At 39.1% G+C, this 72,089-nt stretch overlaps 4 protein-coding genes across 8 annotated transcripts; 1 reads left to right on the forward strand and 3 right to left on the reverse strand.

Annotated features, from left to right (window-relative positions):
* Positions 1 to 19,824: 19,824 nt before the first annotated feature.
* On the reverse strand, positions 19,825 to 22,284 carry LOC121754466 (stemmadenine O-acetyltransferase-like). The gene is made up of 3 exons (XM_042149820.1): positions 21,898 to 22,284; positions 21,741 to 21,811; positions 19,825 to 20,479 (listed from the first exon to the last, which is right to left on the reverse strand). Exons 1-3 carry the CDS (start codon positions 22,282 to 22,284, stop codon positions 19,825 to 19,827), a joined length of 1,113 nt encoding a protein of 370 aa, XP_042005754.1.
* Positions 22,285 to 25,063: 2,779 nt separating this feature from the next.
* Positions 25,064 to 28,224, reverse strand: LOC121753534 (translocase of chloroplast 34-like). Of its 4 annotated transcripts, none has more exons than XM_042148735.1 (8): positions 28,171 to 28,224; positions 27,646 to 27,750; positions 27,397 to 27,504; positions 27,177 to 27,301; positions 26,786 to 27,062; positions 25,812 to 25,880; positions 25,576 to 25,737; positions 25,064 to 25,471 (listed from the first exon to the last, which is right to left on the reverse strand). In XM_042148735.1, exons 1-8 carry the CDS (start codon positions 28,195 to 28,197, stop codon positions 25,394 to 25,396), a joined length of 951 nt encoding a protein of 316 aa, XP_042004669.1. In that variant the 5' UTR covers positions 28,198 to 28,224; the 3' UTR covers positions 25,064 to 25,393. The 4 variants fall into 4 exon arrangements, with proteins under 4 accessions (XP_042004669.1, XP_042004670.1, XP_042004671.1 ...); XM_042148736.1 differs by lacking the exon at positions 28,171 to 28,224 and adding an exon at positions 27,943 to 28,149; XM_042148737.1 differs by lacking the exon at positions 28,171 to 28,224 and adding an exon at positions 27,904 to 28,149.
* A 19,335-nt stretch (positions 28,225 to 47,559) lies between these two features.
* Positions 47,560 to 50,975, forward strand: LOC121755728 (transcription factor EGL1-like). 2 transcript variants are annotated; one of them, XM_042151086.1, is made up of 8 exons: positions 47,560 to 47,894; positions 48,092 to 48,346; positions 48,841 to 48,937; positions 49,095 to 49,109; positions 49,193 to 49,249; positions 49,346 to 50,149; positions 50,245 to 50,685; positions 50,763 to 50,975. In XM_042151086.1, the coding sequence occupies exons 1-8, from the start codon at positions 47,776 to 47,778 to the stop codon at positions 50,832 to 50,834; spliced, it is 1,860 nt and encodes a 619-aa protein (XP_042007020.1). In that variant the 5' UTR covers positions 47,560 to 47,775; the 3' UTR covers positions 50,835 to 50,975. The 2 variants fall into 2 exon arrangements, with proteins under 2 accessions (XP_042007020.1, XP_042007021.1); XM_042151087.1 differs by having other exon boundaries at positions 49,095 to 49,100; positions 49,184 to 49,249.
* LOC121755727 lies at positions 50,949 to 53,914 on the reverse strand. Its single transcript, XM_042151085.1, has 6 exons — positions 53,516 to 53,914; positions 53,400 to 53,440; positions 52,280 to 53,255; positions 52,097 to 52,200; positions 51,837 to 52,014; positions 50,949 to 51,651 (listed from the first exon to the last, which is right to left on the reverse strand). Exons 1-6 carry the CDS (start codon positions 53,628 to 53,630, stop codon positions 51,044 to 51,046), a joined length of 2,022 nt encoding a protein of 673 aa, XP_042007019.1. The 5' UTR covers positions 53,631 to 53,914; the 3' UTR covers positions 50,949 to 51,043.
* Positions 53,915 to 72,089: the final 18,175 nt, after the last annotated feature.

Below are 72,089 nucleotides of genomic sequence, written 5' to 3' on the forward strand. Positions count from 1 at the left end.
GCCACATAAGGTGCCTTCCTTGACCTAGCTATCTCTGGGTTTGCACAGAATTCCAAAATTGCTTCAGCTAACTCTTCATATGATAACTCACTTGTGTTCATTGCTTGACACCAACTGGCCACTTCTCTATCAATGGCATGACTCATCTCGGAATTCTCAATCTGTTCCTGCATTAATTCGGTCTCAAGATATTCCTGGACCAAGGGGTTAATAACATCCATAGCATGCAGATTTTCAACGTCAAGAGGTTTCTTCATTGTCTCATCTACACTGAATGTATATTTCTCCCCATTATAGTCAAGGCAAATTGTTCCATCAAAAACATCAATGATAGTCTTAGCGGTACGTAGGAAAGGTCTCCCTAAAAGTACTCCGCCAGACTCTGCGGACTCATTAACACTCATCTTAATCACATGGAAATCAGCCGGATACAAGAAGTTATGTACCTTGACTATCACATTCTCAAGTACCCCTTCAGGACAGATGCATGACCTGTCCGCCAATTGGATCACAACCTTCGTGTCTACCATGCTTACCCCCACTAATTTCTTGTATATGGAAAGTGGTAACACATTTATGGATGCACATAAATCGCACATAGCATGCTCGATTTTTACATCACCAATAGAGATGGGTAAGGTAAACATACCTGGATCATTGCATTTCGAAGGCATCCTCCGCTTTTGAATCACTGCAGAGACGTTCTCGCCTATCAAAATTTTTCCACTGGGTCTAGCCTTCCCAGCTATAAATTCCTTGATGAACTTGCTAAACACCGGCAATTTCAAGGCCTGTATAAATTGTAGATTAATCTCCAATTTCCCGAAAATATCCATGAAGTCCACCGGTTCTTCCTTCTTCTTCTTTGCTTCCTCCCGGCTTGGGAAAGGCTTCAGTCGCTTCCCTGCTCCTGTAGAGCTTTCAGCTAAGAATTCTCCAGTTTCCTCCCTTACTGCCTCATTCTCCAACTCCGGCTCTGGGTCGAGGAAAAAAGGCTCAGCTGACCTTGGCAAGGGTTTCTCCAAATCCCCTGTCTTAAGATCATCCTTCACCCAGGAAGTTCCTCCCTCCAAGTTCCTAGGCCTAGGAATTGTATCCTCGTCCTTGCCTTCCTTGGGGCTTGTCGCTTCTTTCGTTCTTACCACTGGCCCATCATATCCTTTCCCGGATCTCAAGGTAATCTGACTTATATTCGCTCTATCCGGTGTATTGATTTGTATTCTCAAGGAGTTGTATTGATTTCCTTGACCTTGGTAATTGTTATGAAAATTCCTTTGGTGCGGTGGTACATAAGAGTTCCCTTGACTGTTCTGATTTCTGTTTCCCCAGCTCGAGTGGTCTCCTTGGTTCCGATTGATCCAGCTGCCCTGCCCCTCTTGATTCCATCCTGACCAGTTACATTGTCTTTCGGGCTGAGGTACAAATTGCTGACTTTGTTGTGGTGCCGGCTGATTTTGCTCATTGTCAGTCCATCTGAAATTTGGATGGTTTCTCCAGGGCGATCTCTCTGTCTCCCTGGATTCCAGCTCCCATCGGGATTCCAACTTCCCATTGAATTGACCTGGGCCAGATAATCTCCTTCCTGGGTCCCGTAATATTGCTGAATTTGATTATCTCCTGGACCAGGAGATTTTTCCTTCCCTTGTGAAGCCAGTGGAATCGTCTTTTCAATCGCGTTCAAAAGAGCTTTCTCGAGCCTATCAATTCTTGCTTCTACTTGTCATCTTCTTGCTCTCTTACAGCATGCACCGATCCTCTCCTCACTGCATTCCTAGGGTTATCGTATGCTTTTTTAGCTTCGATCAACTTCCCCAGGATTTCTCTTGCCTCACTTCCTCTTTTTCTTGTGAAATTCCCTCCACTCGAGGAATTCATTAGGTCCTTTGACTCAGGAGTTGCCCCTTCGTAAAACAGAGAATAGGTCTCTGCCTCTATCATTCGGTGGTTCGGGCATGCATCCAACAACTCCTTGAATCTCGACCAATACTGACTCAGCGATTCATCGTATTCCTGCTTACACTCTAGTATTTCTATTTTCAGTGCATTCGTCTTGTTGGATGGAAAGAAATAATCTAAGAATTCCAACTTGAAGTCCCTCCATGTGCGTATAGAATCTGGGGGCAACCTCAATAACCACGTATTAGCTTCCCCCTTCAAGGTAAATGGAATTGCACGTAGGCGATAATCCTCCTCTGTTGCATCATTCGGCCTCTTCTCTATACCACACAACTTACTGAATTCATTTAGGAACTCATACGGACACTCATTCCTACGCCCAGAGAACATTGGCAAGATGCCAAGTACGTTTGTCTTGATCTCAATAGTCCTCTGGCGTGGATTCATCACTATTGCTTGAGCTGGTTCTCCATCTAAATGGGCAGTGAGCGAACCGATCTCTGGATCTGGATCTACTACTTGCGCCATGACTACTTCCTCTGCTTCCCCTGTTTCTGACTATGTTTCTGATTCGGGTGGTGACTCTGGATCTTCGCGTCCTGACGACGTCCAAGATTCGTCGCTAGTAAATTCACTCGGAAACGGATCTCCCGTAGTCAACCCTGATCTGGTGGTCACAGTAGAGACTGTATCCTTTACCCGCCAGTTAAACTGGCCGTGCTTCCACCCAGATGAGTAGGTAGATATTGAGCCTCTGCTCATAAACTACAAATAAAAGAGAGACAAAATAAATCAAAACTATTTACACCACAGGCTCTGAACACTAACACAAAGCACGCCATCCATCCCCGGCAACAGCGCCATTTAAAGTGCGTGCTCGCTAAGATATGACTCAGGAGCGGAGTGAGCAAGTGTGCACAGAGAAAGTTAATGCAGATGCTCGGTCAAGACACCGCGCTTTTTAAATCCACTGGATCACTAGGTCCAGTAACTCAAGGAACACAGAGTGTTTCTGTCGTTGGACACACTCGACTCCCCTTCAACAATTAAATCCCTCAACCCCAAATCCTATGGATTAGTATAGGGAAGCGGGGTCGATCCCATGAAGATGGATTCGTAAAGTAGTGCTTAGAGACTCTGGAAACAAGCGGCTGCTGCCACGCAAAGGGTTGAGAATTTTACCAAACTCTAGTCCTTGGCACGAAATGTAAATGCTAGACCTAGGAAACTGTAAACACACTGACAGCAAACATCGTCATGACCGCGAGGTATTAAAATCACTTCCTAGACCGTGTAAACAATTCACTAATTAAGACTAGACAGAGAGAATAAAAGCAGTGGGGACCATGACTCCAAATATAGCAAGTACGGTAAAAGCTGCAAACAACCAACTCATGCCCTGACTAACAACGACATGCATTTTCCTAACCGACTCAAATACGTAAATGGAGAAAACAGAGCACATACCTAGATTCAAACAGAATATAGAAATCAGGACGCCGGAAACTTGCTACGAATCGGAAATACATCAGATCGACATAAACTAGGCGAAGCAAAATGAAAACACGTAAACTAGGTATGAAATTAAATCAACACTGCTCAGATTCACGTCGAGTGCTTAATCTACTCCGGATCCAAGCCATCCGAACTCAACAACCATCAAAATCAACTCCATAACTCCGATTCTTACAGATCTGCTTTGATCAACTCCGAATTCCAACAATCACAGACAATCCTACAATATCAGCAAGACAAAACCCCGATTCATCCACAAACAAACTCCATTCTCCCAGATCCAACCACGAACCTGCAATAATCCACGAAAACAACCAACTCCAACAATTCCAACTCCAGAATTCAAGTAAACACAATCAACAAATAGAAATCAACACAATCAACATAAGCGAAAACGAAACTTGCATTAAGATAAGAGAAATATTCAGCAAAGAAACAGAGGACCGAGCTTCGAACAGCGGAGCTTGGCGAAACTAGCAAAGTACAAAAACGGAAATTAAATTGTTTCTTCGCCCCATAGAAAGACGGTGTTACAACCCAATCGAATACGTGAGAAAGCTAGATGTGAACCCAAGGTACGTCACCCTGAATCTCCCCACGAAAAGAACCCAAGTGTGCGAAAAGTGAACTAAGCTACAGGTTGTTAGCGAGGCCTCCAACCGAGAGAATCCCTCCAGCTTGCATGATTCTTCCTTTTATAGATGCGGACATAGCCTTCTAGAGTCTTCGTAGAAATCCCTATTCTACCCTTCAACTCCGAGGCTTCCTCCGTCAAGCAATATTCTTCATAATGTCCACTCTTTCGCCAGTTTCCTAGGACCATGCAAACGTCCTCTTCCTTTTCTAGATCTAGCGAAAACCTTCACACACCTGGCTTTATACATGCGTTAGACCCAGCGTTTTCACGAAATAAAATCCCTAGACCGATGCATGAAATTAGCCTTATCAACCGTGCACGGGAATTCTTTTGACTCCTGTTTAGCAAGTTTGGATATAGTGTTGAGAAGATGTCGGGAGAAAAATTTAGTCCTCGATTTTGAAAATATGTCACTTCATGGTCCCCGAAGGAATTGTCCTAAGGCATGTAGTTTCAGAAAGAGGTATACAGGTAGACCAAGCAAAGGTGGATGTGATGTCAAAATTGCCTTACCCAACGAATTAGAAGGAAGTGAGAAGATTCCTCGGGCATGCGGGTTTCTATAGAAGATTCATTTAGGATTTCGCAAAGATTGCTCAGCCGCTTACACATTTGTTGCATAACGATTTGGATTTCGTCTTCGATGAAAAATGCAAGGAGGCTTTCCAGCTGTTGAAGGATAAACTAGTCTTTGCACCTATTATCAGAGCGCCTGACTGGAGTCTACCGTTTGAAATAATGTGTGACGCAAGTGACTATGCAGTGGGAGCAGTACTAGGTCAAAGAGTTGATGGGAAAAGCTATGTGATCTTTTATGCATCGAAAACACTCAATCATGCCCAGAAAAACTATGACACCACGGAAAAGGAAATACTGTCAGTCGTATACTCATTTGAGAAATTTCGCACATATTTGCTGGGGTCGAGAGTGATAGTCTTCACCGATCACACAACCATTAAATACTTGCTGGCGAAGAAAGAATCCAAGCCAAGGTTAATCCGTTGGGTGCTACTCTTGCAGGAATTTGATTGGGAAGTTAGAGACAAAAAGGGAACAGAGAATAAGGTAGCTGACCACCTGAGTCGTATTTTCCAGGGAGAGACTGAGGAAGCAATACCCGATGCATTGCCCGAGGAACATTTATACTACATGGGGGAATTTCCTAGACCTATCAGTTGGGAAGAGATAATGGCGATAACGGGTCCAGGAGATTCTGAAAAAGGGGAGTGTCAACTGAATGCCGAACATTGGTTCGCAGACCTAGCAAACTACTTGGTCACTGGAGAAGTACCCAGTTCTCAAGAAATCACCCGGGCCCAGAAGATGAAACTGAAAAGCGAAGCCAAGTACTATTTTTGGGACGACCCGTATCTATGGAAAATGGGAGCTGACCAGGTGATTAGGAGGTGTATTCCAGAATGGGAACAGAGGGATGTGCTGAATCATTTCCATGCCTTAGCTTGTGGAGGTCACTTTGGACCTAGGAAGACTGCAAGGAAGGCGTTAGACATCGGTTTTTACTAGCCTACGTTGCATAATGATGCTTTTGAGTTTTGTCAGAACTGTGAGAGATGCCAGCAGACAGGGGGAATTTCTAAGAGGGATGAAATGCCGCAGGTCCCAGTGATCGTATGTGAGATTTTCGACGTTTGGGGTATGGACTTTATGGGTCCATTTCCGTCTTCGTATGGGAACACGTATATCCTTGTGGCGGTAGATTATGTGTCGAAATGGATAGAGGCCAAGGCTACCACCTCTTGTGAAGCCGGTGAGGTGGCAAAATTTCTTAGAGCTAACATTTTTAACAGGTACGGTGTTCCTAGGGCTATTATTTCGGATCAAGGAACGCACTTCCGAAACCGAACAATTGAAGCTCTGATGAAAAAATATGGAGTCCACCATAGACTGTCTACACCTTATCACCCTCAGTCTAATGGGCAGGCCGAAATATCAAATAGGGAGATCAAAACAATACTGGAAAAGTCTGTTAATCCGTCAAGGAAGGACTGGAGTAAGAGGCTTGATGATGCATTATGGGCATACAGAACAACATACAAAACGCCCATTGGGATGTCACCCTATAGGCTGGTGTTCGGCAAGATGTGCCATCTACCTGTGGGTGTGGAGCATAAAGCATATTGGGCGGTCAAGGAAATTAACTTGAACCCTCAGGCTTGTGAGGAAGAGAGGAAACTGCAGCTTCAGGAACTGGAAGAATTAAGGCTCGAGTCTTATGAGTCCGCAATGTGGTATAAGGAAAAGACTAAGCTTTGGCATGACAAGAATCTCTGGGTCAAGGAACTGCAAGTGGGTCAGAAAGTGCTCCTTTTCCAATCCAGGCTCAAGCTGATGCCCGGGAAACTGAAGTCCAAATGGGTTGGGCCTTACACTATCATGAGTCTTCGAGCAAACGAAGCTGTGGAGATCCAGGGAAGTGCCTTAAACTCTACTCCTTTTCTTGTTAATGGTCATCGGGTGAAGATTTTTAGGGATAATTCTAAGTTGTGTGTAGTGGAGGAAGTGCCACTACGCGCACTCCCTATTATCGCTTAATTGGTCTGGCGGGAATACTCTCGATGAATTCCTGGGTCAGGTAAATTGGAATGTTTTTTTTCTTATCTATTCACTGAACCAAGGAATCTAGAGACTGTTTAATTGAGAGTGTAAATATTAAGCTGTTTTTATAAAAGAAAAAAATACCAAACAAAGAAAAAAAATAATCTGCCAAAAATATTTTTGAATCACCAGATTCCTTAGGGAAATTGTTTTGTCGCCTTTTGAATCCTTGACCTGGGAGTCTGGCGTTTCATTTTCGTTTGTTTTTGCCTAAGTGTGGTATCGCGGAGAGTAGCATTTACATGGGGCAGAGAAACTTAGTTGGGAGGGAAGTGGTACAGTTTTGAAATTCAAATGTTACTTTATGGGAAGGTGAACAGTTGCTTACATCACGCCTGCAACCGCCTGCACAACCGTACGCGCCCTTACCCATTCTTACTTCTTTCGTCCCTTACTCTTTATTTTCTCAAAAACACTTTCTCTCTCACAAAAATCCCCAAATCTCCTCTCTCGCGATACCCAGCTTCACTAACCCTAACCCGTAATTTCTTTCAAAGTTTTGAGTAATTTTCAGATTCAAGCCATTAAGAAAACATCAACTGCAGGAAGTACCGCCGGATTTGCCGATTCCAACACGGCGAGTTTCATTGCAGAATTGATGCAGAAATTTGGAGGACCGGAAGAGGCGATGAAAGCTTTTGCCTTACTCACAACAATGATGGGGAAGTCCACGCCTGCCGCGTCGACAACCACCGCACCACCTCCGCCACAAGTTCCAGAGGGTACGTTTTCCCGACCATCTACCGTACATGCAGAAGTCGAACCGGAAAAAGAAGTCGCGGTGGGCGAAGACAGGAACAAGGGACAGATCTGGTTGCGGAGATGGAGCAGATGACGTTTGTTGAGGGGGGAAACCCCGTTTATCCCTGATGTTGATGTTGTCGAGGGGGAAGCCCCTGTGGTGTTTGAAGAAGTCGGAAAGGGGGAAACCCCAGTTGTTGGTGAGTTGGAGGGGGCAACCTCTGGTATTTCTGACGAATGTGTTGGGGAAGAGACCCAGAGAGGATGGCGGGCGGAGATGCCCTAATTTCTGAGAAAATGGTTGCTGAGGGGGAAACCCCTGTTTACATTGAGGGGGCAACCCCTATTTTGTCTGAGGTGGGAGAGGCCTTGATTACTGACGACGGGTCAGAGCCCAAGGAGAGCGGGCTGGAATTGGTAATAGAACTGGACGACCAGCCGGTGGGTACAGAAGTACCGATAACTGACCGAGAAGCTAGAAGACGGGCCAGACGGAATTTGAGAGAGGAGATCGAGGATCTCACTTTGCCCGCAGAAGAAGTAGTCCACGTCTTGGGAACGGAGGGTGAGCTAGAGAAAGAAACCCCTAGATTTGACAGGGAAGCGGACGAAGAGGAGGAGCGCCGCCTGGCGGCCTAACGAAGAAGGAAGGGAAAGCAAGCTGTTGCTTCCCGGGTCAAGAAGGCTAAGACGACCGCAGGAAGCAAATCTGAGGAAGCTTTGCTCCCGACCCCAACTAAGGTTCCTTTCGCCAAGGAACCTGCCGACCCTCCTTCGTCTAGCGAGTCTGATGAGGACGAAGTGCCCGAGGAGATATTGAACTTTGAGCCAGAAAAGGTCTGGCTAACCAAACAGCTACTGGAAGCAATGAAGAAGTTTGAGGACCCCAAAAGAACTGCTACGTACATAGAGAGATGTAGTTCTGGTAAGTTGGCAAAATCGGGAAAGATGTATGTGCGGGAGGAGTTGAAAGAAATAGCCTCTGACGACGAGTTCCGGCAGTATATAGATGCGATCGGGTTCGATTGGCTCCTGTAACACAGTGAAGCAGAGGTGCCGACAGCTTTGGCACGTGAATTCTTTTCTACTTTCCGGTTGAAACCAACCACTGACTTGGATGCCGATTCCATCACTTTCCACCTATTCATCGTGGAGTATGAAATGAGTATACGAGAATGGTCCCTCCGAATGGGACTGTTCACGCGTACGGAAGATGATGAGGGGCTATGGAATGATCAGGTTTGGAGCGCCGAAGTTTACACCCGGTTTCAAACCACAAACAGCTTGGGAGTTCATTACCCACCCGAAGGTGGGACAGTTTAAGACAAGTGTTTCAAAGGGGTTTCATATAGAGAATCGCATACTTCGATTTGCTCAGACCTTCATCAGTTACAATCTCATGGGGACTGCGAATTCGGCTTTGACAACAATGGATTTATACTTTACTTGGTGCATGGCCACGGGAGTAAGAGTGCATTTAGGCTACTAGTTAGCCCAGGCATGCCACTAAATGACTGCCAACCCTTCCCGACACAGAAGTTGTCGAATCTACAGTTAAGATTGAAGTTGAGGAGATGAGAAAGGAGGTAGGATGGATGAGATCAGAAATTAGGATGGTCAGAGAGGAGATGGTGGCCCTACGGGGTAGTATGAAGGAGTTGGTGGGGATGTCGTCGACCAACAGTGGTCAAATGAAGGAGTCTGTCCAATTGATGATGATGATGACCAAATGGTTGAAGGAGAATTGCTCCGCGCCCCAGGCGATATCGACTACTGGACCCAGCACGGTGTCCACCCACCCTGGGCCAGGAAGTTCATCTCTACAGCGTCCTCCACCCGCGTCTAAACCCTTGCTAGCCCCGTCGGCATCAAAGTCCCTGACTGTGAAGAAGACTTGACCAGGCAACCGAGTGAGACAGAGCATGAGAAGCCAGATTCGCCGGCAAGAAAGAAAGCAAAAGTGACCCGACCTTACGTACCGCCCCAGTCTGGCTCCCGCAGAGGCCAGTCCCAGAATTAAATCCCCCATGAACAAGTAACTTTTACTTTTCTGTTTTTCTTTTCTTTCTTTTCGTTTTATCTATGTTCCTTGCCCAACATGCTTTATTCTGCATATATGTGTTGTGCCTTCCCACGCTTAGCCCAATGTTTGCTCTAAGTGTGCGAAGCTGTTGTTTTTGTTCGCATGTTTTGGCTTTTGTTTGTTACCCTTCTCCCACTTAGCCCGATGTTCGGTCTAAGTGTCAGAAGTTTTTATTAATGTAGCATGTGTTTGTTATTTGTGTTTTCTATGTATATCTTCTCCCACTTAGCCCATTGCTTGGCCTAAGTGTGAGAAGATTGTTGTGTATATACGTTCTGTTAGTTGATGTTTGTGTCTTCTCCCACTTAGCCCAATTCTTGGTCTAAGTGTGCGAAGTTTGTGTTTTATTTATGTCAGAGACCTCTGTTTTGTTGTCGCCACTACATGCCCTGTTTTTCCACCTCATTGGGATTGCTTGGGGACAAGCATGAATGAAGTGGGAGGGGGAGAGCAGTTAGTGCAGTTAGTGTCAAGCATGTAAATATTTTGTTCTAAGAGTCTGTAGTTTTTTTAGGTTCTGTGTTTGTGTTCGCATGAGCTGGTGAATATAATAAGGCAAGATTCCCTTAGTGAGAGCAATTGAAGATAGGATGCATGTCAACTTTGAGGCTTTTTTCCTTAATAAGCTGAATTCAGTTTGAATGAAGTAAGGACGCTAGAGGATGCCTTAGATGACCTAGTTGTGAAGCCCCACCATAAATGTGAGTTATAAGCCTATACATTGTGAGCTAACTTGTATAAAAGGGGCCGCCACTGAATGCTTAGGGAAAAGAGTCGTAAGGAGAGAAATAAAAATTGGGTTATGGAGGTATAAGCTGGACGAAGTCCAGGAAAAGGAGGTATAAGCTGGACGAAGTCCAGGGGAAAAATAAAATAAAATTCGGAGGTATAAGCTGGACAAAGTCCAGGGGATATGAAAAAAATATATAAAAAAAAGGAAGGGAATAGAAGGAAAAGAAATCCAAGGGCAGGAAACAATAGTAACTTGACCCAGGAAGCAAAAAGGAGGACTGTAGGATAGCGAAACTCTCATAACCCGATGCATCAGTGGTATAACATTAACTTAAGAGTGATTCGATCTTAATATCCCTAGTGAGTGATCGAGTTAATCCAACAATTGGGAAGTCCATAGGCTATCTTGACGAACTGACAGACCGTTTAAGTGAAAGAAGGGAGGAGGAGGATTTGAAGACTGTAGACAATCAGATAGAACTTAAGCTTGTGGGGACGATCGCCTAAAAATTTAAACTAGTTCATGCTTATGTGTTTTTCTTTAAGTGTTTCAAGTCTGTAGTATGTCTAGGTCTAGTAGTTGGAGTAGTGTTCGTGTCTTGTTTGTAGAGTCGTTCATGGGAACTGTGCACTGAAATTCGCCTTATATCTTTTTCTTGTCTTTCATGCTTGAGGACAAGCAAGGTTTAAGTGTGTGCAGTTTGATAAGGCTAATTTCATGCATAGGTCTGGGGGGTAAATTCATACAATTATAAGGTCTAACACATGTTTTAAGCCAGGTGTGTAGAAGAATTCACCAGGTCGAGGAACAGAGAAGGTGGATTCCAAGGACCTTGCAATTACGGTGAATAAGTGAGCAAATACGGAGGAAAACAACTAGACGGAGGGATCGTGAAGCTGAAGGGCAGAATGCAGATTTCTGCGAAGGTTTCTAGAAGATCCTACCGCGCCTATATAAGGAAGGAAACATGCAATCTGGAGGGATCCTCTCGGTGGGGACCTCAGTAACAGATTTAGCTTGCAGCTCACTTCACTTCTACACACTTTTGGGTTTTCATGGGGAAATTGTTGGGTAGTTCTAGGTTACTGTTTACTAGTTAGTTGTTGGAGTAACACAGTCCTCGTGAAGGGCGAAAATACACTTTAATCGCTTTCATTTTAGTTTTCTGACGTGAATTTCACCGAGCTTCGTCGTTCGAAGCTCGGCCCTGTTTTCTGTCGAATTTGCTTTAGTTTATGAAATTTCTGTTTTCCGCCATTAACGAGTTTTTGTTGATTTCGATTATGGATGTCGTTTACTTTGAGTTTGTTGATTGCTGAATTTTGTGAAATCGTGGAATTGGGTGTTGATCGGAGTAGATCTGGTTGAATCGGGAAAAATTGAGTCGATTTTGGTTGTTGTTGAGTTCGGGTTGCTTGGATCCGGAGTGGATTTAGCATCCGACATTGTACCTGAAGCAGAGTGATTGAGATTTATTCCTAGCTTTCGTGTTTTCATTTCATTTCGTCTAGTATATTTAGATCTGTTTTATTTCTTGTTGTTTGCGACTTTCCGACGTCCGCATTTCTATATTCTGTTTGAATCTCGGTATGTGCTATGTTTTCTTCATCTGCGGTTTTGATTCAGTTGATGTGATGCTTGTTAGTGTTAGTTAAATGCTTTGTTAGTTAGTTGCAGCTTTTCTTCCGTACTTGATATTTCCGGAAGTTGGTCCCACTTTTATTTGCGTTTGTTTAGCTATAGTTGGTAATCGTGTTCTCAGTCTAGGAAGTAAGTTTAAAATTCCGTAGTTCTAAGGATGTTAAAGCACTGCATGTTGTTTACAGTTTACTAGGTCTAAGCGTCTAATTTTGTGCCTAGGTCTAGAAGTAGAATACCTCAACCAAAGTTTGCGTGGCAGCAGCCGTTTTCTAACCAAAAATTCTCTAGATGCCTTCTTGCGCGTCCATCTTCGTGGGATCGACCCATTGCTTCTCTATACTAGTCTATAGTATAACGGGTTGAGGGATTTTTGAAACACGAGAGTTTGTGTGTCCAACGACTGAGTCTTATATATTCCCTTGAGTTCCTAGACCTAGTGATCTAGTGGATTCAGTGGTCTTAGTGGCTCGACCTAGAACAGTAGAACACACCATGCACACTCAGCACACTCTGGCTCTTCACAGGGCGTTGGTCCGGCCATCAGTTTTGTCGCCAACGGGAACCAGCATGATAAGGGCTACTACTTGGCGGATGAGATATACCCTAGGTGGCCTGTCTTTGTGAAGACGATCAGATGCGCATCGGATGAGAGGAAGGCCTACTTTGCGGAACGCCATGAGTCGGCGCGCAAGGACGTGGAGCGCGCATTTGGTGTGCTCCAAGCTCGATGGGCTGCAATTAGGGGTTCAACGCGTTTGTGGCATATCGACTGCATTGCTGATATAATGTACGCATGTATTATCATGCACAATATGATTGTCGAAGATGAAGGTGTACAACTGACTAGTTGGGCCAACGACGATAACGAAGCCGGTCCAAGCCACAGCGTGGCCACCCTGGGTCCGGCAGAATATTCACGCACATGGACTTATAATTACACGTTAGCACCATGGAAAACACAGAATTTAGACCCAAAATAGATGCATAAAACGAGCCTTATCACCTATATGATACAAAGTTGCACATATTTATTGATTTGTAATGTATGCTTAGTTGAGTGCAACTTTGGGGGAACCCTTGTTTGCTTGTCTATTATTTGGTATTCTTTTAGAGTTTGAACTTTCTTTTGTAGGACAATAACAATAAGAGGTGATGTGGAAGAGAGTCTCGGCAAGAGACACGGTGCCCTCACGGTACCCCCATGAGCTTCCCCTCGGTACTTTGGGGATTTTGGAGGACTTTTGGGCGTTATGCAACGTCGGGGAGGGTAACGGCATTATTCACATGTTCCAAGGGAGATGGCACTCTTATAGGAGACTCACTCTTTAGTTCCTAAGCACACTTAAGGTGCACAAGAACCGTCGTTCCTGCAGCTCTGAAAGGATGGACTTTCGCTTCGGCAACTGCAACCACACTTTCTCCATGGAGGATCTTTGCGAGGTGTTCCATTGCTATGACCTCAACCCCGATGAAGAAGTGGAGTATGAATATTCTGATGTTTGGGGTGCGATGATGACCGAAGGTGACGATCATGAGCTGGGCTACGCCAAATCCTCATCCATCCGCAACCCCGTCTTGAGGTACCTCCACCGAGCCATGATGCAATTGATGTTCGCTAGAGTCGATGGTGGAAGTGTCTCCCAAACAGAGCTCCATGTTATGTGGTGCATTCTCACCAAGGGATCCTCTTCACTCTCTATGTTGATCAGATTTCCAAGAAGGACGGGAGTGATATTTGTTACGGGAGATTGATCACGACACTTGCCGAACACATTGGCATCTCGACCGCGGGGTTCGCGGAGGATATGGGGAGCGTTTTATCACTTATGAGGTGCTCTTTTCGGCTGGGCTATTGAAGACCGATTTGTTGGGACTACCGCACCGGAAGACATGGAAAACAAACAGGTCCTTATGGATCTATTTAGGTGATTATGCATTCAATTCCAATTTCATGTAATTATTCTAGATCTATAGATGAACACATCAAATAAACACGTTGACATGCAATTTGATGTAGATTCGATTGTTACCTCTTGATCCATCATAGGATTGACGTTGCTAGCTGCACCACCCGGAGATCCTTGATTTATCGACCACGAATCTTCCACTCTATTCCCATGTCCTCGATTATTCATCCGTGTGGGCGGATCTCGAAGAATCAATAATAGTTTGATGAGATCAAGGAAGAACACTACATAAAATAATCTACCTCAGTTCAATTCTATGGATTAGAATGAACAAGATAAGACAAGAATCAAAACCCTAGCTCTCCCTTTGGTAAGGCTCGAAAATCGAGGTGATGGAGAGAGAGAAGCCACGTGAGTGGTGGCTAGGGTTTAGTATAGGAGAATTGTGTTATATGTCTTGTGTGCTAGGGTTTCCACATCTCATCACTACTTATAAGCTTGGACTAGGTTTGGGCTAGAGTGAGGATCCATTGAGCAATTTAGATGTTGGGCTCACCCATTAGATAAATATATAATTAAATCAATTGATTCATGATTTAATATATTATCAATGGAATATTATTTTGTTCCACTAAAGAATAATATTGCACTCCCATCTAAATTACCAAATTACAAATAACTTGGGTCCATTTTATTTTGTAATATTTCCCGTGTTTAAGATTATCTTAATCCATCAATTTAATTCTTTTGTCTGCTACGTGACTTGAATTAAATTAATTCTCCAAAGAGTTTTCTAGTTTGAAACTTTATTTATTATTCGTGGAATAAAATTCCAACTGCGCAGATTTCTGAATAATAAATTTCTTTTTCAAACACCTCTTGGGGATTTAATCATACCACACTGGGCACGCGAATTCTATGAAATAATATTCCAATACCTTCATGTTATTCAATTATTACCACCCAAGATATCATGTTTGAGTTACGTACAAACTCTCTCATATTGATAAGTCAAAGTTGCGTCTGATTAAATAAACAATATTGATATTAATTTCATAGACTAGAAAATACTAAAATTTCTTAAATATATTCTTTCAGTTGATAGAAATAAAGAATACATTTCGCATTAGATCCTTTCAATGCTTTACAACACCGGCGTTACTAATCTCTTCTTATGTAAGAGAGAATTATCACAAACACCGCAACCATACCAATAGGTGGCCAAGCCTATCCAGGTTGTGAATACGTTTTTCTTCTTACTAGATCTGGCCAAGTCCCCTACTGGATAACTCATGAGGATTCATCAAATTTCCCTACTTTGACCTTCTTAGTAAGAAGCCTTAGACTTGTTTATTATATTTCAATAAGTAAACCATTATATTATATTATTTATTCTTATAATTAGGTAAACAAGTGGACGTGACATTTCTCGTATACATGCACAAGCTGACTGTACAAAGGCATGTACGCTCGAAGCATCTTTTAGTATACAAATCCCAACACGATTCTAGCGGTCAAGCGTTTTTCATGCAAGTGGCTCGAGATCACTCTCCCGTTCTCATTTCTCACTTGACCAAGGTCGACATGTGGGACAACCGAGCCACGTGGAAGCTCGACACCGCCGCTCACCGACGAGCCATCGAAACCAACCCCATCAATGGGGAATTTAGGAGGAGGAACATTTCTTCTCGCATCCCCGCTTTCGACCCCGAAGATGACTCTGCCTTCGACACCATCGAAAACTATCAAGGGAGTAGGGCGCCGCCGCCGCACTAGAGCCAACCGCCGTCGCGGAAGGCCTAATGTCTATGAGGAGTTTCAAGCCAACACCTCCGCCCAATTAGGAGATATGTTCTCCTATATGCAAAACATGTCCAACACTTGGGACAATAGATGGGCGGAGCAACAACAAGAAAACGCCTTCAACCGCCAAGGATGGACGACATAAGGTGATTGGCGAACGACAGAACAAGACTTTTGGGAGCAATAAAGGCTAGAGGATGTTCATCAACGTCAACAAATCGCCGAGCTCCAAAGGATGACCGCCGAGGCTCGCGACGAGCCCCAAACCATGAGTAGCGACATCACCTATCTCATTGGCGCCTTCGACGACCTCAATGCTCGCTTCCCTCCTCCTCAAGAATGAAGAAGTCAAGCTCATGACTTAAAATGAGCACTTGTATCATTATTTGTTTTGTTTTGGATTGAGACAATTTTTATTTATGCTTTTGAACATCTTTTTGAAGAAGTTTTTAGTTTAGTTTTAGTATTGAATTTTTTTCGCTGGTACTGGACTCTTCCCAGCGAACGCTGGCGCTTGCGCAGCGGCCCGCTGGCTGCTCACTAGAATGGTTCTGACTCTAACACAGTGACCGCTGAAGACGTCCAGTGACCCGCTGGCCATTCACCTCCCTCCAACCTCTACGCGAAAAAATTTCAAGGTATCTTTTATTGCTTTCATTAGTTTACTCATGTCCCTACCGACTCTATAAACTTATTTTACACTTTGTTGTAAATAAGTTTGGGGGGATGAAGTGGTGGACCGTGAGCTTAGATTTTTGTTTTTGTTTTTGAAAATTCCCGAAGTTGCATCCTTGTCATGAACTTAACATGAAGAACTTAGAGACATGCATGCTTAGGGACACATTAGACCGAGTTACCTATGATATAAAGTTTTTTCATCTTTGATTAAGCATGGCTTGACGTTTTGATTTGATGGTTTGGTAAAAAGGTGCATAGTTAGTGAATTGCTTGTTCACCTTGAATCATGCTTATACCCTGTGAGATTTGAGCCTTAATTTCTTTCATGTGTGATTTATCTGCATTCATGTATATGTTTCTAGAACTTGCTCATAGTCTGCCTAAGTTTACATAGTGTTTAAGTTGATTTAGGAGGATGTTAGGCCATCTTTTCATACCTATTTTTATATCCATTTTTTTTTTACCTTTTTCAAAAAAAAAATTTCTTTATCCCTTTGGAGCCAATTTAGAGCCTTCAAGCCTTTTCTTTGGAAGCCAAATCAATGGGGACAATTCCTTGGATTAGTATAGTTTTTACTTTATCTTGTGTAAAGGAATTGGAGAGATAAGGGGAAATTGTAAAAAGTGAAAAATAGTGTGCTTAATGTTATAAAAGTGCATGTTGTGAAATAGAAAAAAATTCAAAAGTGTGCTTAATGTAGAAAGGATGCCTATGTAAGAAAAGAAAAGAAAAAGAAAGAAATGTTGTAAAAGAAAAGGAAAGAATATCGGAGGATTGGAAAGTGAGTTGAAGGAAGAATAAATGTTAAAAGTGTCTTGGGTTTATAAGAAAAGTGGAGTTTATTTTACTCTACTTGCGATTTTTATTTTAGCCACTCTCTAGCCAAATATTCCTCACCTACCAAAGAGCCTACATTACAACAAAAAATAAAGACCTTTCGGGCTTTTGATGCTTAATCACATCTAGTAGAGGAGTGATTAGACTTTGAGCTAGCCTATGGTAAATATTGCATGATGCATGATTTGAGTGCTTATACACATTACCTTATACACTTTGAGAGTGAGAGAACACTTCCCATCTTTGGAAATTTGCCACATGTGAGTGCATGAATTCAAGGTGTTCCACGAGTTAGTAATGAAAGTGCACTAATAAGTCCTACTTGATTTGATTGCGTTAATACATGCTTGATCTATCTTTTCCAAACTTTGAGGAAATTATGACGTCTAGTCCTTGTGCATTCCGTGCGTCTATTCTTGTGTCTTCTATGTTTTGTTCGAGGACAAACAAAAATGTAAGTTTGGGGAGTTGATACGCTCGGATTTTGCATGGTTTTAAGGCCTTCTTTTTGTCCGTTTTTAATGTCAAAGTTGCATTACATGTCCATTATTTACATATTTTATCTATTTTGGTTTTTTTGACATGTTTCGTGAGAAATGTGCATATTTGAGCCTAAAAAGGGAGTCAAAATGCAAAGTTGGAAATTTGGAGCTGTTTTGTATGTCCAGCGGTCCGCTGCAACATTGCCGGCGACCGCTGGCGCCCAACGACCGCTAGCCAGTAGTGGCCCGCTCTGGGAAAGTTGTGCATGAAGTCAAGACACGCCCAGCGACCGCTGGGGAATGCATGGCGACCGCTACTGAGAGTCCAGAGAGTTACGGGATGATGGATGGCGACCGTTGAAACAAGTGCAGCGACCGCCAGCCAAAGGTTAGAAGCCTCGGACCAACTCATGGCGACCGCTGGCCAAGGTGCAGCGGCCCACCAGGAAAAAGCGGCGAGCAGAATTTGCCCTACTTTCTCTCCAAGATTTACCATATTTTGCAACCCTTTTTCTTATATGAGAAGGAGAGATTTCTCCCCTATAAATAGCCTCCAAAGTTTCATCAAAAATAGATATTCTCTTTGCCAAATATTTCCTGAGTTCAAAAGTTAGAGTGCTTCATTGTGGAAGGATTTGAAGAAGGATTCAAGATCATCAAGGCTACAAGGATTCAATCTTTGGGTTTTATTGCTTTCATTGTCTTCCCTTCAATCTATGTTTTTAGCTTATTCTATCATGTGTAACTAAATTCATAGGATTCTAGGGATGTGTTAGTAACTTTTATTGGTTTATACAATTCTTATTTGTATTTAACATCCGTTTGTTCTTACTTTGTTTTTCCTTAAGTTGTTCCATAATACTTCACGTTTGAGTGACACATTCGGTGATGATTTAATATAACTTGCTAAATAATCGTGAGAGGAGGTTGGCGAGTTAGATCACTTAATAGACACTACAATTAGCTTCCTTTAAAACAGCACTGTTAATTGAGAGTGATGACTTTATAAGGGTCTTAGGAGCTTCTAGGAGTTACGTATTTAGGATTGACAAGCCTAATGTTTGTAATCAACGTTTGCATCGCATGAGCATAAACTAGGTGACTCGTTCTATCAAAGTAAGAACTGTGCTAGGGTTGTATAGTTGGAATTTGTATAATCATAATTGTGAAAGCACATCCCTGGAATTCCTTTATCTCTGTTCTTTTATCTCCTTTATTTATTTGCAATTAGTTGTTTCTTTGCTTTCTAAAGTTCTTTGTTTTCAAAAATCTCCAAATCTTTCGGTTTTCTAAATAGTAATTGAGTTTTAGTAGAGGATAGACAATTTGTATTTGCTTTCCCCGTGATCGATATCCGGTACTAACCTTTAGTATACTATTCCTACTCTGTATACTTGCAGGTATTTATAGTGCTAATAAAAAGTGCATCATAAAGTAAGAGAGATGAGGAAAATGATAGTTAAAATAGTGTTTGTGAAGAGTGAGACCTACATTATTAATACTAGTATTTAATGGTGGCATATTGATATAAGTCGTAAATAAATTTATGAATATGGAAAATGAGTTTGGAAGAACTTTTCATAAATTGAAATGAGATATTTTTATATGATGGATGATAAAAAGAAAAATATCCTTATTTTTGTGGCTCCATATTTCTAGCTCAAATGCAAGTCATATATGTGGAAATTTGTGAGTGTGGCGTTCGTGGTATTTGGGAGCACACATTGTTGACTTTCTCTTAACCATTTTGTCTATAAAAGGGTCATGAGAGAAATATTTATTGGTACACCGCTACTACATCAGAATAAAGCTTTTGAAAGCTTGCATCTTCTTCTCTCTTTTGTAGCTTAGGCTTTCTAATCCCAATATCTCAAAATATTGGTGTTGGCCTTTTTTAATAATCTCCACATTATTAGTGAAATTTTCTCCCTTGACCATGGACGTAGATCACATAGATCGAACCACGTAAATTTTTGTGTCTATTATCCAATTTTTTTTTTCATTCTCTTAACTTTGTTATTACTATACTACTTTTGGACTATTAGATTGAATTGGATCTCTAGTTCCTAATAAAAGAGATAGATTGCAGCAGAATTGATTCCATAATATTGTTATTTAGATTGTTCTTATTGCTGAGTTTGCTAGCTTATTCATTTAGATCTTAAATCCTATGCATACAACTATTTCATATTATACAAACATTACACACTTCATCTTTCAGTTGAGTTGAAACAAATACAAGAATAAAATATCCTTAAAATCGTGATCTTAGAAGTGAAGTGGGAGTAGGATTAATAGAAGCAAGAGTTGTCAACTCCTTGACTTGATTGAAGATTGACATATATTTATGGTGAAGAATCACCCATGCTTCAATTCCTTCACCATTTCTAGTCTCTACCAACCAAATCATATTCCAAACCAATCCTTCCATGGATTCATTGATGGTGTCGCATCTACTGAACCATATTGGCTTTCCCCATCCGAAATCAACACCGTAAAAATTATGACCACATAGGCTGGAGATGGGCAAAATATCAAATTCTGGAGAATATTCAGTCCACGTATTTTGAAGATTCTGGTAATAGCCCAACAACCCTAGGTCACCGCGCATTCGGTTGATGTAGTCGTCGTCGATCTTGACTATAGAGTCCCTCATTTTCCAGTGTAACGTTGTCGTCGTTGGTGCTAGACCCAGGAAATTGCCAAAGCACTCTGGAGGAAACGGAGGTTGGGCTCGGCGGCGGAGGTCCACGGTTTGTGTGAGCAATGACGTGGATTTCCCATTTGCAAGAGATGCATACATTAAACATTTCCAAAGTAAGGCTGACACAACTTCTACTGCCGAGGGGCGTTCCACATCGGATAATTTTGATTTTAGTAATGATACTGTCGATCTCTCAAACACGTATCTGTTGCAGATGTTAGTTAACTAAAGTTTACATATCTTATCTCTTTATCAAACTCAATTATATGTGGAGTATTATAATTCATACTTAGATCCGTCTCATTTAAAGTACTTGTCCGCTGTTAAATGTCTCTTTTTTTTCATTAGTCCACCAATTAATCTCATTTCACTGTGATACTTTTTTTTCATTAGTCCGCCAATTAATCTCATTTCACTTTTATCACATTTGGCAAATGATATTCATTCTACTCAGATTTTATTATGAAATCAATATAAAAAAGTAGGACCATCTTTCACTAACTTTTTCTACCATTTTTTATATAGTCAAACAGTTTCTTAAAACCCGAGCCCGTCAGAAATGGGACGTCTATTGGCAGACGGATCGAGTATTATTTTTTGTATTATTTAATTGTAGTGTAAAATTGGTACTCCCTCCGTTCCTTATTAATCAAGGCACTTCTTTTCGGCACGAAGATTAAAAATAGTATGTTAAAGGATGATGAATAAAGTAAGAGAGATAAATAGATAATAAAATAAGAGAGAGAAACCTTTTGCCAAAAATAGAAATAAATCAATCATATTAGAACCTCCCAAAATGAAAAAATTACTCATTTAACATGGAACGAAGGGAGTACATATTAAAGAGTACCACTCCCTTCGTCCACAATTAATTGACACTAATTTCCCTTTTCGTCCGTCCACAATTAATTGACACTCTTACTTTTTAGTACTCCCTTGATCCCTATGTAGTAGAAGCGTTTCATTTTGAGCACTCAGTTTGAAAAAATGATGATAAATTGTTCTAGTGGAGAGAGAGTAAAGTTCGAAAAAGAATAATATAAAGAAGAACATTCTATGTATTATTCTCTCTCTAACTTTATTTTCTCTCTACGTTAATTATTATCTTTTTTCTAAAACGCAGTGCAGAAAATGGACTGCCTCAACTACATAGGGACGGATGGAGTATTACTAGCCCACAATCCAATAACTTATCACAATACACATTTTATTATAAAACTAATACGGAGTATATAAAAGTAGGACATAAGATATATATAAAACTTATTCAACCAATTTCCCACTATATATTTCTTAAAACTCGAGTCAAGTCAAAACAAACTCAATTAATCGAACATTAATACTTGAAGTTGAAAAATTGGTGGATAATGTTATTAAAAATAAAAATAGATTGAAACCGAAACAAAATACCACTAAAATTAGATTAATTTAGATATAGACTAAGCGATGGAATGAGGGAGTATTACATTGTGACGATTGATCTCCCAGTGTTGTGGATATCAGTAGTTGAACCAAGCTGCAACGCCATCTTCTCCTTCTGCGGAAACATATGCTGCGCCATGTAGTTGGGTAAACCGCCTCCGTACCCCCACGCGCCGCCTCACCCCACGACCGAAGAACAACCGACACCGTCGACCCATCCACCACCTTGTGCCAGAACACCGCTCCGATGGCCACGCCGCCGCAGTCAAACAAGTTGACTTGTACGAGCAAGACCGCGGAATGTGGCCCGGGATCAGTGCCCCAGTCGACAGCGCAGGTCAGGAGGAGACGCGAGCGGGGATCGGTGAGATGCTCCGACAGGTTGTGGCCTCTGAATCTGGCGACGGTGAAGGGAACGCCAGCGTCATTGCAGTCGCTGAAATCGCCGTCTCCTCTGGCCCTCCCGGCCAAAGGGTAGTAGCGGCTCAAGATAACGGAAAGCGATCGCTTCAGGTGGCGTGTGAGTGAATCTGGATCGTTGATTTTTTGGGCTGTGTTTGGATAATAGAGGGCGAGGGGAAGAGCCATTGGCGGGAAAATCTGGTCCAGCATCGAAAAATTGTAGCGCTCGGACAAGATGGCTTCACGTTTGTGCTTGATATTATTATTTCACCTTCCATTTTTGTTTTCTCTAAATTTTATGAAAATAATGCTTCACTAAAACAACATAATCAGGTAAATCAATTGTTTATCTTGACGATATATACAGATGCATTATTCATATGTTTCGTGATTGAGTCTTCGTTTTATAGTCGGCTTCTTAATTTTGCAATATGCTACTCCCTCTGTCCATAAAGTTTGTCCCAGTTTGACCACCGACATTGTTTGACAAAATTGTTCAACTTTGTATTAAATTGAGGCAGAGGTGTGTAGTTGAATAAATGTCCCACATTGAGGAGATTGGAGTTTATTTTTGAAAAGATTCGAATTGAGACAAACTTTATATAACAGATGAAAATGATAAAATAAGACAAAATTTATGGAACGGAACGGAAGAAGTAGTATCTAAAAATTTAGTGTCTCTCAAGTTTTGTTGGCCCATTTGAGTCACCACCCTATTTCATGTCAACAATGTGTTATATATGGACCGCCTCCAATTAGTATATTGCTAGACGTACTTTTTTCATCTCAACCACAATGATACACTTTTTTTAGTTTGTTCCAAATAAAATGACATATTTTTATTTTTAGAAACTTTCTCTATACAATTAATACACATAACTGTTTTATCTTTCTACAATTAAATGTTCGTCTCCCTTCCTCTCTCTCCATTTGATACATGTACCCACATTTTCTCTCACTAATTAAACATATTAATCGACAACTCCTAAAATTCCGTGACGACTAAATAAATATGTATTCTTAGCTAGGATAGAGGGAGTAGTATTTAACAATCCTCGTTTATAATATATTAAGCACAATTTGGTTGTTATTCACTTTATCCATTTGTGAAAAAAAGACAGATTTTGCCTCAGCATAACTTTTTAAAAATTGCTTGATGTGTATAATATAGATGGGTGGAAAAAAATAGTAGATTGAGAAGCTCATTACTAAATATGGAAAAAAAACTAAATCTTTAATTTCTTTTATTTGCAGACATTCTAAGATGGCAATATATATATAAGATTTTGCACATAGCTGGAGTAGGAAAATGATCAATACAAAAAATATATCTCAATATAAAATCTAGACCAAATCCTGACCATGAGATTTACCAATCTGGTGGTCAATAATTAACCAAAAACACGAGGTCATTATTAAGCAGTTTTAGATCATATTATAAAATTCGGATTTGAGGGCATATTTAAGATTATTTTAGATCATCCTTACTATAATGACCTAAAAATAAATTAACAATGACCTATAAATATATATATAATTTTTGCAGATAGCTCGAGCGGGGTTTTGATCTATGCAAAACTAGATTTAAATACAGAAACGCAGAACAAAATCATACATATGACATTTTTAGGTAATTTTAATAAAGGATGACCTAAAATGATCTAAAAATGACATCAAACTCAAATTATATAATATGACTTAAAACTGATAAATAATGACCTTCAGTGTTTCATCTAATTCTAGAGTCAAGATTTTGACTGGATTTCTGAATTTAAACACATACTTATTTGGATCATCTCCCAACTAGAGTATATTTAAATATTTATTCTTGTTAGGGCTGGAAAAATATACCGAAATACCGCACTCACCGTACCGAAAAAATAACGAAAATACCGGATTTTCGGTATACCGTACTTTTCGGTATGGTATCATACCGTACCGACAGTTTTAGGTACGATAAAGGTATGCATTTTGTATATACCGCAAATAACACGGTATACCGCAAATACGGTATATACCGCAATTGCGGTATATACCGAAAATCATGGTATACCGCATATTGCGGTATACCGAAATCACGGTACGGTATACCGACAAAAGCGGTATGGTAACGATATCTAAATTTTGGTATACCGACTTTTCGGTATACCGCAATTGCAGTATACCGACAAAAGCGGTACGGTAAAGGTATGATTTTTGGTCATACCACATGGTACGGTACGGTATACGGTATGACCATTTCGGCGCGGTATATCGTACCGTTCCAACTCTAATTCTTGTTCATGGCAATCTCATGATAGACTAGGTCATGGTGTTCGGTCAATACAAATATTGATTTTTTTCGCGACACATGAATATATTATTTACTATTTCCTCCGGTCAGGCTAAAATGATACATTTTTTAATTGACATGGGATTTTAAGAATTATTGGTTAATACGGTTAATTGGAGAGAAAAAGAGTGAGTGTAAATATTATACGGAGAGAGAAAAAGAATTGAATATTTAATTGGGGAAAAAAGTTGGATATATTAATTGGAGAGATAAAGTTACCAAAAAAAAAAGTATCATTTTAGTTGGGATAAAAAAAGAAAAATATATCGTGTTAGTTGTAACAGAGGAAGTAGTTCTTTGAAAATAAAGAACAAATAGAAGATTGCAAATTGAAGATTTGAATTAATATATGAAATCTGAAATGGTAATGAATATCTCTTATGAAAATCACGCATGTTTTAGCATGGATGATGGGATATCCCACCAAGTATATATATTGCGTAATTGTAACCAACAAGTTATATATATATATATTCTTTTCATTCCAATAAAGATGGCCAATTTTTCTTTATGGTGTGTCTCCTTTCTTTTTGGGTTTATCTTAATTATTATTGTTAGAAAATATTAGAAAAATAGAGTGAACTATAAAGTTAGTACCAAAAAATAGAGTTCGCATCTTTTTAGTACCCAACATTTACAAAATCACATTTTCAGAAATACTTTCGTATATAGCAAGAGTAAGTAACAAATACTCAGCAATTCAATATCAAGAGATTAATAACAAAACAGTGAATTCTCAAAACCAAAACTTGATCATTCCAGTAGCAGCCGGCACTAAGAACAAAGTTAGAGCCATATTATCTGGATTCCAGAATGAAAACATATGTATAGCCGGAAAGATAGGGCCCACGAACAGCCCAGCGGATTGAGCTTACAAAATCTAGGCCATCTCTACAGCCGCAGGTCGCCATTATTACCTGTTTTTCAAATTAGAGGGACGCCCAGTAAGAGACGAATAAGCACTCATGCCCATGACGATTTAGTCTCTTTAGAAACATCGTTGTTGATCAACTTCTGAATTGGTTTGATGACGAACAAGTACTGCCCAATGAGGAGAAAGGTATAAGACTGTGGTCTAGAAATTCTTGAACTTACTAGTTAGAAAGAGAGGGCTACAAAAATACACAGAAAAGATAAAAGCTTACTTGGAATGCTAGAATCAAGGGGATGAAGAGCTTTCCCCTGTCATTAGCATTAGGCCCTTCTATCAATTTCTGGTCGATGAGAATACCTCTTTTTCCATTTAAGGCAACATCGGTGATAGTATGTACCAAACTAGGAATCCAAGGGGTTCCAGTTGGAAGGATCTGGCAACCCAACAGTCAGCATAAGAACATGAAAAACACAGAAGTGTTGAAAAACTTATGTGAAAGAAGTTTACCTTCTCATCGTTGTCATTCTTGTTACACCTCCCACTGTTCTCAACGAGTGCAACAGGAATAGCAAAGTTCTAAGATAAGAGGAAGCCATAGTTCGAGTAAAAGGCATTAGGAAACCAAGAATGTTGATCTCAGAAACAAAATGTCAAACAAAATGTCGATACACAGACCCAAATCCCATATAATTAGACAAATTATAAGACAACATCTGACTGAGAGATCACTAGTTCAGTAGTCCACCAAAATATACTGTATTTGTTTTTTTGGAAATAAGAAAGCAAAAAATTAGACCCATCAACTATTGGGGCTATTAATATGATTCAAGCTTTGTTAGGAAGCCAAGCCACATCACACTAATGATGGAGTTGGAAACAAGACGTAACACATGTATTCAATGAGAATTATTCCTCCTCATCACACTTAGTTGAAAGCTTACTTTCCTTTCCCAGACTGAAATAAACACATATTTTACCAAAACGTAGTCATACTGATTTTGGAATAATAAAGCATAAATAACAAAACGGGAAGGGCAAGGTCCATTAAGCATCGCGATCCTAAATCTTTTCCCTCCATAACTGATATAGAAGCTAAAGCAACTTAGATTAACGAGCATGTTAAATGAATCAATGGTACGCATTTTTGTAAGTCGGAGGGATGCTATAGAATTATACGACTCTACTGAACCAAATTTGAGTGCTATCACATTCGGTGTCCCATCCAATATACTTTTAACTTCAAGTTAATGTCGTCTGGTTTACCATGATTCAGGGCTCAAACTTACATTAGCAATTTAGCCCACTTAAGTGGATGCTCGTCAAAGTGTCATACAGGAACCAATCAACTAAGAGCTTATAATGTGTTCATAAAAGGCTTCTCAACACACACACCTAAAGTGGTTTAAATAAAAGATAATAAAGCAAAACATTTAATCCAAGAGGGCAGTAGAACATAAGATAAATAATGAAAACGAGTATACCTTAACTTCCTTTTTGCTAATCCGAGCCCCTTGTCGAACACATTTCAAAAGTGATTCTGATCTCTTGGAAAAGAACTCCTCATAACTCAATGCATCTGGAGGTGAGAGCTGAGCATGAGTAAGGACAATCATTGCCTTGTGCCAGATATCTTTGCCAAAACCCTCGGTGATGGCTTTCACAATCTGCTTGTCCAAATTATCCACTCTATATGCATCCAAACGATCCACATAAAGCAAGACATCAATTGTCTTGGTCATAAGGAGGCTGCCCAGAAATCTATCGAAGAAAGAGGTAATAAATAAGATACGACTTAATCGCAAAGAAAGTCTCAGTAGTTGCGGCTTTTGATCAAGTACATAACAAGACTAATGAGGTGTAGCTTTCATGGACCTTTTTATGGAATCTAGAACTTGGTGATTGACACAGCCTCCTTCAATGAGTCCAGGGGTGTCAATAATGTTCAACGTAAAACCTAATCGCGAACGTGAAACCATATATGGCCTTGGGGTTTCCGACTAAAGGAAAGATAAAACAAGTTAGCAAGTTTACATAATCACATCACATCTATCATAAATTGCAAGACTATGTCTCAAAACCAAACTACATTTACCTGAAAAGCACTCACAGTGACCACTCGTTCCCCTATGATCGAATTAATCGTTGAAGATTTACCAACACCGCCTTTTCCCATAACAAGGATCGTTAAAGTGTCAACATTCTACCAAGTTCAATAAAGTATAAGTTAAACAACGATCTATTTTGATTAAGCAAGTTAAACATAGTAGGAATAGCATCTATTTCCTTTCTGCTAACTGAAAATGGAGCAAAGATAAGCCAAGGTATGAGCAAAAATTCGAACCTGAGTATTTAATTTTGACAGCAAGTTAACCAACTTCTCTTGAGTGGCGGCGGGAAACTGCTGAATTGCAGTCCATTCTTTGATTATTAACTGTGCTGCCATTTTCTGATGCCACCACCAAAGGAAAACTCCATATCAACATTTGGGTCAAAACAAGAGAATTACAAAAATCACATTAAAAAATCCAATGTAAATGAAACAAAGCATAAAAATACCAGAAAGCAAGCTTAAATCAAAACAATGCCAAGAAAACCTAACCGTAATTTCAACAAATGGCAAATTATAACATTTGTCTACCCAGAACGAGCTCTTTGAGTTTCAGAAACCATTGGCACATTCAACCGCAAAATTAGGAGAAATATGAAGACTAATTAGGGCAAGTAGAAGAAAGAAGATGATAAAAAGATTGGAAATTTTACAATTGTTCAAGAGCAGCTTAATGCAAGATTAGATGCGAAGAAATTTGGGAAAATAGGAAGCGTTTAAAGAGAAACCTCAATTGTTTTAGTGAGACTCGATGCAAACCTTAGAGCATCCACACTGGGAGACCATGATCAACACACTGGGAGGTTCCGGTTCTTCGACGCCGGGGACCTAGGGTTCGGCGATCCCGGGGGGTACCAACCACCCAATTTTGATGTTGATGCTTATGCACGTCCCTCCGCCCCGCGGTATTCGCAGGGATTATCCCAGATTCGGGAGGATTTTCCCGTTCATCCCACGCAGGGAGTAGGCCGAGGTGGTGGAGGTGGCCGAGGCGGTGTACAACCCTAGGCGGGCGAGGAAGAGGAAGAGGAAGAGGAAGAGGATCTAGGCCGGCATCCGTACAACAACCTCGAAACGCTGGCGGTGTACAACGCCTGGGTTACCGTCTCGTACGATCCCATCGTCGGGAATCAACAACCCCGGAAGTGTTTCTGGGAAAAGGTCTGCGAGCTCTACCACCAGATGAAGCCGAAAGGCTCCCGCAAGTGCACATTTAAAATGCTCCGCTCTCATTTTGACCGAGTCGACAGACAGGTCAAAAAATTCTGTGGCATCTACTCGACCGAAGCGGCGCACTACCAAAGCGGCGCTTCGGGAGCCGACATTCTGAGGGCGGCTTTGCGCGCCTACATCTAGGACACTGGCAAACAATTTGAATTTGTTGATGTTTGGCAGGCTGTCAAGGACGAGGAATGGTGGGCCGGCGGTGTCCGCTCCAGCTCGGGCTCAACCTCGAAGCGCACGAAGCACACGGCGAGTGGCCAATACTCGTCTGGTGACACCGGTGAGGGCAGCGACGCACTAGAGGCTGCCTCGCAGGAGTTTGCGGGTACGGCCGGCGATGCCGGGGTATCCAGCCGTCGGCCGCAAGGGACTAAGGCGGTGAAAGTGGCTAGAGCGAGGAAGGGCCGAGGTGAATCAAGCCAGGCGGGCTCGGGATCGGGCTCGCGGGGAGGCTCAGACACACTTTTGGCGGTGTACATGACCGCCACAATGGCGGACGTTTCTCGCTACTCGCCCTCCCAATACGCGGCCTGGTGGAACGGAATTGTGCATATGGCAGCAAAACTTGGCCTTCCGAGTAGTGTATTTAAAATGTCAACACGATCACATTAAAATGTCAACACAAATTTGTGTTGGCATTTTAATAAACTATGTTGACATTTAAATATTAATATCAATACAATGTATTAAATATCAACTTAAGTTTATGTTGACATTTAATTATTAGTGTTGACATTTTTCTAATAGTTATAGTAAAATATTCTAAAATAGAAAAATGATTCAACTATAATAGAACGGATGGTTTTACAAGTTATGGATAAAAAATTATTATGGTCATCTGAATTTGACTTTTGAAGTTATATTTATTCTTTAATCCTATAAAACCAATTTATTAAACCAAAATAATTGTAATTCCTCCTTCCCAGACTAAGTTTATCAGCAACCATCCAACCCAATCCAACCATCCACTTTTTTAATATTTAATTTATTTTTATCTCCTCCACATCATCTTCCACATTATCAATATTCATCCAACCCAACCACGCATATTTTCATAGTTTATCAATGACCACCCAACCACACTATTATATACTCTATCCGTCTCATTCAAAATGACCATCTTTCCTTTTTTGTTTGTCCCAATCAAGATGGTCACTTTCCAATTTTGGAAATAACCTCCTCTCTCCTCTCTCCTCATTAAAATATTCAACTACCTTTTTTCTCTCTACTTTATTCCACCTAACAACACTTCCTAAAATCTCGTGCCAATAAAAAAATGTGGTCATCTTGAGTGGGACGGAAGGAGTATTTATTTTTATATTATTTTTTAATAATAATGTTATTACATGAAATACTTATTATTGTAAATTTATAGAAAAATGAACTTTGGAATTTATCATAATTCGGAAAATCATCAAAGCTAGGGAAAATAATCTTGAGAAGGATTAAAATTTTGGGAAGGATTGAAGTTTTGGGAATGATAGAAATTTGGGGAATCGGAGAATATATTATTCTCATCATCCTCCATAGTTAGCAACAAAGGAAACTAAAAAATATGAAATTATATCAAACAAGGATTATAGGAGGAAAAAAGATGATATTTTTTTGTATGCGAAACTATAGCAAATGTGATCTCTATTTATAGAGGAAGAAAAATTATGAATTTTGATATAATTTTTTAATATAATACATTAAAAATATATTAATTATAAAAAAATAATATCAACAAATGAGATTGTGCAACTTCTCATTGGATGAAATGAAATTGCATCGAGACCAGCCGGTTGGTATTTGCCTTGGAAGAAGCCTCGGTCGTGGAGAGAGAGAGGCCTCTTGTTTCAATTTTTTTTATAAATATTTAGTGATGTGGCGGTCGACCCACACCGCCAATAAACTTAGTGTAAGGAGTCACTTTCTTTTTGATGTCCCACCATAAATGAATAATTTCTTTTAAGCAAAAATATTTTTTCTTATTTTATTTTTCCATCTACTTTGTTTTTTTCACTCTATTTTTCTCTATCTCATACTTTACTCTCTCCATTTTAACTTTTTAAATATTATGTTATTAAATCTTGTGCTCGAAGAAATGGTTCGCTAATGATAAGAGCATCTGCAACGGTGAGCACAAGCTCTCCGTCCATCCTTGCCGATGGCAAGGACACGCTTGTTCGCCGCTGCGCTCTTGCCGCTGGCACGGACGTGCTCTTAGCTAAGAGCACGTCCGTGCCACGAGCAGGGCGACGTGGCGTGTTTCTATTAGCCGTTGGCATTTTCTTTTTCTTTTTTTTTCTTTTTTTTTTTAAAATTGAAAATAATACCAAAAATTAAAAAATATATATTTTTTCGGATTCCCAAAAATATAGCCGTTTTATTACTAATTTTTTGAAATTTTTTTGAAATTTAAAAAAAAATTAATTCCAAAACCACCTATAAATACACACATTCATCATCCATTTGGACGAAATTCGGTCACTTATGAATTTAATTATGTAATTTTAAAATTTTAGGATTTTAATTATGTAATTTTTAAATTTTAGGATTTTAATTATGTAATTTTTATTTTTTAGAATTTTAATTATGTAATTTTTACTTTATTTGTAATTTGTAATATTATTCCGGATATTTTTAATGCATTTTAATTTTGTGAAAATGTTTTTATTCAAATTGAATAATAGAATGGTGGGGCTCTTGTGCTCGTCCTTGCGGAAGAGCACGACTGTGAGTGTTGTGCTCTTGTCTAAGAGCAGGCAGAAAAAGTGGGGTCGGGCCCACAACCGTGTTCTTGCCAACGAGCACGGTTGTGGATGCTCTAAGGGGTAGATAATTTAATAAAATGTAACCATAAAAGCGTATGGTTCCATATTTCTTTTTCTCTTTTCTTTAAACAAGTGGTCTTTAATTTAGGTACATGTATAAAAAAACACATTGGCCATGTTTGGTTGGCGGGAAAGTAAAGTTGGCAAGGAATATGATCAGGGGCGGACGCAGAAATAAACATGAGTAGGGGCTAAATTTTCAAAATTCTATACAAAAATAAATTTTCATGTAATTTAAATTATTATCAGGGGCTTTTATATACCAATATGTTCAAAATATGAATAAAATTTAAAATTTTATAATAGAAAAAAAATTAAAAATTGGATTCATTAGGGGCTAAAGCCCTCCCCTCTTTACATGTGGGTCCGCCATTGAATATAATTCCTAGGAAAATGAATCTCTAGAATATGATTCCTATTAACTTTACTTTCATGTGTTTGGAGAATACCAAGATTTTAAATTTTGTATTTCATTTAAACATCAAACTAAAGATAGACTTATTATTATTTTATTTATAAAAAGAATAATAATTTTTTTAATAAATTATTAATTACAAATGATGACAATTATATTATTATATATTTATTATTATGATGGATAGTTTAAATATGAATCATCCATCACAATATATAATAATACAAGTATAATTATAGTTACATGGAGTATTATAATCATAAATTATAATAATAATAATAATTATTATTATTATTATTATTATTATTATTACTATTATAATATTTAAGGATATTATAATTAAATAAAATTTATAATTTAGAATTTCACTACAATTTTATTAATTATTAATTTATAAAATAATAATTAGTATTTATTACAATATAATTTATATTATATAATTATATTTTAATTATTTAATAAGTTATTAATTATTATGATAATAAAAATTATATATAAATATTATAATACAAAGTTATAATTATGATATTTTAATTATAGTTATTTATTATTCTGAAATTAAGTATGATTTGTAATTTAAAATTATTTTTAAAACATTGTAATAATAATAATAATAATAATAATAATTATTAAATATGTAACAATCTTAAAACTGAGAAAAAGAATACCTAAAAAAAGTTAGGATTCAAAATCCTGGAAAGTTGTACTAACTTTCCTTGTTCTTGGGATTCTGATTACTTTCCCTGTTTGATTAAAAATCGAAACAAACATAGGAATTTAAAATTTAAGGAATCAGATTACTTTTCCAGACAGAATCATGGCAACCAAACGTGGTTACCTAAATTAAATTAATTTTGTATTGTTAGCTATAAAAGTCCTTCAAAAAAAAAACTACTATAAAAATCCACAGCCCCCAAGCACGAAATTTCATGCCACGTTTTCTTTAAAATGAATTTTGGTACTTTTTAGCCTTAATATAAGGATGGTATCTCTGACAGCTCGTCTTATTTTGTTTTCTAGATCTTTTTCTAGCTATTTTCAATCTGAATTGTACTTTATCAATTACTAAAATGCACCTAAAATTCATCAACATTAATATAACTTGTATTTAATGATTTTTTTATAGATTGTCGTGTCATTACATTAATTAGATTTGTGAATTCAATGTTTGACGAATCTGATTTTCCAAAAGGGTGATGCTAAACAACCATAATATGGACAATTATACAGGGGTATAAAAGTAAATTTAAGTGTTAATTAAATAATAAAATATCAATTATAGTTAGTGGACAATTTCAAAAGACTTTATTACCATCAGCCTCATTTTCGTTCCATTTTGATTCTGCATCACTCATCCTTTTCATTTTCAAATTTGAATTCAAATTAAATGCATTAATTACTACTACTACATTTTATAGTTCCCAAAAAAAATAAAAAATCAATAACCAAGTTTTCAATATATATTGTAGCAGCCATATTTAATATAATATTGTAACAACAACCGATATGACAAAATCTTTACTTACAATACTCATCCTGAAATATTCATATATAACAACCATATTACCATTTGGAAAATTGTCATATACTAGAGAATTTCCATAAAGATTAGCCAATTTTTTTGGGAAAAATATTCATATATAAAATTTCCATAACTCATTCCAGCACAAAAAATATGATATTAGTATATGATTATTTTGTAATAAAATATTCATATACTCCTACTAATAATTTCCATAACTCATTCCAGCACAAAAATATGATATTAGATACCTATTATTTTGGAGAAAATGTTCATATACTAATAACTATTTACATAGTAACTCATTCCATTCCAAAAATATGAAATAACAGATGTGGGTTTATTTGGTGAAAATATTCATATTCTAATTATAATTTCCATAACTCATTGACTCATTCCATAACATTCCTTCTACTAGCAGTTGGAGAAAATATTCATATGTTAACCGATTTTATTCTTGCTTATGATCACATCTATCTATTTAAATATAAATTGGTATAGCATATGCATATTGTTCATTTGACAATTAATCAAACTTATAAGCGTGCATCACTTGAAACTTTGTGAAAAGATCTCTTAGATTTTAGATGTTAAATGTTTGTCGGTAATTTAAAGTTACATGATTAACTTCAATTAAAGTTTCAACTAGTTGTTAGGGTTAACTCAACACCTGCCAAGATTTTAAACTATTATCTTTGATTTATTGGAGTTGAGGAATGATATGTAAATCAAACATATATATGCTTAAAAATGAAGATACATAATGAAGATAACCGATTACATAACATAGAACAAATAGTACTACTAATTAAGACGATGATATTGAAACCATATTGCATAGAAAGAAATAAGTCCGACAGGGAACAAAACAAACAAAATACTTAGAACATAGTAAAGCAAATTAAACATCGCTCGAGCTATCTGGGATTAACACCACAGGGATGGGGCTGGAAGTTCCTTCTTGATCCTTGTATGTAGTATCCAGCTTCATTTCCATGAGTATATCATACAACTTTACTAAAGGGGGGTTGTGCAATAGGAAGCCTTCAATTGGTTCGACGTTACCAGCCGATGACAGCCGGCGGAATAACTCGTTCACTTCATTTTTCAATTTTGTTTCGGCTTCTTTGAAGTTCCTGCACATAGCTTCCAAATTTGTGGAGGGCGATGATTCATGAAGGCTCAACTTCGTCTTCTTTGTTGGAGTTGCGTAGGTTGTACCAGACTCTCTTTTAGGAGTGATGTTTCTGTTTGGGGTATTGGGTTTGGGGCTTTTAGTAGGAGTACTCTTCTTGAATGGAGTATGTTTGGAGCTTTTATGATCAACCATTGTTAAAGATGAGTTTGAAACCCTAAACCCTAACTGAGTTTGCTTTGAAATCTTCAAGAATTTAATATTGTTGGCAACAACACAACTTTCAATATAATTTTTCATCTTTATACTTCATGCGTTCATATGGATGTGTGTTTTTACCATTATTGATGTTTGTCTCAGAAGACGATCCCTACTTTTTATGTAATCAAAATATATATATGCGATATTTGTCTCAGAAGACGATCCATCCCTACGTTCATTATTAGTGTGAATGAATAGGTTGGGTGAGAATAAATTTACTGATTTGCACATTCGAAAAATCATTTAATCAAATACTATCGTGATTAGAATTTCTCTTATGAATCAAAAGAGGTTGGATGAGAATATCACTGATTGAATTTCAGATTATTAGATAACAAGCATATTAAAAAAATTATCTAGTCTAACAGTAATGTTTATTAAGATTTATTGAATAAATCAAAAGGTTGGATGATATAAATTACTAATTGATATATTTATTATGTAACATGAGATCTCAATCAAGACTGATGTCGTCAGTATTACTCTTACGAACCAAAGAGTTTGATGAGTATACAGCAACTAGGCAACGTACCTCGTGAATGAAAAGGTTGGGTGTGAATAAATTACTGATTGATCTATCAAGTTTGTAATGTTAGATCTTGCGCACATTCGATCAAATACTATCGTGATTAGAATTTCTCTTATGAATCAAAAGAGGTTGGATGAGAATATCACTGATTGAATTTCAGATTATTAGATAACAAGCATATTAAAAAAAATTATCTAGTCTAACAGTAATGTTTATTAAGATTTATTGAATAAATCAAAAGGTTGGATGATATAATCACTAATTGATATATTTATTATGTAACATGAGATCTCAATCAAGACTGATGTCGCCAGTATTACTCTTACGAACCAAAGAGTTTGATGAGTATACAGCAACTAGGCAACGTACCTCGTGAATGAAAAGGTTGGGTGTGAATAAATTACTGATTGATCTATCAAGTTTGTAATGTTAGATCTTGCGCACATTCAAAAAATCATTTAATCAAATACTATCGTGATTAGAATTTCTCTTATAAATCAAAAGAGGTTGGATGAGAATAAATCACTGGTTGAATTTCGGATTTTAGATATCAAGTTTGTAATGTTAGATCTTGCGCACATTCAAAAAATCATTTAATCAAATACTATCGTGATTAGAATTTCTCTTATAAATCAAAAGAGGTTCGATGAGAATAAATCACTAGATGTATCTATTATGTAACATGAAATCTCAATCAAGACTAAGGTCGTTAGTATTTCTCTTACGAACCAATTAGTATCAAGTTTGTAATGTTAGATCTTAAGCACATTCAAAAATCATTTTAATCAATGAGGTAGAGAAGATTCTCTTCTAAGTTATTATCTCTCTTACTTTACTCTCTTTACACTTTAGCTATTTATAGTATCATTTTTCTAAAATGGGTGCAAAAAATAAAATGTGACAAAAATGGGTGCAAAAAATAAAATGTGACAAATTTTCAGGATGGACGTAGTATTTAATTAAACAATAATACACCAATTAATCTATCTATTTTTGTGTTATTAAATCTTAAGCACTTTAAAAAAATCTGAAATAAATTCGTATAGCATGGACACAGAGAGCATGCTTTGAAGTTCAAATTGAAATTTGAAATAAATTGTAATCATGGTAGTTTCCTTAATTAATACAATACGGATACAACCGTTTCTTTAATTAATACTACATCATTCTACTTTTTATCTCTTTAGATAGAGAAGTGACTATTGGCATTATTATATGATTATATCTCAAATATCAGACTGAAATCTTGTAAATTTCTTCAACGAGAAGCTGTTTGTCTCTGGATAGTGAGTTGAGGAATGGCATCTCCATCAACTTCGACTCAAGATTATCATGCGAACCCGGAGACTCCACTTTCATCTGATAGTAAGAATTTGGTGTTCATTTTAATTAGTCAAAACTTTTTATATGAAGTAAGACACATGGCAGAGAGTTTATATGAAATGAAAAATGAAATTGTTTCTGGTATTGTTATCGGATATGTTTATCCTTTATGAATGAAATTATCAAGTTGTCATTGACACCATGCAAAAGTCCTCTTTGTTGCTAATGCAAAACCTTTTTTTATTATAGATGCATTCAGAAGGACAACGATGCAAGACATTTTTGGATCTTCCACCGAAAGCGAAAATAGCATGAAGAATGAAGTTATGATTGAAGATGAGGGAAATTCAAATGAACTTTGGGACCAAATTGAAGAAGATCAAGATGAAAATATGGAGGATGAAGAAGATTTATTTGGAGTTGATAAGCATGTGTGTGAGGAGATGACGAAAAATGGGCCTCAATCTGGTTTACAATTTGAAAGTAGAGAACGTCTATTTACATCTTATCAAGCTTTTGCGAAGATCAAAGGATTTAGTATTTTTACCAGAAATGCAAGTAATGATAAGTATCTTGTGCTCGCATGCGAAAGGGCCAGAAAGCCAAATGCAAAGAAATTCTCAAAGAAAATCAATTGCCCTGCTCGTTTGAATGCGGTGAAACAGAGCAACGGCTATTGGCAGATTTCAACAGTTCACAGTCAACACAACCATGATCTAGAGCCACAATTATCGGAATTTATGCCGGCACATAGGCACCTTTCGACTAATCTGAAGGTCCATTTGGAGGCATATGATCGTGCAGGAGTAAGGACATGTAAGACTGTTCGAATGTTGGAAGCTCTTGTTGGCGGACCGCCTAATTTAGGAGCTTCGATGAAAGACTGCAGAAATCATATTGAGAAGATGCGAAGACTAAGACTTGGAGATGGAGATGCGGTTGCCATTCAACAAATGTTTAAGAGGTTGCAGCAAAAGGACAAAGACTTTTTTTTATCTACTTGATATTGACGATTACTCTAGACTCCGCCATGTCATGTGGATTCATCCTCGGAGTCGGGCTGCATACCATGATTTCCATGATGTCGTGAGCTTTGACACGACTTATCTCGTGAATCAATACGACATGCCATTTGGAAATGTAGTCGGGGTGAATCATCACCACCACTCCATTCTATTAGGATGTTGCCTATTGGGCGATGAGCGCGCTGAATCATTCAAATGGTTTTTCAAGAATTGGCTGGATGCAATGGGAGGTGTCCAACCGACAGCCATTTTAAGTGATCAAGATGAGAGTATAACGATTGCATTGAGGGAAGAATTGCCTGACAGCATCCATCGTTTTTGTTTGTGGCAATTGTCATGAAGAGCTCAAAGAAATTCAGAGGAGTAGCAAATTTTGAAATGGCTTGTGCGGAATTCAATCGAGTGATACATGGAAGCTTTAGTATTCCGGAGTTTGAAGAGAGTTGGTTTCGTTTTCAAGTAAAGTATAACTTGCAAGAGAACAGTTGGATCAAGAACTTATATGAAATAAGGCAAAGTTGGGTACCAATATACTCAAGGCATTTCTTTTGGGCTGGCATGAATTCGACTCAAAGAAGTGAGTCAATGCATGCATTCTTCGATAGATACATTCACTCGAAGAGTACTTTGAAAGGCTTCGTTGAACAATATGAAATTTGTATTGTAGATAAAATTCAGAAAGAGCTTCAAGCTGAATATTTGACAAAGTGCAAGCCTATCACTTGTGCGTCGGAGTTTAAGTGGGAAGCACAATTTGCTAAGGCGTACACCAACAATATTATGAAGCTATTTCAGACAGAGGTGAAGACAATCTGGAATTGCAATCTCATTCCGTTGGAGTCTGATGGTAGTGTGTTTGACAGTTATGATATTACCGAGACACGTACATTGAGCATGTATCCCTCTTCCATGGAGCTACATTTCATTGTTCATGGGTATTTTATGCTGTCATATATTGAAGGTTTTGGTATTCAAAAAGATTGATCACGTGAGCGAGAGATATATTTTGCGGCGATGGAGGAAGGATGTTTACAAACCGCATTTTAGCATCTCTTTTGCAGGTGCATATCCACACATGTCGGAGGAGTATAAAAAATTTCAAGATATAGAGCGTGAGTTTATAAAATGCAGCGATTTTGCCATTGATTCAGTGGAGAAAATCAATTTTGTCAAAGATAGGCTCAAAGAAATTTATGGAGACCTTAAGAGCTGGAATCCTGCCAGCGCAACTACTCTTACAAGGCCAAGTAGTTCTCAAGCAATAAAAATTGATGAAGGTGATATTCCTATTTTAGATCCGATTGTTGTCACTCGAAAAGGAAGGCCAAGAAATGCTCGATATAAAAATTCAGCTGAAAATAGGAAAGGTCGAGGTCGTGGTCGCGGTCGAAGTGGAGATCATGGCCCTTCCGAAAGTGGCATAATGTAAAATGATTTGCTGCTCGAAGTGATTCTAGTTTGGAATTTTGAACATTGAGTTTGTGTCCTGCTTTTAAGCTTTTTTTTCAGGTGTATGTAGTTCATCCGGATGTGATTAGTGAACATTTTGGATTGCTGCTGTTTTAAAGCTAGTTGATTATGTGCTTGTTAAAACGATTTGTTGCTCGAAGTGAACATTGAGTTTGTATCCTGCTTTTAAGTTTTTTCTTCATATGTCTGTAGTTCATCTGGTTGTGATTTGTGAACAATTTGGATTGCTGCTGTGTTAAAGCTAGTTGATAATTTGGTTTTTATTTCTTTGGTAGAGTGTTCATAAATTTTGTTCTCGCATGTTCTTTTGCAGCTATCAAGTTAATTTCATTTTTTTTTCAGTCTAGTATTTATTGTTTCAGTTAAGCTATTCATATTTTCTTCAACACCAGAAGTTTAGCACCAATACAATAAAGTACTGTATTACTATTTTATAGGAAAAAAACCAAGTACAAATTCAGTTGGGCATTTCTTCAAACAAGTGCTGTGCACGTATCAAATAAATCTCAACTTCTTGTACTTATTACATTGAATCTATCCAAAACAGAAAATAAAGAATAAATTTAGTATGGTGTGCAGAAAGCAGAAAGCAACGCATAACAGAAAAGTCGAAGCTAGATTATAAAGGATTAATATTTCAAACAAAATTAAATCTTATAATATGTAGCATAGAAAGCAAAAAAAATAAATCTTAAAATTTATACAATGGGCAATGCCTATAGAACGCACGCATAACACAGAAAGAGAGCAAATCTTTTTAGATTTTATTTATTTATAAATGAATAATATCCTATAATATAGGAAATAAATGAAAGAGATAAATGAAATGGGAGGCAAATCAGGCGTCATTTTTGGGGTGAAATGGAATGGGAGAGAGGGAAAAGCAGCACCAGTTTTGGGGAGGTCAAAAATTTGGCGGAAAACTTAATAAATGATATAATGGTAAATTTAGTTTTTATTGAACCAGAATTATAAGTGAACCGGTTTTTTTTCTTATTGAACCATTTTATGGTTGTACATAATATGGTTACCTAGCTTTTCCCTTTCCAAAATGGCAAATGAGTGTAACCAGTCTTGTTTATTCATCCAGATATTTGTCAAGATTTAAATTTCTATTTTATTCATCCAGTTTATTTAAATTTCCACTTTAGTATGCCATTTAACCCACTTTAAGTAATAGTAGTATTTTCTACTAATATTATAATCTAAAATGCAAGTTGGATGAAAAAATATTCGTGTCCTTTTTAGAGGGAAAATGTAAAGATGAGGTGTCTTTATTTCTTTACTTTATTTCGAGTCTCTCAAAATATTTTTAGACATGAAAATAATTAATTAATCATTTTTAAAGGCAAAAACAATTGGATAAATAATAGTCCAATAAAATGCTAGCTTCTCAAAGAAGTTTTGAAACACATTTAAATAGTGCACTACCATTAATTTTTTTTATGTAGTTAAGTTATTAAATTTATATACTACTATTAGTTAGTCTTATGTTTGTGTTAAAATTGGAATTGTGCCTTTATTGCAATATTTTTTCTTCGAATTAATTCACAAGCTAAACGACAACACAAATATGTAATGCTTAAAATATTCATCCTACATTTACTCAATTAAAGTTTTTAATTCTTATATTTTTAATTAAGCTATTAAATTTATATATTAATTTACCTTTATTTGTATTAATGACTTGCATAGCACATCAATAAACATCTTTGCTCACACATATTTTCTTATTTTGTATATCTTATTCTAATTAACTCATACTCTTTATCATTAGTCACACATCTTCTTTTTGTCATTAATTTTATTTTTTTATTCCACTTAGATTATAAATTAAAATTGTATTAATATTTTATTCATTAGGGAATAGTAAATTTTTCATTTAGAGTGACACAAGTACATTTCTATTTTTTTAAATCTTCACATCGCTTTGAATTCTTATTTTCTAGATATTTATTATATTTTGTATTCATTATTTAAAATTCTTATGTCTCGTGCATAGCACGGGTATTAATACTAGTTTTATATTAGATTCGTGTTATTTTAAATATATCTATTTTAAAAGACAAATAAAGTATCTACCAAATTAAACGAATATGCAAAAAAACTCATTTAGGGCATCCACTATAGGGGCGGGGCGCCGGCCGCCCCCATGCCGTCGTCGCCCCGCCTAACTATAGTGCTGGTAGCGTCCGCCCCGAGGCGGACGAAATTTTTGGGGCGGAAGGCCCTCCGGCGAGAAGAGTGCGAGGACGCGCCGAGGGAGATGCACCGCGCCGATAGGCGCGCCGGCCTATAGCGGAATTGGGGCGGACGAAATTTTTTTTTGTTTTTTTATAAATTCAATTTAATTTACCTATAAATACACCCCATTCCCTGAAGGGGTTGGCAGCGGAAGCGTGCATAAAAACCGATCACATGAATATGATCTATTTAGCAGATTATTTAGACAAATTCTATTCGCGTAATTTTCTCACGTATCATGCTCATAACTTGAATTATAATAATGCTTTAGATCAAACAATCCCTAAAACATGCATACTACGAAGTTAGCCAATTTACCTCGTTGATTCACTTAAAAATCGAAGATGGCTTGCGTCTTCTCCACGTGAAGATCTTCAGAACTCGACCTCGGATCTTCTGACTGGTGTCCCGGACTGTAGACTGATATTTGTGTGGGAAAATCTCACAAGTGTACTAGGACTTAAATAACGAAGACAGAAATCTGCTCACGGAAGGAGAAGAATTTCGATCCTTTCTCAAATCTGAGGTGGACGAAATTTTGTTATGGAAAAAGTGTGTTTTCTGTCTCCTTTATTCTCCTATTTATATTAAGTCACATATTGGGCCCAGTCAGGGATCTAAGGAAGAATTTGGACATGGCCTCACCCAATTTGCTTTTTACTTATTAAATTGAGCCCACAATTTAATACAAGCTAATATTGGAATATTACAAGCAGCCACTACAGAAGTAATATTGCACTGCCTTTCCAAATCCGAAATTACAAGTATTCTGGGTTTCCTTTTATTTGTTTAATTCATTTCACGTGCTTAAGATAGAAACATTAATTAATTAATTAATGCCTGCTATGGGCTTAATTAATTAACATATTTTAATTTCCAAGAGTGGACTTAGCAAGAAACTCTTATTTATTATTCATAATCAAACTCCAACTAGCTAGGTTCCGAATAATAAAACCTTGTTTCGAGCTCCTCTTGTGGATGTTATCAAACGAGACTCTCCTCGCGCACGATTCAATATAATAGCAATCCTAGTACCGCCAGATAATGATCACCACTACCCAATATACCTAGATCGTTGGGTGACGAAAAACTCGCACCGTTGGTAAGTCAAAGTAGTAGATACTCAATATCGTATGCTCAATGCTAACGTACATTGATTAAGAAATTAATTAGCAAGACCTCGTCTTTCAGTAGATAGCATAAACACTTGTCTTGCTGTTAGATCCATTCAGTGCTATACCACACCAACGTCATCATATTTCAATAAGGTTTAGAAATAATCGGACTGACATTGCAACCTTTCACGATAGGTAGTCTAGGCCTATCTAGGTTCTGAAATTCTTATTTTTCTTTGTTCAGGACTGACCGCGTACCTTAAATTGAGCGCAGCCCACAACCGGTCTACTAAAACAAAGACTTAGACTTTGTTATGTTCACTTATACATTTAAATATGCAATAATCATCCATTAAATGTAAAACATAACAACATTACGACAAAAATAATCTGTTACATTTATTGGAAAATAATAATTAGAGTTTTACAGTATTCAATCACTCGAAAGGTGATTTCTAGTATACAGACCCCTAACATTCCCTTCATTATTTTAACACCATTCCAACTCTTCACTCATACTTTCTCTCACTAAAATTTGTGGATTCAATTGGTATTAAAAATGGACGATTTGTGGAATGACGCGTGGAATTCTATGATTCAAGAGGTGCAGAACCAAGCCGACGAGGAGGATGCGGCACGCGCGGCGGAATTGGCGGAGGCCGCGATCCCTCGTGCGATTACTCGTCGTCGGACCATCCAACAAGACCATAGCGGAGCGCACCAGCGTCTAATGGCGGACTACTTTGTGGATAACCCCCGTTATCCAACCGAGATTTTCCGTTTGCAATTCAGAATGTCGCAACGGCTCTTCAACCGTATAACGATGAATTTGGCAGAGCGGTACCGGTGCTTCACCCTCCGGAGTGATTGCACTGGCCGGATCGGGCTGTCTACTTTTTAGAAATGCACCGCTGCAATTAGGCAGCTTGTCTATGCCGGACCGGCTGATATGTTCGACGAATACCTACAGATGGGTGAGACAACTAGCCTGACGGTGCTCAGGCAGTTTTGTAAGGGGATCCGGGAAATATTTGGTCTGGAGTTCCTACGAAAGCTCACATCTGATGAGTGCCAGAGACTGCTAGATATGCACGGTTCCGTTCACGGTTTCCCACGGATGTTAGGAAGCATCGATTGCATGCATGAGGAGTGGGAAAACTGCCCGGTGGCGTGGAAAGGCCAGTTCACTACTGGTTTCAAAAGCAAAGGTCCATCGATGATTCTGGAAGCCGTTGCTGACTACCGTTTGCAGATCTGGCATGCGTATTTTGGTGTTGCAGGTTCGAACAACGACATCAATGTTCTTCAGTCATCGCCTCTCTTCAATGATGAGTGCCGGGGGGAGGGTCCAGAAATCAGCTTCGTAGCCAACGGAACGCAGTACCGTAGGGGATACTATTTGGCAGATGGGATATATCCTCGGTGGCCCGTATTCGTCAAGACAATTCGCCAACCGGTTGGACCGCAGAAATAATATTTTGCGCGAAAACAAAAGGCTACTAGGAAGGATGTTGAGTGAGCTTTTGGTGTGCTCCAAGTGCGATGGACCATTATACGGTGTCCGTCACGAGTTTGGCACGAAGATGTTGTCACGAATATTATGTTAACATATATCATATTGCACAATATGATAATAGAAGATGAAGGATTTGCTGCAGAGCGCTGGGCACCAGACGATGGTGCAAGTACAAGTTACGGTGTTGCCTCCGTGCCGATACAGATGGGTGTACCACGTAGTAATGAATATTTGCTCCAACGTTTCACTGATATGCGCAAAAGCACAGCACATACCGCACTCCAGGCCGATTTGATTGAAGAAGTTTGGGCACGTAGGGGAGGTGGCGCATCATGAAGAACATTGTGATTTTCCATTGATTAAATTTTCATTGTATAATTTTTCCATTACTTTAATACGACAAAAAATTAGTGTTTAATTTTAATTTATTTAACTATAGCCATTTTTTCTAATTACGTATAGTCCGATAATTTTAATTATAATTGAATTAAAATAAATAAAAAATAAAATAAAATGAAAAGTGGCTAAAAAAAGTGTCCACTATAGCTGCAGATACTTTTTTAGTGGGTGCGGACAAATAAACTGAGGCCGTGGACAAAAAAATGGCGGGACTATTAGAAATGTCTGCCTTACAATGGACATCTTACAGAGGATGCCGCCACTAGTCCAGTCCCTCAAATGGTCTTTTCGAAACAAGAATATGTTTCTAGAAAGTTTGCAACTTCAAAATATGAGTTTTAGGATGTCAAATTATGTTTCGAAACATGAATATGTTTCGAAACATGAATATGTTTCCATAAAGTTTTACTATGTCAGATTATATTTAAAAAATTTGTCAAATTATATATAAGAAATTTGTCAAAAAAATATAACAATAATATTTATAAAAAAATATGAGTATGTCATAAATTTATTAAAAATATACACCCTTCAAGATATTGAGGTATTTTCGTCCGAAAAAATTTGAAAATAGTAAAAAAATATTTCAATTGATATTACCACATAGTTGACGGACCTTAAATAATATTTTCAAAGTTCACGGACTTAAAATGAGAGTTTGACAACTCGTGGACCGACCGAAAAAGATGTTCCCTCTTAATATAAATACACTATTACTATTTTCTCTTTCTACCTAACACATAAAACAACATCTTTTAAAATTAAGTACCATATGTAATTTATTATGGGATAGAGGGCGTATAACCTTTCTCAATATAGGTAAAATAATTGGATTCATGGAACAAAAGGGTCTTTTTCCTTCAGATCCATGTTGCATTAACACCTACTTTTATTTCTTTATACCGACAAATTTATTAAAGAATAATACTAGTAGTAATAATTTTTGTATGGGATCCCCCACATGGATATCCACCAATCGAGATTGCCATGCGTGATTGTTGACGTGTCCAACAAATTGAATTTCAAAATCAACGATGTAAAATAAAACACTTTATGATTTCCTTAGGCTATCCACAACGCTGTCACTATACCGTTCCTTAACCATCCCTTAAAATACTATTTGCAGGCCCACTATACTTTTTTACTCCAACCCTTAACTAATGACGGAACCTGCAACCCTCCGTCCCTTAACCGTCCCTTAAATTACTATTCATTCAATTTTATTTTTTTTCCAACAAATTCAATTAATAAAAAACACACTTCATTAACAATAAATAAAATTACAACATAAAATAAAAATACAACTTAAAAGTTAAAAAATTAAAAAAACACACAATTAAAATCCTAAAAAAATAAACGTGGCATAATTTAAAATACAATTTTATAGAAAATAAAAAAACTACTCCCGGCGAATCATCCCTCGAAGGCGGTGGAGGTGCACTAAAGCCGGTACGAGGCGGAAGGCTAAGTTGGGTTGCCATAAAGACAATTCCGTTCCACCAGGCTGGCTTGGTACTGGGCGGGCGTAAAGCCCGAAGTGTCCGCCATTGTGGCGGTCATGTACATGGCCATAAGGGAGTTCGAGCCTCCCCCGAGCCCGAGCTCGAGCCAGCCTGGCTTGATTCGCCTCGGCCTTTCCTCGCTCTAGCCGCCTTTGTCCCTTGCGGCTGACGACGCCCATGGGAGGATCCCCCGGCATCGCCGGCCGTGCCCTCAACCTCCTGCGAGGCACCCTCTTGTGCGCTGCTGCCCTCACCGGCGTCACCAGACGAGTATTGGCCACTCGCCGTGTGCTTCATACGCTTGGAGGTTGAGCACGAGCTGGAGCAGACACCGCCGGCCCACCTTTCCTCGTCCTTGACGACCTGCCAAACATCAACAAATTTGAATTGTTTGCCGGTGTCGTCGTGGTAGACGCGCAAAGCCGACCTCAGAATGTCGGCGCCCGTGTATCCGCTTTGGTACTGAGCCGTTTCGTTCGTATAGATGCCACAGAATCTTTTGACCTCTCTGTCGACTCGGTCAAAGTGAGCGCGAAGCATCTTATATGTGTGGCGGCTGGACCCCTTCGGCTTAACCTGGTGGTAGGCCTCAGAGACCTTTTCCCATAAACACTTCCGGCTTTGTTGATTCCCGACGATGGGATCGTATGAAACACGGATCCAGGCGTTGTACACCGCCATCGTTTCTTTGCTGCTGTACGGATGCCGGCCTAGATCCTCCTCCTCTTCCTCCTCCTCGCCCACCTCCGCCTCTGCCCTGGAGCTTCCACCGCCTCGGCCTCCTCCCCTGCCTCGGCCTCCTCCCGGAGTGGGTTCAACGGAATAATCCTCTCGAGTCTAGGATAATCCCTGCGAATACCGCGGGGCAGAGGGACGGGTGTATGCATCCACGTCAAAATTGGGTGGTTGGTACCCCCGGCGTCGACGAACCCTGGGTGCCCGGCGTCGACGAACCGGAACCACCCAATGTGTTGTACATGCTCCCCCAGTCGCCGAACGCGTTGAGATCCCACGCGCCGGAGCCGCCATTGCCGGAGTTTCCGTCGCCGGACATTTTTTGATGAGATCTTAGATGAAAATTGGAGAGGAAATGAAGATGATTTGGTGAGAGAAGATGTGTAGTTTTATGTGAAATGAGGATGAATTATGAGTATTTATAGAGTAAAAAAATAAAAAATAATAAAAAAAATAAAAAAACGGCTAATTAAACGGTAATATTACCGTTTACAATTTTTTTTAAAATTCGATTTTTTTAAAAAAAAATGATTTATTGCATCAGCGTGACGATGCCCACTCGCGGGCCAGCGAGTGGGCGTCACGCATGGCGCCTGGGCGCGCCACGTCGCCTCGGCGCGTGGCGAGATGGCTCGTCACTCGTCACGCCGTGACGAGACGCGGGACGGGATCGGGACGGGCTGGGGACGAGACGGGGCGCCGCAACGCGTATCGCCGCCGTCCCGTCACCCCGTGACGGAACGCGGGACACCCGCGTATCGCGTTGCGGGTGCCCTTATGATTTCACCAAGTAGCGTCGCGCCGCCGTCCCGTCACCCCGTGACGGAACGCGGGACACCCGCGTATCGCGTTGCGGGTGCCGTTATGATTTCACCAAATTATCCTTGGGATTGTACAAGTTGAATTGAACACTCATCAATCTATGTAAATTTCAGAGCACTGTGGTCCCTAAACCACCTCCTTTTCTGCCAAAATTTGATAAGTCTTTGCAGCCTTTTGATGATTTTGTATATCTTATTCTCAATTAAAGATGGTCAGCCTTTCAAGTTTGAATCTTTCTTCCCATCATTACTAGATTTGGAAATTTGGTTATCCACCATATAATCCAGGCAGAAAAGGGTCGGAGCTCAACAATGGCTACTGCAAATCAAAATGGTGTTCCAGATGATCTCAGAGAGCAGCTTGCTCTTGCAGTTAGAAGCATCCAATGGAGCTATGCAATTTTTTGGTCTTTTTCTGCTAAACAATCTGGGTAAAGTTTTGATCTTTACTTTCTAAAAGTGCAGAATATGGATATTCTTGAAATTCAGCTTTTTCTACTTTTTTTTTTCCCATTTTATCCAATTTCATGGAATGAAGTGTTTACATGATTGCATTTAAACATTCTTGTTTGAGGCGTTGACTTGAGAAATTTGTACCTAAAGATAGTTATTTTTGGTGGGATTTTAGGGCGTTGGGGTGGAGTGAGGGGTACTACAATGGAGATATCAAGACTAGGAAAACAGTTCAAGCTGTAGAGTTGAACTCGGATCCACTGGGATTGCAGAGGAGTGATCAGCTGAGGGAATTGTTTGAGTCTCTTTCATTAGGTGAAAGCACCCCACAGCCTAAGAGGCCTACAGCTGCATTATCCCCAGAAGATCTCACTGACACTGAGTGGTATTTTCTGGTGTGTATGTCGTTCGTCTTCAATGTCGGCCAAGGGTAATTCTCTCTGCTTCACTATATTCGGTGTGATCAATTGATTGAACTGGAATTCTGTGTGAAGTAGTAGAATGGAGTAAGGGTTGTATGAGTACTTTGTTGCTATGTGATTTTGTTGTTTGAGTTTTGGACTTGATTTGGTGTTAAACTTTGATGGATTAGGAATTTTATGAATACTTTGTTGCTATGTGATTTTGTTGTTCTTGAGTTTGGACACAATATTATGTTGGAACTTTGATTTGTTACAGACTCCGGTACAAGAAACTTGTCCCACAATGGTTGTGTAACACGACAACTTATACACAAAATGGGATCTCTCCCCTGATAGGTTAGGTTAGGATTTTGAGATGAGTTCTTCTATTTGGTTTGTAACAAGGGGTTTGAGTTTTTGATTTCAAGAAATAAAAATTTCGAGTGTTGACTTCATATGATGGTTCATAGACCTTTCAATTGAGTATAGAGCATTTACCATGTTGATTGATTGGGATTGGAAGGTTGCCTGGAAGATCGTATGCAGAGAATGAGATGATCTGGCTGCGGAATGCTCATCTTGCAGACACGAAACTCTTTGCTCGTTCTTTGCTTGCGAAGGCAAGTGTTAATGTTTATTAATTTGTTATAAAGGCGGCTTTAGGTATCTGGATATGCCATTTGGTAGGTTAGTGGGAATGTTTTCTGACTATTCATTGCTTCTCTTTCTATGTGCTTGTCGTTATGGCGGCTGCTTGATCCGCGTTGCTGTTACCAGAGTGCATCTTTGCAGGTACTAAGGCCGAACTCCAAACCTTAATACCGAACTATGATATGAACAATGTTTGTGTTTATACAATTCCATGTTCTTTGCAGACAGTAGTGTGCTTTCCGCATTTGGGAGGCGTGGTTGAGCTCGGAACAACCGAACTAGTATGCACTGTGAAATTAGCTCTTTCTATTTATGAACTTCATATGCATATTAATATTGTTGGTTGTGTATGTCTTATGAATATGCTTTTCTTGAAGGTTCCGGAGGATCGGGGTCTGATTCAGCACATAAAAAGTTCATTCTTGGAGAGTTCTTCCGATACTGTCATCAATCTGAGCCACGACCTTGTCTATCAAGTGCCCGATCACTCTAATATCCCCGAAAACAATCTTGATGAAGTGGAAGTGTATTCTCCTGACACCAGCTCGGATGAATTTGCAGACAATGTGCTAATAGAGGGATCATGTGTAGCAGACGGCGCTGATGGAGAGGCATCCCAGTTGCAGAGCTGGCAGTGCAAGGACGACGCTGTCAGCAATGGCACAAACAATGCCACGAGCTCCAGTGACTGCGTGTCTCAGACTCATGGGAAACCGGAGTTGAAAGCCCAAGAATTTGATGGGAAGAAGTCGAGTGCTGCTAATTGTGTGCCCGTTAGTCAAGAATGCAACCAGCAGACATTGCCTAGCTTCAATGGTGGTGGTGATGTCCATTACCACAGTGTGCTTTCAAGCCTTTTGAAGAGCTCCCACCAGCTGATTCTTGGGCCTTACAGAAATGGTAAAAGAGGATCGAGCTTCATCAGCTGGAACAACAGAAAATCGAGCCCTCGATTGCTCCAGAGTGCATCGCCACAGAGGCTACTAAAGAAAGTGCTCTTCGAAGTAGCTAGATTGCATGAAAATGAATCTGCCAAAAGCAAGGACAGATGTGATGACCGCTCTGTACAGCAAGAAGGCGAGGAAGTCGACAAAAACCATGTCCTGTCCGAAAGGAAACGGAGAGAGAAGATAAGCGAGAGATTCGCCATTCTTGGATCATTGGTTCCATCTGGTGGCAAGGTAGTTAAATCTTTGGTCTTCAGATTAGTCCCTCTCGAGAAAAAAAACACGTTGTTGTAACAAGATTTTTTATTTCTTCAACTTTGGTATTGCAGGTTGATAAAGTATCATTACTTGATCACACAATAGAGTATCTGAGAGAACTGGAGAGGAAGGTGCAGGATCTGGAAGCGTACAAGGAAGCAACGGAACGAGAATCTACCACACAGAGCAGGGCTCACGATGCCATGGAGAGGACTTCGGACAACTACGGACACAGCAAGCTTGGAAGCATCACAAAGCTACTCGGGAACAAGAAGAGAGCTAGTGATGTGGAGAAAACTGCACCTGAGAATAAAAGGGCTCGGTCGAGCTCATCGACAGACAGCATAACCATAAGCATCACAGACAAGGATGTGCTGATTGAGATGAGATGTTCTTGGAGACAGTGTGTATTGATTCAAGTTATGGAAGCTTTGACTCAACTGAATCTTGAATCACAATCTGTTCAGTCTTCCAACACTGATGGGATTCTCTCCCTCTCTATCAATGCCAAGGTTTGTTGAATTTTAGCATTATTTAATTTTGTTGGAGCTAGTGAAGAAAATGTTGATTTTGGTTATATGATGTGCAGAGCAAGGGAGTGAAAGGGGCATCAGCTGGTGCAATAAAACAAGCTCTTCAAAAAATTATCAGAAAAAATTGAAGATCATGCTCTGATTTTGATGTGGTTCATTTATTTGTTGTACAGGGTTGTATAAATTACTAAAATATTTAATTTTTGCAGATAGTTGTGTAGTGTTCTTCTCAACAAATGATGTTAGTGAATCTGTTAATTTTCATTTTATTTCCTTTCTACTTAGGTAAATTACTTGCAATATACATGTGATATAAAGGTCATATTGAAATAAAGCACTACAAATATACTTCTAAATCAAGAGCTAAGCTCACTAGTATTACATCAAGAACTGATTCCTCCAGAATATATTCTGATATGTGAAGGATGATCTGGTCTGTTTCGGGACGAACATCGGGCCACGATTGATGGCCCGATAAATCTTGGGCCACAACCTGGTTTAAGGTCCTTGCCTGTGTTTGAGGAAGCAGATAGAACTGAGCATCTCTCTTGATCTCATCAACTACAGCTTCTTCCAGTGGAAAATAACAGATTCTTGGCTTTGCAAATGCTGGCCAATATGGAGATAAAAAGTGGGATCGCTGCGTTTCGAGCAGGACTTCATTGATGTGATTAAATAGAAGCTTAGTGTCGAAGTGAGGGTCAAACTGCAGAAACTGGGCTTGATCCAACAAGGATGGATGAAGCAGATGTTGGGAAAGTAGCCTCATTGCTGAGAGCTGATCCCAGTTTAGAGACGAAGCTTCAAGTATCAAACGAACGTAGTTGGAGACCGTGTAGTCTTGTTCGTGTTTGCATGGATCGTATTCCGTTTGTATAACTTGTGAGGGAAATGCTAATTTGTGCTCCTCAAAGTGAAGGCGCTTCGGTTTTAGGGTTCCACGAGCTGCAAGATGGTTTGACAGAGCATTAGTTTGTGGATTCTATTACGGGACGTTTACTATTCATGATTGATAAGTTACAACATGATTGAGTATTTGTATCCATATTACAATGTTTACTTCAACAGTAATCTAATGGATATGAATCAAGCAAAATTTGCTCAGTGTGTGTGTGGATCTTGTTTCATACCTGATTGAAACGTCATGTTCGATGGACTGCTGGGGTCTTCTGCGAAGAACTGGTCGAGGACCGAAACCGGGCTTTGATATTCTTCTTGATTTTTGTTGTTGTCACTCATTTCTAATGTGGGACTAGATGGAAAATCATCTGCTACATCTGAGAATGTCTCGTTCTCTAAAATTGAATCCTGCATAGTAAAGAAATATCAAGAATAATGATGCAAATTGATGGCATATGTCTAGACTAGAAGGAGATGAAGCTACACTTACCATCAAGGAATGCATTAACTTGATCTTGGAAGGTCTTTCTGTATTGCTGATCACTGCTGCTTCTGTTTGATGAACGTCATCCATTCCTGCAACGTTAGGCATATCTGCAGAAACGCAACTGATTCAAGAAACGCGTGTTTGATTGAAGCATACAAAAACATGCTAGAACAGGATATCACCTACCATTGAACTTGATGTATGGAGATTGAGTGATCCTTTCTTCTTCGACGAGAAAGGAGCTTGTACTACCCGTCGTGTCACCACATGGACTCAGATAAATGCTCTCCCTCGAAGGACTGATCAAATTCATTTCAGCAGAGCCAGAAAAGTATAGGCTTTCCCTTCTTGGGATAAAGCAAGACTCCATTTCTAGTGAAGACATAACCCTCCATGGATTTTGCAGCCTACTTGTTGCAGCAACATCCACTCCATGTTTCTCAGACAATACATCTCTTGAGACGTCTATTTTCTTGCGCGCAATTTCAGCCTCTCCGGCCACAGCAGGCTCCCTTCCCACCTTCATGAAGGCTTCTTTCTTGGCCACCTTTTCCCTTGCCTTTGCATTAGTGTTAGTATTCAAAGGACTATTAGTTTCAACTCCATTATAAATGCAGTCATATCCGAAAATGGATCTGCCGTGGGGAAGTCTAAACGTAGGCAAATGGTCTGAATCTATTCTTCTGTTGCTTCCAAAGGTGTGCTTCAGCTTCCTCTTGATCTCTCTGACAGAGAGAGACGTTACTCTCGATCCATCACCAGCCTCCCCTGATGAGCAATGACAAGCGAATCTTCCCGAATGCTGTCTCTTTTGAAGCCCAGGCTTGAGAGTTACTGCTTGTTTCTCAGTTTGAAGACTGTTGATGCAATTCTGAGGCAGGCAGTATGACTCGGACAACAATTCCATGACGAGCAAGTCCTTGTCCGAGCTCAGAACTTCCAATGCACTAGAGAATGGCTTGGACCCGAATTTTGCCCCAAGTTGTGCAGCAGGGCGTTTGTGGTTAGAGCTCGTTGGATCATCCGACTGACACAAGCACGACTCATAAAATCTCAGGCTAGTCTCGGTTGCTAACTTGTGACTACTCTCCATTAGATGATCAATTTGTGCATCTTCTTCTGGTGTTCGACCTCTACTACTCGTTGCGAATTCTGCTCCATACTGATACAAAAACACACAATGCAACATAAGGTTTTGGTAGAAAGATCTCAACAGGCATCCGAAACATCGCTACAAGCAGCAATGAAGGTTAGAAAACATCGGTCAATCAACTGTTTTTCTCAGTAGGAAACTACATATGCTTACTTGAATTTTTCGACATTCTTCATCAAAGCTCGTTCGATGAACTGCTTCATATACATGTAAGGGAAATGATCAATATGAGCTGAAAATCGAGCAACAAATAAATTTAGGATTCTTACCTATCATCTCAGAAGAGAAGCCATTTTGGGAGTCAAGAACATAATAGAGTGAATGCATACACTTGAATTCACATCTGCTTTTCACACCTTCTTCTTCACTAGTTGTTGTTGCCATCACTATCAAACTTGTGCATCAACCTAAATAACTGCAAACACAACAATAAGTAAAACACAAGCTCTCAAGAAAATCCCAAGAAACTATATATGCATTCTTGCAAGTAAGTTTGAAGAAAAATATATTGCTTTTTGGGGGGTGGTTTCTATGAGTTGGAGATGTGAGATTAGGAACGAAGAAGAGGAAAAGAATATAATTTGTTTGTATGCAGAGATTTGTTATTACTAGAAGGAGCATTTAATTGTGAAGGTTGTGACATTTGTGAGTATGGCCACCATCACCAAACAAAGTTTTTCGTTATGTTTTTTTTTTAAATCTTTAAAAAATATAAGGTAGTTGTTGTTGTCTTACTTTTTTGTCTCCCTTCACATTTTATTTAGAGGACAAGACACTTGTGACTATATTGACATAGGATTTCTTACCATATGTGATGTGGCTATGTCTGGTGTCACATTCAACTCCAACTATCAATCACTATATATTCTAACCATGGTAAAATTTATGTGGTTGACGGTTCATGCGTTTCTGATAATGTGAAAACATAACTATCATGTTTAGATGAAGCAAAATCTAACACAACCGACTATTATCTTTTTTCAATTGATATATGAATCGGAATTTAAAGGTCGCGTTATAGTGGATTAGGATACGAGACCTTTGGCCTAAAGCATTAACCATTCTACCACTAAGTTAAGACACAACATTACATTATGCATATACCAAGTGAGTACAATATGAATAGTCCATCCGTCCTATAGAAATATGCTAATTAGAATTGACACGAGTTTTGATGTGTAGTTGGTAAAGTAAGTAAGAAGAAAAAAAGTAGTTGAAATTGTGTAATGGATGGTGAAGTCCATAAATGATAAAGTAAAAGAGAAGAAGAATAAAGTTACCACAAATAAAATATAGATTATTTCTATGTGATGGACCGAAAAAAATGACTTATTTCTATAAATAAAGTTAGTATAATACATGAGGAAGATACACATTAAAAGTGTAAAAGTATTTAAGCAATTGGGGTTGTGAAGTAGTAATTGAGGGGTCTAACACTAAATACACTAGGTCAAGTTGTGGCCTGAATTAATGGCTCTAGGTAGGAATGCAATTAATGGGCATATCAAATTGTACCAATTAAGTATTCAACCAACATTATTTTTTGTTTAGCAGTCCGTGGCTTTTTCTAGGTTATACTAATATAAATAATATGTAGTAGGTATTCGCAAAGTACAATATGGCGGAGTAATAAAAATGATTATAATTTTCGTACTAATTTTCTGAAATACTCCCTCCGGCCGTGAATAGGAATATCGTTTTTCCATCTTAATCCATTCAGGAATAGGAATCTCAGTTTATTTTTACTATAAATAGTATTAGGGTCTTACATTTCACTAACTGATTTTACTCACATTTCATTTAAAACTAATATATACAAGTGAGACTCAAATTCCACTCACTTTTTCTCATATATTTTTCTTAATATTTCCTAAAATCCGTGTTGCCAAGAAATGAGACTCCTAATGGCAGACGGAAGTAGTGATAAATAAAATTACCATCAATATAGTTTCTCTATTCCTCAGTTTTTTCCGAAAGAACGAGCAGATAATTCTTTTTTCTCTACGCAAGAAGATATGTAATTCACTTCAATGGAAGCTCGCATAAAATTATGTATAATTAGTTTAAAAATAATTAGAATTTTAACTACCCTAATTTGTTAGCTACATACATATAATAGGATAATTAAACCCTTAATTTATAGTAATAGTGTGTAAGAAAATAAAATTTACTAGACCTTATCCTTTGTATAAAAAACAAAACTTTCTTAATTTGCGTGTCTAAGACACTAATAGTAACTAGTGAGACCGATGAAAATACAATATACTCCCTCCGTGAAAAGTTGAGCAACAAAATAAAAATAGAGTGAAATACCATTTTTATTCAAAAAAATTATCTCACATATGACGGTGAATAATAATGATTGCCTTATTAGTTCGTTTCATTACGGGGATGTTCGGTTTGCAAGATTGTATCCCGAGATAAAATTTATAATGTGTTTGGTTCATGAGATTCAATCCTACAACTGAATCCTAGATGCATAATTATCGATAATTAATTATAGCCAACCCCCTATGACTAAAATAATTTCATAACTCAATCCTAAATTATATCTTAATTATTTTATCTTGAAAATCAAACACCATTATAGTTAAATTCAGTCACTAGCTAGCTATTTATTCTATAAAAGTCCTCCATATGACATAATAATTGCTTCTGAAAATTTCAATGTGCCTCGATACCTATAAAATCTACCCTATAAATTTGACATAATAAGATATTAATATACAACCAAGATTCATAAGAAGCAAACCTGATATTACTTAATATTCAACCAAGATTCATAAGAAGCAAACCTGATATTACTTAATATTCAACCAAGATTCATAAGAAGCAAACCTGATATTACTTAATATTCAACCAAGATTCATAAGAAGCAAAACTTTGACTAGAGTGAACATTGAATATAGTAGCTAACATAATTAAGATCCACACTTACTTTTTTTAATATCATCAATTATTAAACATTTTTGTTAGGTGTATTATTAATTACTGAGTCTTAATTTATGAGTTGGTGATCTTCCATTGCGAAAATAAGTAAGAAAATAAAGGAGAGTCAAACGTTTTTGGAACTTACGGTGATACAATTTGCATGCAACTTTGAAGCATTTAATTCATTTTATATCGATACCAAAGGCATCCATCTTTCATTGTAAATCCATACCAAAACTATCAATCTTTCATGTCTGAATATTTATATAGGGTACGTATCAAAATAAAATCAATTTTTAGGGGTGGAACTGTACAATCTACTATACCGAAAGTATCTTAATGTATATTGTATCAATAATATCGATATAAGAGTATTTCACACCATTACCGTACCGAACTACTGAAGTTTTAGTACGAAATATTCTAATACTGTATACTGTATACTGTATCGAAAGTGTCATACCTTATACCGTAGAAAAAATAACATTATAAAAATTTATCTCGTTATAAAAAAATGTCATACCATTAATAGGGCTACTTTCTCGATTAACCGGAAACCGGACCGGTTTAACCAATTCTATGAAGAATCGAGAACTAAAGAACCAAATTTTGGTCCTATAACGGTTACTAGCTAGATTTTGTTTTAATAAGTTTTCGTTTCTTACCCGATAACCATATTAAAATGTCAATTTATATTATATTTTTACATTTTATTATTTATTAATAATGTAAATATAATAAATTAATACTTCCACCGTCTCAACCTAGTTGATATACTTCATCCGTCCACGAAAAATAGAGCACATTTAAAAAAGGAAAGTTTTCAACAACTTCTCTCTTACTTTTTCCCCTTCTCTTTTACTAATAATATGGACTTCACATTCACTAACACTACTTCTGTTTTACTTTTTTCCCTTCTTTCTTATTTTACCAATTTCACATTAAAACCCGTGTCATTCATAACGTGTCCTATTTTTCGTGGACGAAGGGAGTATTTCTTTTGATACAAATTTAAGAAATTGATGTTTAAATGTTAAATTAATAGAGAATAAAGTAGGAAAGAGAATAAAGTAGGGGATCTAGAGAGAGAATAAAGGAGATAGATGATAGAATTTTTATGCCTAAAAGAAAGTGGAGCAAGTTGCTTGGGATAACCCAAAATATATATCTAGCAAATATATGGAGTAATATACACTAATTCAAATTCTAAATTTCTTTTGTAGGCCGTGGCAAGTTAAATTATCGGTTCTTGATAAGGCTCATTTCATGCATCGGTTATGGGGTTAAATTCTGTGATTTCAGTGAACTAATAAGTGTTTGTAAGTTCAGGTGAGTGAAAAATCTGCCGGATCCAGGAAATGCATGCAAATCAACCGGGCAGACGAAAATGAGGAAAGTGAAGTGAAAAAGCGCTATCAATTTACACCGACCAAGGAAATGATGAAAACGATGGCAGAAAGCAAAAGTAAACAAAGAGCAAATTCTAAAGGATCCTTTTTCGGAGGACAAAAATGACAAATCATGAATAAGGAGTGCCCTAGGGATTTGAGCCTTTAACTATAAAAGGGACAACTATCTTGAAGAGAGGCATCATTCTACACCAGTTGCAACAAACTCCTTAGTTTCATTTTTAGCTCACTTCACACATGCACTTGGCATCGATGGGGAAATTCTGGGTATTATGTGGCGGTTTAGCTTAGTTTGTGGTTGTAACACCGTCCCCACGGGGGCAAAGATACAATTGTTTTTACATTTCTGCAGTTTTTTGCTTTGCCGTGAACTTCTTTACTAGAAGCTCGACGATTGATATTTCCGTTTGAACCTTATTCCAGTGGCTATGGAAGTTTATGTTTTCTGTTTTACCTGGTGTTGATGTTTATTATCTGTTTTTACTGATTTAGATGCTTTTTGCAATTGGTTATTGAATCGGAGTTGAGATCGGTTGAATTGGAGTTGTTTTGTTGTTGAATCGGTTGAATCGGAGTTGATAGATGTGTATCTGGATGTAGTCTAGTTTGGATCGGGTTGATCGAGTGATGTTTGTAATCAACGTTGCATCGCATGAGCATAAACTAGGTGACTCGTTCTATCAAAGTAAGAACTGTGCTAGGGTGTTATAGTTGGAATTTGTATAACCATAATTGTGAAAGCACATCCCTAGAATTCCCTTATCTCTATACTTTTATCTCCGTGTTTATTTGCAATTAGTTGTTTCTTTGCTCTTTATAGTTCTTTATTTTAAAAAATTCTCAAAACTTTTGGTTTTTCCAAATACTAATTGAGTTTTAGTATTGGATAGACAATTTGTGTTTTTTTTTTCCCGTGATCGATATCCGGTACTAACCTTAGCTATACTATTCCTACTCTGTATACATACATGTATTTATAGTGCTACTAAAAAGTGCATCAAGTTTTTGGCACCGTTGCCGGGGAAGACAATTCACTTTGGGATTGATATCTTCAAACTGACAATTTTACTACTTTGGATTTTTAATTGCTTTCTGTTTTTAATTTTCATTTAATTTGTTTGTAGTTTTGTTTCTTTGAGGTTGTGTATGCGAACGCGTTCTGGGAATAACATCTTAGAGCCGCTAGATCCCGAACTTAAAAGAACCCGTAGGAAAATAAGAAGTGAGCAAGGATCAATGGGAGACAGAACAGAGTTAGAGAAGCTTCAAGCCACAGACAAGTTGTTGATGGATGAGAGAGAGGCAGAAAGGGCTGCCTGCGAGGCGCAAGAAAAGAAGGATAAGGAGATAGTGCCCGTGATGCACATGTTCAATCACGGGAATATGATTACTTTTCCTGAAGGCCCTCGTATGATGCTAACAATTTTGAGCTGCGAATGCCCCTTATTCAAAGGGTTGAGCAGTTTCCTTTTGCAGGTAGGGCCACAGAAGATGCCAATCGCCACCTCTCGAAGTTCGTGGAGATTGCCAACACGCTCAAATTGAATGGTGTCGACGACAACGCCATTAGGGTAAGACTCCTTCCCTTTTCTTTAATTGATTATAATAAGGAGTGGTTTGAGTGTCTGCCCACAAAGCAAGTTTCCACGTGGAAGGATATAGTGGCTTCCTTCCTCGACAAGTAATACCCGCCAGACACGATAATGATTCTGCTAAAGAGTGAGATCTTCCAGTTCATGCAAGGCCACGACAAGCACATCTACGAGGCGGTTTCACATTTCAAAGGCCTACTCCGCAAGTGTCCCAACCACGGTTTTGCCGTGGACCATTAGGTAGGAATCCTATATAATGGTTTCAATGATGAACTTTGTGTTATGTTGCATTCAAGGGCTAATGGGGGATTCTTAAGGAAGAGTGGACTGGATGCCATGACAGTAATAGAGGAGTTCGCCACCAACAGCAGAGGGTGGTCGAAAGAGAGGCCCAACTCAAGGATAGTAGTGGCCATAGAGGAGGCCAAATAGAGTTCTTTTGCTAAAGAATTGGCTGAGCTTAGAGTTCGTGTTGACCAAATGGACACATCTAGAAGAGAGGACCCGGTTCCACCGACCTCCGTCATTGCGGTCACCAAACCCGATGCTCCTCCCACTCCCATGGAAGACATCAACTATGTGCAACAAGGAGACGGCCCCAATAGGGGTTACAACAACAATTATCGCCCAAACGAGGGGGGCGGTAATTTTAATAATTATAATGGGAACCGTCCTCATCCTAACCTTTCTTATTCTAACAATAATTTCTTGCAACCCCCCGCAGGATTTAATGTTAGCAAAGGTGGAGTAGTTGAGCCTATCAAGAAGGAGGAGAAGTATGACCAAGGAATCATGAAGATTTTGGAAGTGCTAGTGCAAGATAGAAAGACCACTGACACCAAGATTGGGGTCGTTGAAGCAAGCTTGAACAATCTCGAGCAGGGAATAAACACAAATGCCACTGCCGTCTCGAACATCAAAACTCAAATGGACCATGTCCACAAGAAGATTGAGGAAGACAAGGCAAAAGCAGCAGCACGAGTGGCGGACATAAACAAAAAAGTGGGTCGCCAAGCAAAAGAAGGACGAAGGCAGCTGACGCACTATTTTTTAGCACTACAACTACTTGCAAGTATACAAGGCAGAAATATTTTAGCTAAAGGTCAGTACCGGGATATCGAACACATGGAATATAATTGCAACTGGCTATCATATATTAAGCGTCATATCCTATCTAGAGAAACACAGTTTTGGGTTTGAAACTATGAAATTAAACAAAAATAAAGTATAAAGAAGATAGACACAGACAATTAGAGGAATTTCAAGGATAATGATTTCACTAACTCTTTAGTTATTCTAATTAGTTCTACGTTCATCCGACTTAAGTTTTACCAAGATTTCTCCCTATCATGCATCAATACTCATGTCACAATTATTGTATGAACATATAAGATAAACCAATCAAAGCTATCACCGACTTAAGTTTTACAACGATTTCTCCCTATCATGCATCAATACTCATGTCTCAATTATTATATGAACACATAAGATAAACCAATCAAAGCTATCATCGATCAAAGATTGACAATAATCAATTTAACGGCCAATTAGGTCGAGCAATAGCTCAAGAAAAATCAAGTGGAACGAGTTCTGAACATTAAACATAAAAAGAACTACATAAAAATCAATTACTATCAAATATCAAAATTATATTGTTTATCAATCCATAGACATATGAACTAAAACAATAATTAATGTACGAGACATGAAATAAACAAACAAAACCCAAGGATGAATCTTGAAGTCTTCATGCACCTCTTGCCTTGCTTCAATCTCCAAGAATGATGGAAGAATTAAAATATGGAATAGAGAGGGAGGAGCCTTGGAGGCTCATCTTTTGGGGGCTATGGATGGGGTAATTTTATGATAAGGTTATGGGTATATATAGGCTTGAAAGAGGTTTAAACCTGTAAAAGCTGTCGTCCAAGTAATAGGAAAGATGGATTTTTCGTGCTTCATAGGTTAAGGAAAAGATTTGGCTTAACAAGGTAATAGTTTCTTTCCTTCCTTAAATTCCCGCCAGCACTTCACAGCATTGTACAGTCTTCGTAGGATGGCTATAACCTTCTTCATAGAACTCCGATGAGATGATCTTAGTACTAACGCGAAGCTCTTTCAAAGACGAGGAGAATGGTATGTAGCACGCCCTAATCGGACTTCAGAATCTCTGGCAAAATGAGTTTGAACACAGGATGTATTGCATGACCGTGCTCGGCGGGCCGCTGGACAGCTCCTGAACTCTCTGGAATGGTTGAGGCGACCATTGTATTGGGTCCAGCGGGCCGCTGGGTTGCGCTTCAGTTCTAGCTTCCAGAATTTGACGTTTTTATGCCCTTTTCAGCTCTATTTTGCACATTTCTCACAAAACACGTCAAAATACCAAATTGGTATGAAATATACAAATATGGACATGAAATATGATTTTGACATTAAAAACGGACTAAATAATGGCCTTAAAACAGTGCAAAATCGGAGCGTATCAGCAGCACCTCCGGAACAAATCTGGGGACTGCCCGACGCCCAGCAGACCGCCGTACACTTCGCAGCAGGCCGCTACTGGGGCACAGTCTGGAATCTGCCCGACGCCTAGCGGACCGCTACACACACCGCAGCGACCCGCACTGAAGAGGCAGAGGCACCCGCAAGGAGGAGCTCGGGCGGCACAACGAGATTGTACTCCCTTTCCAGCCAAAGAAGAAGTTCAAGCTTGAGGAGCTGTTTTAAAGCACTTTTTTAAATATGTTTTGTAAGGTCCATACTATTATCCCTATCGTTGAATTGTTGCAGGAGATAACCTAGGTGTGCGAAGCTACTAAGGGAGCCCGTGATGAGAAGAAAGAAGAAACCCACCAAAGCCGACCTTAAGTTGCTGCATCATTTGCAACGAGTCATTCAACGGGAGAGGGCTGTGAAGCAAAGGGACCCCGGGCAATTCATCATTAGGTGTTCAATTAGAGAAGGAAAAGTTGACAAGACTCTTTGTGAATTGGGAGCTAACATCAACATCATGCTACTAAAGTACTATGAAAAGCTCAACATCGGACCTCTCAAGACGTCGGATGTAATCATAAGGTTGGCGACAACTCGGCAATCAAGACAGTGGGCATGATTGAGGATGTGTTGGTAAAGGTAGACGATTTTATTTTCCCTGACGACTTCATTATCCTTGACATGAAAGTAGATAAAAATTGTACCTCTACTCTTAGGCAGAGATTTTCTAGGCACATACAAACCTTCTTATTGATGTAGGCAGAGTGAAGATCACAATCAGTGACAATTATAGTCGCTCCACCTACAAGATTGAGAGGAGATGCTTAAGTATGAAGAGGCGCAACAAGCAAGGATGGAGCGCGAATGCAGGGGAGGATTCTTCTAACCCTTCTAAACCTTACTAGGCCATTTGAAGGGGAGGATTCTTCTAACCCTTCTATCTTTATTGTCATACTCCTCCCCAATCTCTTAAAAGAGTACGCCTAAGCAAGCTAAACCTCCCTTTCTGGAGAAGGCCAAGAAGAGAAGCCTCAAAATTCCAGTCGACCTCGAAGTCTTCGTGACCAAGACCTCGAACGGGAAATACAAGTGGTGGAGAAAAAATTGACAACAAAATGATCCAGTTCGGGTTTTCAGCACTAGGGTCGTTGATCCGCCCACTTAGTTGGGCCACTTCAAGTCGAGCCAACGATTCAAAACAAAGGCGCTTGTTGGGAGGCAACCCCAATTAGTTTTTCCCTTATTTCTTTATTTTTCGTTTTCTGATTTTCTTTTAATTTTCGGGCATTTTCTGTGCACATATAAATAAATTTAAAATTATAAAAAAATTAATCTTAGCGACCACTACATAATCCACAGCGGTCGCCACGAAGTGTTCAGTGTGTGCAGAAGCAGTTCGGGCGTAGGGCGGGCGCTATAGCGGTAGCTGTGCGGGCCGCAGCGGCCCGTTGGAGAGGCGCTATTTTCACAACACGCGCAGCGGTCGCTGCACGTTGCGTAGCGGTCACCACGGAGAGGTCAGAGACGCGATTTCACTATATAAGGTGAGTTTTCTCTCCTTCTTTTCCACCATCTTCTCCAAGTTCTCCCTAGCACACGACCCCAACTATACAATATCACCAAATTCACACACCCACACTCTCCTTTCATTCCATTCCAAGTTTCAAGCTTTCATCGTCCAATTCTCTCAAACTCAAGGTATGAATCCTACACTTAATTTCTAAATTTTGTTTGAATTCTTCCATGGATTTTGTTCATTCTTGATGAATTGTTTGGTTTAATAGCATGCTTTAATTTGGGGGATGAGTGGATAATGCTTTTAATTGTTTTTCATGGTATATTTTTGCATTATGGTGGTGATTTGTTGGTCGTTTGTTGGTGATTTACCTCTTGTTATTAATGTATTATGTTGCAATCATGTTCATAGCATTCTGAGGCTATTATTACTTCCATGAATTGCAATACATGTGTAGTCATAGAGATTGTTGTTTTGTATTGATAATGTTGATAAGTCTCTGCATGGGGGATGAATTCACATTGGGGGATAGATTTTTAGTGTTCTAAATTGTTGGTTTTGTTTTACATGATCACATGCTAAAATTTATGATGCTTATATGATACAAACGTGCACAAATTTACTGATTTGTGATGTATGCTTAGTTGAGTGCAGGTTTGGGGGAACCCTTGTTTGCTTGTCTATTATGTGTTGCTCTTTTAGAGTTTAAACTTTCTTTTGTAGGACAATGACAACAAGAGGAAAGCCCGAGAATGCGAAGAGCTACGAAGTCAGTCTTCTTACGGAGGACCACAAGGCGATGTGGAAGAGAGTCTCGGCAAGAGACACGATGCCCTCAGGGTACCCCCACGAGCTTCCCCTCGGTACTTTGGGGATTTTAGAGGACTTTTGGGCGTTATGAAACGTCATGGAGGGTAACGGCATGATTCACATGTTCCAAGGGAGATGGCCCTGTTATAGGGGACTCACTCTCGAGTTCCTAAGCACACTCAAGGTGCACAAGAACCGCCGTTCCCGCAGCCCCGAGAGGATCGACTTCCGCCTCGGTAACTGCAACCAGTGGCAGACACAAGAATTTAACACGGGTGGGGGGGGGTCCAAAATGCTATTAAAAATTATTGCATATTTTTAGAGTCAATGATACTAGAAACAACCATGACATGAACAATACATAAATAACGAATTAACGAGAGATACATAATTTGAGAATGAACAATATAAATTAAAGATACATACAACGATAATATCGATGCCAACAATAATTGAAGATTTTTTTAATAAAAAGTATAATTATATAATTAATTAATTAATATTTTTATGCTATACATGCATATTTATTGGGCCAATAAATTATTATTTAATATTAAATTATAAAGATAATTTATAATGTAAAAAATATACTAAGAGAATCGGTCATTAAGAAAAAGATCATATTTATTGGGCATAACTCATGATCTTATGTAACAAGATTTATACAAATGAGATAAATAAAAATAACAAAAAGTTACTAATATAAATGAATTAATTGCAAGATCAATGGCTCCATGCGACAATGAAGTGAAGAAAGCTTGTCTTGTAGACATGCGAAAATGGAAAAGAATGCATGCAATAGGACTCGAACCTCCAATCTCTAGGATAGCAAACGTATACTGAAACCAGTTAAACTATATAACACATTTGCTAACCTATAGGAATATGTTATATATGGTCAAAATCCAAATGGCTGGGGGTCCCATGGAACCCCCATGCCTCTACATGGGTCCGTCCCTTACCGCAACCACACTTTCTCCATGGAGGATCTTTGCGAGGTGTTCCATTGCTATGACCTCAACCCCGATGAAGAAGTAGAGTATGAATATTCTGATGTTTGGGGTGCGATGACGACCGAAGGTGACGATCATGAGCTGGGCTACACCAAGTCCTCATCTATCCGCAACCCTTCTTGAGGTACCTCCACCGAGCCATGACGCAATTGATGTTCGCTAGAGTCGATGGTGGAAGTGTCTCCCAAACGGAGCTCCATGTCATGTGGTGCCTTTTCACCAAAAGGGGGTTCAATTATGGGATCCTCTTTACTCTCTATGTTGACCGGATTTCCAAGAAGGACGAGAGTGATATTTGTTGCGGGGGATTGATCACGGCGCTTACCGAACACATTGGTATCTTGACAGCGGGGTTCGCGGAGGATATGGGGGAGCGTTTTATCACTTATGAGGTGCTCTTCTCGGTTGGAGTACTGAATACCAATTCCAGCGGTCAAGCATTTTTTATGCAAGTGGACGGGGATCAATTTTCATTCCCATTCCTTATTTGACCAAGGTAACACGTGGAACAACCAAGCCATGTGGAAGCTTGACACCGCCGCCCACCAAGGAGCCATCGAAGCCAACCCCATCAATGAGGAGTTTAGGAGGAGGAACATTCCTTCTCGCATCCCTAGGGGTGGCAAATCGTGCGTGTCGGGTCGTTATCGTGTCGACACGATAACGACACGAACACGATAACAACAAACACGAACACGACCTGTTAAGAAAACCCCAAACACGAACACGAACACGACCCGCTACCCTCAGACACGAACACGACACGAACAAGACACAAACCCATTAACGACATGAACCACTTCGGGTCAACACGACACGACAACAACACGTATTGGAAAGTAATTAAATATTTAAATGATTTAAATGAGATATGACCATATGAGACTATGAGAGTCAATTTAATAAATATTAAAAAATGAAAATAATAAGAATTAATAATATTAAATATTATTTGTTAACGGATAACACGAACCCGACACGAACACGACACGAACACGACACAGACACGTATTGTTAACGGATAACACGAATCCGACACGAACACGACATGAACACGATACGAAATTTTCGTGTTCTTAACGGGTCGACCCGATAAGGACACGAACCCAATAAGCTCCGACCCAAACCTATTAATTTCATGCCGGTTCGTGTCGTGTTATCGTGTCGTGTCAAAAATTGCCAGCCCTACGCATCCCCGCCTTCGACCCCGAAGATGACTCCTCATTTGACGCCATCGAAAACTATCAAAAGGAGGCGGAGAATTCTCAAGGTCAAGGGAGTGGGGCGCCGCCACCGCCACAACATGAAGAAGAATAAGAAGAGGAAGAAGAAGAGGAAGAAGAAGACCACCGCCGCCGCACTAGAGCCAACCGCTGTCGAGGAGGGCCTAATGTCAATGAGGAGTTTCAAGCCAACACCTCCGCCCAATTAGGAGATATGTTCTCCTATATGCAAAACATGTCAAACACTTGGGACAATAGATGGGCGAAGCAACAACAAGGAAACGCCTTCAACCGCCAAGGATGGACGGCACAAGGTGATTGGCGGACGGCAGATCAAGACTTTTGGGAGCAACAAAGGCTAGAGGATGTTCATCAACGTTAACAAATCACCGAGCTCCAAAGGATGGCCGCCGAGGCTCACGACGAGCGCCAGACCATGAGGAGTGACATCACTTATCTCATTGGCGCTTTCGACGACCTCAATGCTCGCTTCCCTCCTCCTCAAGAATGAAGAAGTCAAGCTCATGACTTTAAATGAGCACTTGTATCTGTATTTGTTTTTTTTGGATTGAGACAATTTTTATTTATGCTTTTTGAAATCCTTTATGAATAAGTTTTTAGTTTAGTTTTAGTATTGAAATTTTTTCGCAGGTACTGGACTCTTCCCAACGACCGCTGGGAATGCACAGAAAGTCTCTAGACTCTGCCCAGCGACCGCTGAAGACGTCCAGCGGCCCGCTGGCCATTCACCGCACTCCAGCGGCAAATTTTTGAATTTTTTGAATTTTTGCCTGTCCAACCTCTACGCGAAAAATTTCAAGGTATCTTTACTACTTTCCTTAGTTTAATCTCTGTTGGGTTTGGTATATAGACAAGCATGTTTCGAGCACGAATAGAATCTTGCTTATTGATAAGGCTAATTTCATGCATTGGTTAGGAGGTTAAACTCATGCATTTACGGGAGATATCGCCAGGTGTGTGGAAGATATCGCCAGGCCGAGGAAGAAAGGAAGACAATTGCCTGGCGAAGGAAATTTGGCAATAAAGTGAGCATTATGAAGTAAAAATAGCCAGACGAAGGAGATCGCTAAGCTGAAGCGCAGAACAGAGAATTCAAGTGAAGGCTTCTAGAAGATCACCTCCACATCTATATAAGGGAGAGCATGCAAGTTACAGGGGAAGATTTTTTTGGGCTTTGAGCTCACTCACACACACTTCTACACACTTGGTTTTCAGAAATTAAGAGGGGTTCGAGTTTCATTTTCAGTTTGATGTTGCGTACCACCGTCCTCACGTAGGATGAAGAAACAATTTACTGCTTTCATTTCGTTTGCTGCTGTGAATTTCACCGAGTCTTCGCTGTTCGAAGCTCGGCTTTTGTTGGTTGTTGAAATATTGTTGAATCTTTCTATGCAATTTCTATTTTCCATTATGATGATGTTGATTTCGAAGTGTGGATGATGTTTGTTTCTGAGTTTATAGTTATTTACTTGAATGGGTGCTTTTCGCACTTGATCTGTTGAATCAACGTTAAATCTTGGTTGGATTGTCGATTGATCGGAGTGGATTTGTTGAATCGGAGGTTATGGAGTTGTTTTTGGTCGTAGTTGGGTTCGGATTGCTTGGATCCAGAGTGGATTAAGCCTTCGACGTGTAGATCTGAAGCTGAGTTGGTTGATCGGATAGAATTTGATGTTTCATTTATGTGTTCTGTTTACTTCGTCTAGTAGAAGTAGATCTGCTGGTTTCCGATTAATCGTCAGTTTCCGACTTTCGAATTTATATGTTTTGTTTGAATCTGGATTATTACTCTGTTTTCTCCATGTTCGTGTTTGATTCAGGTAACGAGATGCAGATTGTGGATCGTTAAATGCAGATTTAGTTAGTTGCAACTTTTCGTTCGTACTGTACCGTTTCTGGAAAATGGTCCGCACTGCATGTTTACTTTTTGTCTAGCTAATTTAGGTAGTCATTTACTAGGTCGAGGAAGTTTGTTTGAGGTATTGAAGCTAAGATGATGTTCTATGTTTACATGTTGTTTTCTGTTTCCTAGGTCTAGTGTTAGATTTTATTCCTAAGTCTAGTGATAGCTTTTCTCAACCCAAAATTGCGTGGCAGCAGCCAACCTCTTTTTCCAGAGTCTTTTAAATGCCTTCTTACGCATCCATCTTCGTGGGATCCATCCCTACTTCCCTGTACTAATTCATAGTATAGCGGGTTGAGGGTTTTGAACGCGGAGTTTGTGTGTCCGACGACCGAGACTTCCGGGATCCTCTGAGTTCCTAGACCTTGTGATCTAGTGGATTCTCTAGGTTTGTGAAGCTTGACCTAGCACTAAAGCACACACAGTTTCTGACCGAATGAGGAGTTAAGTCACTCTATTGACAGAGAGGTAGCTGACTGGTGTGAGGCAATGCACACAAGGGAATTAACGGATGAGGAGTTAGCCGAAGCTATTTTGGAGTTTTGTAAAAATCCAGAGTCAGCTAGGTCAAGGGGATCAGCCCATGTGGCTAGCGTGGAAAATTCTTCTGGGTCTGCTAAGGGAATGATAACAGATGAGACAGAAAAAATCCCTTGCCCCAGGAAACAAGTACCCCCAAGAAGGAACTGAAAACGCTCCCCCAGGCCTCAAGTATGCTTATCTGGAAGAAAATGGGATTTTCCCAGTCATCGTCAATAGCAACTTGACCGAGGAAACAGGAAAGAGATCTACTGGAGGTAATCAGAAGGAACAAGAAGGCAATAGGATGGACTCTCTCAGACCTAGTAGGAATCAGTCCGGATCTTTGCATGCACCACATCAGGTTGGAAGAAGGTGCGAAGGCTTACAGGGACCCACAACGCAAGCTGAATCCAAACATGAGGGAGGAAGTTCTAAAGGAAGTTTTGAAGCAGCTTTCCCTAGGTATCATTTACTCCATACCAGACAGTGAATGGGTCAGTCCGGTTCACATGTTGCCTAAAAAGTCCAGAATTCAGGTAGTCAAGAATGACAAGAATGAATTAGTGCCCACTCGACTTGTTACTGGGTGGAGGATGTGCATCGATTACAGGAAGTTGAATGAAGCAACCAGGAATGATCATTTCCCCCTACCCTTCATTGATCAGATGCTAGAGAGGCTGGCTGGAAAGAAATATTTTTGCTTCCTTGACGGATACAGTGGATACTTCCAGATCTATGTAGATCCCGAAGACCAAGAGAAGACTACGTTTACGTGCCCCTTTGGCACGTATGCTTATAGAAGGATGCCGTTTGGGCTGTGCAATGCGCCAGGCACTTTTCAATGCTGCATGATGAGTATCTTCTCGGATCTGCTGGAGGATTGTATCGAGATTTTCATGGATGATTTCACCGTATATGGGAACTCTTTTGATTCCTGTTTAGCTAGCCTGGACGTAGTATTGAGGAGATGCCAAGAAAAGAATTTGGTCCTTAACTTCGAAAAGTGCCACTTCATGGTACCCGAGTGAATCGTCTTGGGGCATGTAGTCTCGGAGAAGGGCATACAGGTGGACCAAGCAAAAGTCGATGTGATTTCGATATTGCCTTACCCTACGAATCAGAAAGAAGTCGGGGGATTCCTAGGGTATGCAGATTTTTATAGAAGATTCATAAAGGACTTCGCGATGATTGCTCAGCCGCTCACCCATCTGTTGCATAATGATGTTGATTTCATCTTTAACGAAGAGTGTAAGAAGGCTTTTCAATTATTGAAAGATAAATTAGTATTTTCCCCTATCATCAGGGCACCCGAATGGAGTCTGCCGTTTGAAATAATGTGTGATGCAAGCGACTTCTCACTAGGTCAAAGGATTGATGGGAAGAATTACGTGATCTTCTATGCGTTGAAGACACTCAACCAGGCCCAGAAAAACTGACACCACGGAAAAGAAAATGTTAGCAGTTGTGTATTCATTCGAGAAATTTTGACCATACTTAGTGGGGTCGAGGGTGATAGTTTTTACCGATCACGCAGCTATCAAGTACTTGCTGGCGAAGAAAGAATCAAAGCCAAGGTTAATCCGTTGGGTGTTACTCTTGCAAGAATTTGACTGGGAGGTGAGAGACAAAAAGGGAACGGAGAACAAAGTGGTTGACCATCTAAGTCGGATTTTTCAGGGAGAGACTGAGGAAGCTATACGAGACGCGTTTCCAGAGTAACATTTATACTACATGGGAAAATTTCCTAGACCTATCAGTTGGGAGGAAATAATGGCGATAACAAGTCCAGGAGATGCTGAGAAAGGAAAGTGTAAGCTGAACGCTGAACCATGGTTCGCAGACCTGGCAAAATACTTGGTCACAGGAGAGGTGCCCAGTTCGCAAGAAATTTCCCAGGCCCAAAAGATGAAGCTTAAAAGCGAGGCTAAGTATTATTTCTGGGACGATCCTTACTTATGGAGGATGGGAGCTGACCAGGTAATCAGGAGATGTATTCCCGAGTGGGAGCAGAGGGATGTACTTAATCATTGCCATGTGTTGGCGTGTGGAGGTCATTTTGGACCGAGAAAGACTGCGAGGAAAGTCCTGGACAAAGAATTTTATTGGCCTACATTACACAAGGACTCTTTTGAATTTTGTCAAAACTGTGAGAGATGCCAGCAAACTGGAGGAATTTCAAGGAGAGATGAGATGCCGCAAGTCCCAGTAATCATCTGCGAAATCTTTGACGTCTGGGGGATGGATTTCATGGGTCCATTTCCATCTTCATACGAGAATACGTTCATCCTTGTGGCCGTAGATTATGTTTCAAAGTGGATAGAAGCCAAAACAACTACTTCTTGTGAATCTAAAGAGGTGGCTAAGTTTCTTAGAACTAACATTTTCAATAGGTACGGTGTGCCCCGAGCTATTATATCTGACCAAGGGACGCATTTTCGTAACCGAACCATAGAAGCTCTGATGAGGAAATATGGAGTCCACTACAGGCTTTCTACTCCGTACCATCCTCAGTCTAATGGGCAGGCAGAGATCTCAAATAGGGAGATCAAGGCAATATTGGAGAAGACGGTGAACCCGTCAAGGAAGGACTGGAGCAAGAAGGCTCGGCGATGCATTATGGGCTTACAGGACTGCGTATAAAACTCCTATTGGGATGTCGCCCTACCGGCTGGTGTTTGGCAAGATGTGCCATCTGCCCGTGGGAGTGGAGCAAAGAGCATATTGGGCGGTGAAGGAGATTAATATGAGGCCCCAGGTGTAACATCCCATACTTTTGTGACCCTTCTTTTTATGTAATTGGAATTTTGGGGAATTCTGAAACGTTTGATTCTATGTGATTAAGTGCTTTGTATGAAATAAATTGACGTGGTTATTGTGGAATGACGAGCTTGAGATTTATGTTATTCCAATGTGGGGAAATAATTAATAGGATCATGCATTTATCCTTTCTCGAGGCGATTCATTGAAATATTCGGCCATTCCTAATTATTGAAATAATACTTCTTCTTGTGGATTTAATTAATTATTTTGGGATACTTATCCAAATTAAATCCAAACCAAATGACCCCTAAGTCGTACTACATGAAATTTGAACTCCATTTTATTTTTCCTTGGGAGTTTCGAAAATCTCTAATGGGAGATTGGATTATTTTCCTTTGATTTAATTGGTGCTTTATTGACTTCCATCCTCCGAATTTAATCCAATTAAATCATGTGATAATGTTTTTCTTCACCCAAAATAAATAGAGAGTTGGGATATTTTTCCTTGGCTTTTAAGCCTAGCATTTTCGGCCCCCTCCAATAAAATTGGAGAATGTTCTAATTGTTTCCTAATTTGTGGGATCCCTTTTTATTCAAATAAATTCCTATGCCTAATTAATTGGGGATGTGAATATTTTTCTCCTACTTTACTT

This window comes from Salvia splendens, chromosome 11 (genome assembly GCF_004379255.2).
Source record: "Salvia splendens isolate huo1 chromosome 11, SspV2, whole genome shotgun sequence".
NCBI classification, from domain to species: Eukaryota; Viridiplantae; Streptophyta; class Magnoliopsida; order Lamiales; family Lamiaceae; genus Salvia; species Salvia splendens.

Excerpts from the sequence above, each read along its gene's own strand:
- LOC121754466 (XM_042149820.1), bottom strand. The coding sequence starts at position 22,284 with ATGGCTCTTCCCCTCGCCCTCTATTATCCAAACACAGCCCAAAAAATC. Across the intron at positions 21,812-21,897 it reads TGGATGGGTCGACGGTGTCG|AAGGAGAAGATGGCGTTGCA; the intron begins GTTGTTCTTCGG and ends ATGTTTCCGCAG. Across the intron at positions 20,480-21,740 it reads GGGAGATCAATCGTCACAAT|ATACGTGTTTGAGAGATCGA; the intron begins GTAATACTCCCT and ends CATCTGCAACAG.
- LOC121755728 (XM_042151086.1), top strand. The coding sequence starts at position 47,776 with ATGGCTACTGCAAATCAAAATGGTGTTCCAGATGATCTCAGAGAGCAG. Across the intron at positions 47,895-48,091 it reads TTTTCTGCTAAACAATCTGG|GGCGTTGGGGTGGAGTGAGG; the intron begins GTAAAGTTTTGA and ends GTGGGATTTTAG. Across the intron at positions 48,347-48,840 it reads GTCTTCAATGTCGGCCAAGG|GTTGCCTGGAAGATCGTATG; the intron begins GTAATTCTCTCT and ends TGGGATTGGAAG.
- LOC121755727 (XM_042151085.1), bottom strand. The coding sequence starts at position 53,630 with ATGGCAACAACAACTAGTGAAGAAGAAGGTGTGAAAAGCAGATGTGAA. Across the intron at positions 53,256-53,399 it reads AAGAATGTCGAAAAATTCAA|TATGGAGCAGAATTCGCAAC; the intron begins GTAAGCATATGT and ends TTTTTGTATCAG. Across the intron at positions 52,015-52,096 it reads AGTTAATGCATTCCTTGATG|GATTCAATTTTAGAGAACGA; the intron begins GTAAGTGTAGCT and ends TTTACTATGCAG.
- LOC121753534 (XM_042148735.1), bottom strand. The coding sequence starts at position 28,197 with ATGGTCTCCCAGTGTGGATGCTCTAAG. Across the intron at positions 27,751-28,170 it reads CCCAGTGTGGATGCTCTAAG|AAAATGGCAGCACAGTTAAT; the intron begins GTTTGCATCGAG and ends TGGTGGCATCAG. Across the intron at positions 27,063-27,176 it reads GTTCTAGATTCCATAAAAAG|ATTTCTGGGCAGCCTCCTTA; the intron begins GTCCATGAAAGC and ends TTTCTTCGATAG.